This window comes from Aulonocara stuartgranti (assembly GCF_965226115.1).
Source record: "Aulonocara stuartgranti genome assembly, chromosome: 10".
In the NCBI taxonomy this organism is placed as follows: Eukaryota; Metazoa; Chordata; class Actinopteri; order Cichliformes; family Cichlidae; genus Aulonocara; species Aulonocara stuartgranti.
The window spans coordinates 1,411,605-1,482,751 of NC_138946.1; the positions used below are offsets into that span (position 1 = coordinate 1,411,605).

At 45.3% G+C, this 71,147-nt stretch overlaps 4 protein-coding genes across 6 annotated transcripts; 1 reads left to right on the forward strand and 3 right to left on the reverse strand.

Annotated features, from left to right (window-relative positions):
• The first annotated feature begins 6,562 nt into the window (after window positions 1–6,562).
• Window positions 6,563–22,049, forward strand: LOC309715207 (hydroperoxide isomerase ALOXE3). 2 transcript variants are annotated; one of them, XM_082548125.1, is made up of 17 exons: window positions 6,576–6,620; window positions 6,794–6,835; window positions 8,092–8,179; window positions 8,321–8,515; window positions 8,628–8,853; window positions 9,006–9,087; window positions 15,154–15,243; window positions 15,329–15,444; window positions 17,155–17,327; window positions 17,406–17,549; window positions 17,654–17,857; window positions 17,987–18,073; window positions 18,162–18,331; window positions 18,423–18,532; window positions 19,233–19,333; window positions 19,432–19,602; window positions 19,927–22,049. In XM_082548125.1, the coding sequence occupies exons 4-17, from the start codon at window positions 8,360–8,362 to the stop codon at window positions 20,104–20,106; spliced, it is 2,010 nt and encodes a 669-aa protein (XP_082404251.1). In that variant the 5' UTR covers window positions 6,576–6,620; window positions 6,794–6,835; window positions 8,092–8,179; window positions 8,321–8,359; the 3' UTR covers window positions 20,107–22,049. The 2 variants fall into 2 exon arrangements, with proteins under 2 accessions (XP_082404250.1, XP_082404251.1); XM_082548124.1 differs by lacking the exon at window positions 8,092–8,179 and having other exon boundaries at window positions 6,563–6,620.
• A 4,115-nt stretch (window positions 22,050–26,164) lies between these two features.
• Window positions 26,165–35,458, reverse strand: LOC309716356 (trafficking protein particle complex subunit 14-like). 2 transcript variants are annotated; one of them, XM_082550101.1, is made up of 13 exons: window positions 34,422–35,458; window positions 33,007–33,347; window positions 32,791–32,886; window positions 32,568–32,697; window positions 30,913–30,999; window positions 30,358–30,478; window positions 29,885–30,032; window positions 29,569–29,651; window positions 27,845–27,996; window positions 27,418–27,554; window positions 27,262–27,340; window positions 27,065–27,179; window positions 26,165–26,997 (listed from the first exon to the last, which is right to left on the reverse strand). In XM_082550101.1, the coding sequence occupies exons 1-13, from the start codon at window positions 34,612–34,614 to the stop codon at window positions 26,841–26,843; spliced, it is 1,839 nt and encodes a 612-aa protein (XP_082406227.1). In that variant the 5' UTR covers window positions 34,615–35,458; the 3' UTR covers window positions 26,165–26,840. The 2 variants fall into 2 exon arrangements, with proteins under 2 accessions (XP_082406227.1, XP_082406226.1); XM_082550100.1 differs by having other exon boundaries at window positions 33,007–33,350.
• A 1,643-nt stretch (window positions 35,459–37,101) lies between these two features.
• On the reverse strand, window positions 37,102–38,052 carry LOC309715605 (odorant receptor 131-2-like; the record flags this gene model as incomplete). Its single annotated transcript, XM_082548850.1, has 1 exon — window positions 37,102–38,052. One exon carries the CDS (start codon window positions 38,050–38,052, stop codon window positions 37,102–37,104), a length of 951 nt encoding a protein of 316 aa, XP_082404976.1.
• A 16,476-nt stretch (window positions 38,053–54,528) lies between these two features.
• Window positions 54,529–55,512, reverse strand: LOC309715606 (odorant receptor 131-2-like; the record flags this gene model as incomplete). The annotated part of the gene is made up of 1 exon (XM_082548851.1): window positions 54,529–55,512. One exon carries the CDS (start codon window positions 55,510–55,512, stop codon window positions 54,529–54,531), a length of 984 nt encoding a protein of 327 aa, XP_082404977.1.
• Between the last annotated feature and the right edge of the window lie 15,635 nt (window positions 55,513–71,147).

Genomic DNA, 71,147 nt, shown 5'->3' on the forward strand with positions numbered 1-71,147 from the left:
GTAACACTGTGAGGAACCTTGGAGTCATGTTTGACCAGGACATGTCCTTCAACGCACATATTAAACAAATATGTAAGACTGCTTTCTTCCATTTGTGCAACATCTCTAAAGTTAGAAATATCCTGTCTCAGAGTGACGCTGAAAAACTAGTTCATGCATTTATTACTTCCAGGCTGGACGACTGTAATTCATTATTATCAGGAAGTCCAAAAAACTCCCTGAAAGCCTTCAGTTAATCCAAAATGCTGCAGCAAGAGTCCTGACAGGGACTAGAAAGAGAGAGCAGATTTCTCCTGTTTTGGCTTCCTGTTAAATCCAGAATTCAAAATCCTGCTCCTCACATACAAGGTCTTAAATAATCAGGCCCCATCTTATCTTAATGACCTTGTAGTACCATATCACCCTATTAGAGCACTTCGCTCTCGCTCTGCAGGCCTACTTGTTGTTCCTAGAGTATTTAAAAGTAGAATGGGAGGCAGAGCCTTCAGTTTTCAGGCCCCTCTTCTGTGGAACCAGCTTCCAGTTTGGATTCAGGAGACAGACACTATCTCCACTTTCAAGATCAGGCTTCAAACTTTCCTTTTTGCTAAAGCATATACAGTGGGGCAAAAAAGTATTTAGTCAGCCACCGATTGTGCAAGTTCCCCCACTTAAAATGATGACAGAGGTCAGTAATTTGCACCAGAGGTACACTTCAACTGTGAGAGACAGAATGTGAAAAAAAAAAAATCCATGAATCCACATGGTAGGATTTGTAAAGAATTTATTCATAAATCAGGGTGGAAAATAAGTATTTGGTCAATAACAAAAATACAACTCAATACTTTGTAACATAACCTTTGTTGGCAATAACAGAGGTCAAACGTTTACTATAGGTCTTTACCAGGTTTGCACACACAGTAGCTGGTATTTTGGCCCATTCCTCCATGCAGATCTTCTCGAGAGCAGTGATGTTTTGGGGCTGTCGCCGAGCAACACGGACTTTCAACTCCCGCCACAGATTTTCTATGGGGTTGAGGTCTGGAGACTGGCTAGGCCACTCCAGGACTTTCAAATGCTTCTTACGGAGCCACTCCTTTGTTGCCCGGGCGGTGTGTTTTGGATCATTGTCATGTTGGAAGACCCAGCCTCGTTTCATCTTCAAAATTCTCACTGATGGAAGGAGGTTTTGGCTCAAAATCTCACGATACATGGCCCCATTCATTCTGTCCTTAACACGGATCAGTCGTCCTGTCCCCTTGGCAGAAAAACAGCCCCATAGCATGATGTTTCCACCCCCATGCTTCACAGTAGGTATGGTGTTCTTGGGATGCAACTCAGTATTCTTCTTCCTCCAAACACGACGAGTTGAGTTTATACCAAAAAGTTCTACTTTGGTTTCATCTGACCACATGACATTCTCCCAATCCTCTGCTGTATCATCCATGTGCTCTCTGGCAAACTTCAGACGGGCCTGGACATGCACTGGCTTCAGCAGCGGAACACGTCTGGCACTGCGGGATTTGATTCCCTGCCGTTGTAGTGTGTTACTGATGGTGACCTTTGTTACTTTGGTCCCAGCTCTCTGCAGGTCATTCACCAGGTCCCCCCGTGTGGTTCTGGGATCTTTGCTCACCGTTCTCATGATCATTTTGACCCCACGGGATGAGATCTTGCGTGGAGCCCCAGATCGAGGGAGATTATCAGTGGTCTTGTATGTCTTCCATTTTCTGATGATTGCTCCCACAGTTGATTTTTTCACACCAAGCTGCTTGCCTATTGTAGATTCACTCTTCCCAGTCTGGTGCAGGTCTACAATACTTTTCCTGGTGTCCTTCGAAAGCTCTTTGGTCTTGGCCATGGCGGAGTTTGGAGTCTGACTGTTTGAGGCTGTGGACAGGTGTCTTTTATACAGATGATCAGTTCAAACAGGTGCCATTCATACAGGTAACGAGTGGGGGACAGAAAAGCTTCTTACAGAAGACGTTACAGGTCTGTGAGAGCCAGAGATTTTCCATGTTTGAGGTGACCAAATACTTATTTTCCACCCTAATTTACGAATAAATTCTTTACAAATCCTACCATGTGAATTCATGGATTTTTTTTTCACATTCTGTCTCTCACAGTTGAAGTGTACCTCTGGTGCAAATTACTGACCTCTGTCATCATTTTAGGTGGGGGAACTTGCACAATCGGTGGCTGACTAAATACTTTTTTGCCCCACTGTAGTTAGGGCTGGACCAGGTGACCCTGAATCCTCCCTTAGTTATGCTGCAATAGACGTAGGCTGCCGGGGATTCCCATGATGCACTGGGTGCTTCTTCTTCACTCACTATGTGTTAACAGACCTCTCTGCATTGAATCATATCTGTTATTAACCTCTGTCTCTCTTCCACAGCATGTCTTTCATCCTGTCTTCCTTCTCTCACCCCAATTGGTCGCAGCAGATGGCCCCGCCCCTCCCTGAGCCTGGTTCTGCCGGAGGTTTCTTCCTGTTAAAAGGGAGTTTTTCCTTCCCACTGTCGCCAAAGTGCTGCTCATAGGGGGTCATATGATTGTTGGGTTTTTATCTCTATGCATTATTGTGGGGTCGACCTTACAATATAAAGCGCCTTGAGGAGACTGCCGTTATGATTTGCTGCTGTATAAATAAAATTGATTTGATGCAGTGAGAGTCAGTTTCAGATGATTCCAGGAGGATGGAGCTGCTACCGTGAGCTCCGTTTCTAAATGTAGTGCAAACTTCCAGGACAGGCAGAACAAAGACCGTAACTTCCCAGGCCCCGACAGCAAAGCAAGAGCAGACAAGCACACAGCTGAAAATGGTTTGTCATAAATATCAATCAAAGGGCTCTGAGAACAAGTCCTCAAAAATCTGGAGCCCTGACTGAGACACCAGAGAGTCTGTTAGTCACGTCCAGCATAAAGACAAAGGTCAGAGCAGTCCGAGAGTCACAGCCCTCCCGTACAGAGATGGATGGATTTGATGCGGTGGACAGACACGAGCTCAGAGAAGCAAAAAAGGTTTAAGTAAAAACAACTTCCTTTCTTTGCTGTTAGTGTCTAATTAAGTGTGACAGGGCTCATGTGAGCTAACAGCAGCCTCAGGTTTGCAAACACTGTGTGAGGTCCCAGGACTGGAGTGTTTCCCAGCTCAGACACACCATCCACCATCACAGCCACACATTCAGCCAGTTTAGGAGCAGTAATTAACCAGTCAGCTCACAGAAAGGCTCAGCTGACCGCTGCACCGACCTCGTCTCGGCCCTCGTCTGCATTTTCTCCTTACTGAGGAGGCAGCCACACTGACGCTTTTTAGGAAACCCTGCCCCCTGGTGGTGAAAGCGTTTGTTACAGTTACACCTGTCCGTTACTTTCAGTTTAAAATAAAGGATTTTACAGAAAAGCTGCTAATAAACATAAAAAAACACATGTCATATCCTAACAACAATGCTTATGTCTTCATGTCGCAGCAGGGCTGGATGTATTCTCATATTTAGACTCCAGTCTAAGAGTTCAAACCCCGAAGATCCAGCACGGCGTCTTTCATTAGAGCCTCTGCCTCAAGTCTGTGACACAGGCTGCATGAAGGTTAACGCTGGAGGCATGGACAAATCACGTGATGGGGATGCAGCAGCTTCCTGGCAGCCTGGCAGGGTCGAACTCTGAGCATACGTGTGGAGCTGTGAGATACCTGACCTCTGCCAGCAGGCCTCGTGATGCTGAGAGCAGGCTGAACATTATCTCCCAAACCTGACCTCACCTGAACCGAGGCTTCACCTTACAATTTCATGAATTTCATCACAGCTGCCTGCCAAAAGGGAGGAGTTCTGTCCTTACAGCAGGAGTAGACAACATGTTCACAACACCATGAAGGCTCCTTATCCCAGAGGAAACACAGCTTCACCTCGGTTTGGTGGTATTAGGTGAAAATCATCCTGTCTGTGGTCGTCACACTTACATAAACGCACACTCAGCTTCTCTGTTGCTGTCTGGACCTCAGTTACACGTTCATGCTGTTCTTCTCCATCAGACAAGCAGCAGGAAACATAAAGAAGATCAGACTGAAGGAAAGTGACATCTGACCAATACCCAAAGGTCGAAGCTGTGAGCTGTGATGCTCGTCCTCTAAAAGTCCCCATGGAGGTTTAGGTTCTGCTTACAAGAAGTTCTTCTGTTCAATAAGTCGCTTTCCTGGCAAACCATTCATCAGAACACTCAAAGAGTCAACAGCTTAATATTAATCAAACTGAGGAACGTAGCAGATGAGAGCAGACAGGGTTGGGTTATTGCTCCACCTGGCCAAGGCTGCATCCATCCAAATAACTCAAAGAGAGAAATACCCAGTTCTAGTCACAGAGATCTGCAGCTGAAGTGTTCCTCTCCCACAATCTAACAGTTGGTAGATTGAAACCATCCTGTGCTTATAGTTCCAGTACAGAGAGATGGAAAAATACAAGGACGATGGAAGACCTGCCCCAACTGCTCTGACTGCTGGGAGAAGAAAATAAAGAAGAAAAGGTCCTTCAAAGAAAAGCTGTTGGTGTAACAGGTGTGAAATAACTCCAAACTGACGAGCCTTTGCTCTTTGCTGCTTCTGTGCTACACTAGCTCTCTTGCTAGCATGTGCTCTCTGTGGAAGGTGTTGTTGCTGTAGCAGCCGCCTTCAGCTGAAGAATAAGTGGCCCTCATGTGTGGCTACAGCAAATAAGGAGTTTAAAAGAAGAAGCATCATCATCACACAGATGAGTCTGGTGTACTTTGAAATGACTTTGATGACTTTGAAACATTTAATTAATTATTAAATGGTGCATGTAATTAATTCGTTTTGTCACTCCTGGCCCTCCATATGTACATAGGTGTTTATATATAAGGCACTTATGTAGCAGGTTTTGTATAGATGCTCTTCCAGTGACTGACCAAACAGGTTCACAGGTATGTATGTACGAAAACTAGTCGGTTCTGGCTAGAACTTCACTGGAGAAATAGTGAGTTAACCTTAACGTATCAGTTAGAGTTAACTTTAACGCGTGAGGTGAAGTTAACAATGTGCCTCTTAAGGAAAAAAAGAGAGCATACCGCTGCGAGCAGGGTTCGAACCTGCGCGGGGAGACCCCATTGGATTTCAAGTCCAACGCCTTAACCACTCGGCCATCGCAGCTCACGTCACTTGTGTCCTTCCCAATCATACTTATCCGGTATCAGCGAAAACATCACACGTGAACTGCTGGAGAATGGGTCTTCTTAATATCAGCCAGGTGACATGAACCTTTCACGCGCCTTACCGAGGATATCAGGAGGGTTTAAAGTGAATTATTAGGCCTGTTTTTCGTCATCATGTTATCAGGTTTTCCGCAACGTTTCATATTTCACTGTCGTCACATGCGTGTATTTAGAGCTCTTTGAGTGTGTTTTCACCGTTTAAACATTTAGAATAGTCATTGTAAGGAAAGCTTCAGATGTTTAACATAACCGAGGAAAATTTAAGTACACCGACCTCCGTTACCAGTAAATACTCCTGTCTGTCCTATGTAATCACACGTGTGGGGATGTAGCTCAGTGGTAGAGCGCATGCTTCGCATGTATGAGGTCCCGGGTTCAATCCCCGGCATCTCCATGTTCGTTTTAGGTTTTAATCGTTTCTTTCTCATCTCACTGTTGAAACACTTGCCACAGCGTGCGACAGATTACAGGTGAACTGGCTCTTCTGGTTTTCATGTCTTTATTCATGTCAACCTTATATTTGTTTTACGAATATTAAACAATAAATAAACAAACTATAAACAATAAAAAACATTGGTTTCGATTTTTACAAATCTGAATCCTTTCCTTTGTGCTACGTTAGAAAAATACGATTTATAGTCTTCGCTTTTATTTTGAAGGTTATCTGTCCAAACCGGATGTTATGCTTCATATCCTTTCGTTTTGTGTGATGACGTTAACCGGCATGTAGTCCGGCAGGTATTAGAATATGTAGCATTTAATCTTCTTGTCGTACAGTTGTTTTGATCAACAGTCACATTGATAACCTAAAAGCAAAAACAATAATGAAAAGTGAGTGGTTCCACTGGGGCTCGAACCCAGGACCTTCTGCGTGTAAAGCAGACGTGATAACCGCTACACTATAGAACCCCACATGCAGCTGTTGTTCATATTTATGTTAATATTTGAAATGATACATGAACAAACGATAGTAAGACATATATTTAGACACTTCATTTTAAATTTAGTATATAATGTTATTTACACGTTTATGTAAATCTTGTTTATTTAAATGCGTCACTTGATTTAGGGTATTTGTTTCTTTTGTAAAGTATCAATTTTAGATAGAATAGAAGAAATGAATGCAATCGTAAAAAATGTTGTAATTATTGTTAATATGTGGTAACACTTTTGTTTTTCTCAGTATTCATCCATAAGTTGATATGTTATATGCTTGTTAAAATTTTAAATTAATCAGTTTACAAAGGAAACAACGCGGGAAAGCAGTACCTGTTATTCAGGTGTTGTTTTAACCCAATAGGATGTGCCGTTGACTTGATGGGCGGAGCACTAAACAGAGAGCTCGGGTGAGAGAGAGACCCTGGGAGAGAAGCAACTCCTGGGCAGCTCAGCCGGAGCAGAGGAGGCTCACTCTGCAGGTATGTTTACCTGTGTGTTTCTCTCAGCCAGTCAGCTTTTTATTCACATACTTTAGTTTTTCTTAACACACCTGCCTCCGGTGTTTGTCTCCATCCCTTTAACGGCCTTCAGGTGTATACTCTGTTTTGCTTGTTCCCCAATAGTTTCTTTTATGTTCCTGTTTTTCATGCAGAAATCTTCCAGAACATTACCAGAAACCAGAATCTTCTGACAGGTAAACAAACACTTTTGTTTTGTTCATTTTGTGGGAGCAAAATTCCCACTGCAGCAGAGAGACCCCCCCAAACCACCACCACCACCTCTTGGGTGAAGAGGGCAAATTTTTCCTTTAATCTGGCCCACCAGTAGAAGCTGACCTGACCGTCTTTCTGTACCAAAATTTGATTCATTTGCTTCACTCATTCATACAAATCTGACATTAAAAAACAGTCGCTCCAACTTTAATTTGAATCTAAATCTGATATTTTATAAGTTTTATTTTCATTTATTTTATTTAAAAATATACATTTTATTTGATTTTGTCTAATTGTTTTACTCAATGTCAGTTGAGTTTTTGTTATTTATAATTCAGGACAGTAATATATTTCTTCCTCTCATGTAGCAGTTAAATGGCATTCAATATAATATGATCACATTTCCTTTTTAATTAAATTTGTCATTTCACGTTTTTATTTTTTGTTTTATGTTCACTTAAAATCAAACGTCCAACGAATACGAGGATTGAGTGAAGACTAAATAAGTGCAGAGTTTATATTGAGTGGATTTTTGCGCTGACTTCTTCATTACGGATTATTTATAGGAAACGAGGCCTGCTACCCAATAAACAAATGATTTGGTTTTTTAAACGTACCCTTGGGTCAGAGCCGCTGTAGATAATGTAACTCGTAGGTTCATCTCTAACATGATAAAATAGGAGGAAACAGGAAAATCAGCAGCCGGTGTTTTTATGGCTGATTTCTGTTTGTAAGCACGGAGCAGGAAGCTTCCTCGTCAGGCTGACAACGTGACCTTTAACAAGAAAGAGAGCAGTGTTTACTGCTTGTGGATCTGTCAGGAGAAGCCAGTGTGTTAGCTGGAAGCCCACGCTAACTGCCCTTCATTTCCAAGGCAAATGTGAGCAAGGTAAACAAATAAGCTGATGTCAGCATCAGCGGGAGTCCTGCACAGCACAAAGACAGAAATGTGTTTGTAAGAGTCGTTTTTGTTTCTGAGATAAATGAAAGCTGAAAGCAACGCAGTTTCACTATGAGTTTCACAGAGACGTAGCGAATTTTTCTCTGTGTCATGGTGCAAAACAAAGACAGCAAACATGGAGAGAAAATAAGAAACTTTCCAACAAAATAATCAAAGTGTAACGTCTTTAAGGGCCTCGCTGTAGCCTTTCTCAACCTTAACGCAGCTCTGATGGTCCTGAGATGATAGTGACACTGACAGTTATGGTGGCGATTCTCATCTTCACAAATAAAACAGGAAGCGTGAGCTTCAGGTGAAACCTCAGTAAAGACTCTTGAAGCGGCCGTTTCACCACGTGAGGCTCTGATCATCCCTCCAGCCAGAGGTGAAGTGTCTTTGTGTCTGTCAGGTGATTCGGCTTAAACAGCTTAACCTCCTCCATCAGTTTCTCCTGAAACAGGTCACAACATGTCTTAAATATTAATTCGCGGGTGAAAGGCTCACAAACCTGCACTCGGGCCAACAGGTGGCGCCGTCCAACTTTGTGCCCATCGTGCCCAACATAATGGCTTCCTGTCAGGAGTTTGAAGTGACCGTTCACACCTCACCTGGCCCCACCTGTGGAACCTTTAGCCACCTGTGGCTTAGCCTGATTGGCTCTGAGGGTGAGACTCCGCCCATCCGTGTGACCGACGGCAACAGTCATCTCCTGCCAGGATCGGTGAGTTTTGAGATTCATTCATTTGTAGCGTTCGCTGGGAGTACTGAAGGGCATGGTTTATGGTCAGTACTTGGAGTTTTATTTTGACGGTGTCTTCCTGTCATGCTCACAGGTGTGTCCAGTCCGGGTTCAGGCCAGCAGTCCTCTGGGTCGCCTGATTCTGGTTCGGCTCCGGCTCGAGGTTCAGACCAGATTTCCAAACCTGGACTGGCACTGCAGCAGAGTGGAGGTCTGCAGGCTGTCTAAAAGTCAGGGGTCAGACTCAGAAACACAGGTGTTCCTGTGCGACAGATGGCTGCGGCCAGCAGATGGCGACGTGGAGCTCCGGAGTGGAAAGTGTGAGTGACGTTTAATGACCGTTAGGAGGAAACAGAGGCATGTGGACCCAAGCACAAAAACCTCTTTATTTCCTCACATCATCCTGCAGGTGTGCCCATGCAAATCATTTCCTTTGAATCTAAAAGCAGTTCTTCCTGTTGTTGGTCCACAGTGTGTTTGCTGGAGGAGGAGACAGAAGAGAAGCTGAAGCAGCAGAGGCTCAGACAGCTGCAACATCAGCAGCAGCTCATCAGGTACCTGATGTCACAGTGTTAGCATGCTGGTTTACCTTTGGTCCTCTTACAGCGCTCTGACTGGCCACATCCTGGAGTCCTGCAGAGGGGCAGCACGCAGTGTTTGTGAGCTGTACTCTGTGGGCGGCCAGTGTCATCCAAACACGATAACATGTTTACAGCACACTGATATCTGACCTTTGATCTTGAATGCTAAAATGGGGTATTATATTATCTTTACCCATATGGCTGGAGCAGAACTGGCTGAAATATCTAGAAGATCCTGCCGTTAATTAATGCTTCGATCTTAAATATGATCAACTATCTCTAATAATCTATGTACCACAGGCCTTCAAGCTGGCTGTAGTTAAACCTTTACTCAAAAAGCATCTCTAGACCCAGCAGTCTTAGCTAATTATAGGCCAATCTCCAACCTTCCTTTATATCAAACATCCTTGAAAGAGTAGTTGTCAAACAGCTAACAGATCATCTGCAGAGGTTTATTTGAAGAGTTTCAGTCAGGTTTCAGAGCTCATCACAGCACAGAAACAGCTTTAGTGAAGGTTACAAATGATCTTCTTATGGCCTCTGACAGTGGACTCAGATGGCCCCGCCCCTCCCTGAGCCTGGTTCTGCCAGAGGTTTCTTCCTGTTAAAAGGAAGTTTTTCCTTCCCCCTGTCACCAAAGTCCTTGCTCACAGGGGGTCATATGATTGTCAGGGCCTTCTCTTACAATATAAAGCACTTTGAGGTGACTGTTGTTGTGATTTGCTGCTGTATAATTAAAACTAAATTGAATATGCTATTTCTGACACCATAGAGTATCATACTGAAAAAAAGAATGTTGCGCAGCGTCTCCATGCCTGTTCGTGTCATATATACAGTGGGGCAAAAAAGTATTTAGTCAGCCACCGATTGTGCAAGTCCCCCCACTTAAAATGATGACAGAGGTCAGTAATTTGCACCAGAGGTACACTTCAACTGTGAGAGACAGAATGTGAAAAAAAAATCCATGAATTCACATGGTAGGATTTGTAAAGAATTTATTCGTAAATTAGGGTGGAAAATAAGTATTTAGTCACCTCAAACAAGGAAAATCTCTGGCTCTCACAGACCTGTAACGTCTTCTGTAAGAAGCTTTTCTGTCCCCTACTCGTTACCTGTATGAATGGCACCTGTTTGAACTCATCATCTGTATAAAAGACACCTGTCCACAGCCTCAAACAGTCAGACTCCAAACTCCGCCATGGCCAAGACCAAAGAGCTTTCGAAGGACACCAGGAAAAGTATTGTAGACCTGCACCAGACTGGGAAGAGTGAATCTACAATAGGCAAGCAGCTTGGTGTGAAAAAATCAACTGTGGGAGCAATCAACAGAAAATGGAAGACATACAAGACCACTGATAATCTCCCTCGATCTGGGGCTCCACGCAAGATCTCATCCCGTGGGGTCAAAATGATCATGAGAACGGTGAGCAAAGATCCCAGGACCACACGGGGGGACCTGGTGAATGACCTGCAGAGAGCTGGGACCAAAGTAACAAAGGTCACCATCAGTAACACACTACAACGGCAGGGAATCAAATCCCGCAGTGCCAGACGTGTCCCGCTGCTGAAGCCAGTGCATGTCCAGGCCCGTCTGAAGTTTGCCAGAGAGCACATGGATGATACAGCAGAGGATTGGGAGAATGTCATGTGGTCAGATGAAACCAAAGTAGAACTTTTTGGTATAAACTCAACTCGTCGTGTTTGGAGGAAGAAGAATACTGAGTTGCATCCCAAGAACACCATACCTACTGTGAAGCATGGGGGTGGAAACATCATGCTATGGGGCTGTTTTTCTGCCAAGGGGACAGGACGACTGATCTGTGTTAAGGACAGAATGAATGGGGCCATGTATCGTGAGATTTTGAGCCAAAACCTCCTTCCATCAGTGAGAACTTTAAAGATGAAACGAGGCTGGGTCTTCCAACATGACAATGATCCAAAACACACCGCCCGGGCAACAAAGGAGTGGCTCCGTAAGAAGCATTTGAAAGTCCTGGAGTGGCCTAGCCAGTCTCCAGACCTCAACCCCATAGAAAATCTGTGGCGGGAGTTGAAAGTCCGTGTTGCTCGGCGACAGCCCCAAAACATCACTGCTCTCGAGAAGATCTGCATGGAGGAATGGGCCAAAATACCAGCTACTGTGTGTGCAAACCTGGTAAAGACCTATAGTAAACGTTTGACCTCTGTTATTGCCAACAAAGGTTATGTTACAAAGTATTGAGTTGTATTTTTGTTATTGACCAAATACTTATTTTCCACCCTGATTTACGAATAAATTCTTTACAAATCCTACCATGTGGATTCATGGATTTTTTTTTCACATTCTGTCTCTCACAGTTGAAGTGTACCTCTGGTGCAAATTACTGACCTCTGTCATCATTTTAGGTGGGGGAACTTGCACAATCGGTGGCTGACTAAATACTTTTTTGCCCCACTGTATATACATATATACAAGAGGCTAAGCATATGTATATATTAGGGGTGCAACGATACTCGTATCGATATTGAACCATTCGATACAGTGCTTTCGGTTCATACGCATATGTATGAACAATACAAAATTTTTAATTTATTTCATCAACTTTCCTTCTGACGATGCTGTCTGTGTTGAACACTCAGTGGATCTGCGTTTGACTACTCCGCCTAGGCTGCACTGTCGAGCGCAGATCCACTGAGCGCAGCGCAAGCTAGCAAGACAGAAGCTAAGCTCGTTGCAACATGGCAAATTGAACCTCCCCCACCCTCATTCAGATCTGACCTTTGGAACTATTTTGGTTTTCATGTGACGTATGACCCTGAAGGTAAGCGCGTCATGGACTAAAGTAAAACAGTATGTTGGATGTGCCACGCAATGCTCAATTACATTGGTGGGAACTAGTGCGTTAACGCAGTTAGCTAATAGTATAGAAGCGGATAGTATAGCTTTTATTTTGGAAAGAGCCATTTCTCTGTAATACACTCTCTTTTCCAAAGATGAGTGATTTCTCGATCAGATAGATTAATTTTTTTTATTACTTTGTTGTTTCAGCAACATTAAATTTAAAACCTGTACTTTTGAGTTAAATACATATTTATACTTTTAATAAATGACAAATTAAAAAAGCATGAACATTTTTTTGTATCGAAAAAATATCAAACCGAACCGTGATTTTTTGTGTATCGTTGCACCCCTAATATATATATATGTATAAAACACCCAGCACGCCCCTGCGGGCGGTTTATCCTTCAAGCTCGGGTCCTCTACCAGAGGCCTGGGAGCTTGAGGGTCCTGCGCAGTATCTTAGCTGTTCCCAGGACTGCGCTCTTCTGGACAGAGATCTCCGATGTTTTTCCTGGGATCTGCTGGAGCCACTCGCCTAGCTTGGGAGTCACCGCACCTAGTGCTCCGATTACCACGGGGACCACCGTTACCTTCACCCTCCACATCCTCTCGAGCTCTTCTCTGAGCCCTTGGTATTTCTCCAGCTTCTCGTGTTCCTTCTTCCTGATATTGCTGTCATTGGGAACCGCTACATCGATCACTACGGCCGTCTTCTTCTGTTTGTCTACCACCACTATGTCCGGTTGGTTAGCCACCACCATTTTGTCCGTCTGTATCTGGAAGTCCCACAGGATCTTAGCTCGGTCATTCTCCACCACCCTTGGGGGCATCTCCCATTTTGACCTCGGGACTTCCAGGTTATACTCGGCACAGATGTTCCTGTACACTATGCCGGCCACTTGGTTATGGCGTTCCATGTATGCCTTGCCTGCTAGCATCTTGCACCCTGCTGTTATGTGCTGGATAGTCTCTGGGGCATCTTTACACAGCCTGCACCTGGGGTCTTGCCTGGTGTGATAGACCCCAGCCTCTATGGATCTTGTACTCAGAGCTTGTTCTTGTGCTGCCATGATTAGTGCCTCTGTGCTGTCTTTCAGTCCAGCTTTGTCCAGCCACTGGTAGGATTTCTGGATATCAGCCACCTCCTCTATCTGCCGGTGGTACATACCGTGCAGGGGCCTGTCCTTCCATGATGGTTCCTCGTCTCCCTCCTCTTTCTTGGGTTTCTGCTGCCTGAGGTATTCACTGAGCACTCGGTCAGTTGGGGCCATCTTCCCAATGTATTCTTGGATGTTCGTTGTCTCATCCTGGACTGTGGTGCTGACACTCACCAGTCCCCGGCCCCCTTCCTTCCGCTTAGCGTACAGCCTCAGGGTGCTGGACTTGGGGTGAAACCCTCCATGCATGGTCAGGAGCTTTCTTGTCTTTATGTCAGTGGCTTCTATCTCCTCCTTTGGCCAGCTTATTACCCCAGCAGGGTACCTGATCACGGGCAGGGCGTATGTGTTGATGGCCCGGATCTTGTTCTTACCATTCAGCTGACTCCTCAGGACTTGCCTGACCCTCTGCAGGTACTTGGTGGTTGCAGCCTTTCTAGCGGCCTCTTCATGGTTCCCATTTGCCTGCGGGATCCCCAGGTACTTGTAACTGTCCTCTATGTCTGCAATGTTGCCTTCTGGTAGTTCAATCCCCTCAGTTCTGACTACCTTCCCTCTCTTTGTTACCATCCGACTACACTTCTCCAGTCCGAACGACATTCCAATGTCATTGCTGTATAGCCTGGTAGTGTGGATCAGTGAATCGATGTCTCGTTCACTCTTGGCATACAGCTTGATGTCATCCAGGAGGTGGCTGACAACTGCTCCGTTCCGTAGTCGGTATCCGTAGCCAGTCTTGTTAATGATCTCACTGAGGGGGTTCAGGCCTATGCAGAACAGCAGTGGGGACAGAGCATCTCCTTGGTAGATCCCGCACTTGATGGTAACTTGTGCTATGGGCTTGGAGTTGGCCTCTAGTGTTGTACGCCACATCCCCATTGAGTTCCTGATGAAGGCTCTTAGGGTCCCATTGATCTTGTACAATTCTAGGCATTCCAGTATCCAGCTGTGGGGCATTGAGTCATAGGCCTTCTTGTAATCAATCCAGGCAGTGCACAGGTTGGTCAGTCTGGTCTTGCAGTCTCGGCTGACTGTTCTGTCTACCAGTAGCTGGTGTTTTGCACCTCTGGTATTCTTGCCAATTCCTTTCTGTGTCCCGCTCATGTATTGACCCATGTGCCTGTTCATCTTAGCCGATATGATGCCTGACAGGAGCTTCCATGTAGTACTGAGGCAGGTTATTGGTCGGTAGTTGGAGGGGACCGGTCCCTTCTTGGGGTCCTTGGGGATCAGGACCGTCCGGCCTTCAGTTAGCCATTCCGGGTGTCTTTCGTTAACTAGCAGCTGGTTCATTTGTGCTGCCAGACGCTCGTGGAGTGCAGTCAGCTTCTTCAGCCAGTAGGCGTGAACCATGTCGGGCCCTGGTGCTGTCCAACTCTTCATACTGGAGACCCTTTCTTGGATATCTGCCACTGTGATGGTTACTGGACCCTGTTCAGGGAGGTCGCTGTGGTCTGCCCTCAGATCCACTAGCCACTGAGCATTGCCGTTATGGGTTGCATCCTTCTCCCATATGCTCTTCCAGTATTGCTCCGTCTCCAGCCTTGGTGGTGCTGTTCTCTTATTGTTCCCTTGCCACTGAGAGTACACCTTTGCTGGTTCTGTGGAGAACAGCTGGTTTATTCTCCTGCCTTCTATCTCTCTGGTGTACCTCCTCAAGCGGCTGGCCAAGGCTGTGAGTCTTTGCTTGGCAGTTTCCAAGGCCTCAGGTATGGACAACTTGCTGTATTTCTTAGGCACCTTCTTTGTCGCACCTTTCTGCAACTCCGTTAGTTGGCTAACCTCCCTCCGTGCTACTTTGATCTTGCCCTCTAGCCTCCTTCTCCATGGAGGGTACTGCCCCTCACTAACAAGCTGAGCCGTATATATATATATCATTCTAGAAAACACACACACACACATATATATGTATGTGTATATATATATATATATATATATATGTGTGTGTGTTTTCTAGAATGATTCAAAAACACAGAGATGAATGACATGTGCCATTTTTGGTGTCTCCCATCCTACAAAATTTGAAACTGACAGCTTGAAAACTGGTTGTCTCTCGTTCAGGTGGCGAATCTTCGTTGATGGCGCTCCGCAGTGCGTTGACGTGAACAGTCTGTTTGAACTCGGGCCAAACCTTCTTTACACGCAGAAGAGGTGAATGCTAACAGTTGGTGCACATTGTGAATGAAATGTGGTCTGAACCAGCTGGCTTGAGCTGTGTTTGTCCCTCTGTCCTCAGTCCGGCTACTAACCTGTACTATCTGAACGGCTTCACCACCCGAGTCGAGTCCTGGAAGAGTTTTTCAGAGCTGGAGATGATTTTCACCTACAGCGCACAACAGAATGGCATCGCCAGTAAGAAACAATGCAGCACATCTCATTCATCTTTGTGTTTTTGAACCTTTCTAGCTACAGGACATCGCTGCAAAGTTTTTATTTCCCCTTGTGGTTATTCTGGGTCTTTATTCTTGTATTTACTGTATCGTTCTTTCATCATTTGTATTTATGTTTTAGTAGTTTTGTGTCTTTTTGATTATTTTGTGCTTTGTTGTAGGTTTCTGTGTTTTGTGAGCATCTGTAATTGTTTTTTTTTAGCGTTGTATCTCTTGTAGTGTGTTTGTGGGTAGTTCTTTGAGCCCGATCGCCTCTTTGGCTCTTGGCGAAGGCGGTCGTACTTTTCTCCTCTCCTCCTCTCCCTTATCTTCCCTGCTTAGCCTCTATGTCCTTGTCTTGTCTCGTTTGTATTACTTTCCCTGGAACACTCTCTCACAGTCTGTTTCTAAAACCTAAAGAGAATTATGGATTTGATCAACTGGTCTCTGAATGCTATTGACACCCTTTTCTCAACGAGAAGTCTGGGCTCGGGTGAGCCCGAGTGCCCTGGAGGGACTTTCCCTGCCGGATACACGATGGACGGGTGGCAGAGGATCGTGTGCCTGGCGGGACTGTGGATCGAGGACGCTGAAGATATCTACCTATGAACCATGATAACAGGGTTCTGGCTGATCGGAGCTGGCTTGGCCCTGACTTATCGGAGAATTAAGAAAGAGGAACCGGCTGTTCAAACCCCCACAAGGCTGCCCGCTGGGATTGAAATGATGGGACGAGGTGCAGCTTCTCAACATGGGCTCACTGAGTGCAGCATGGTTAAGAGCTTGGAGACGCTTACGGCTGCTGTGAACACTCAGAATAAGACCTCTGAGCGTACATTGGATCACATCTTGGAGCAGCTCACTGTGATCGTGAGTTCTCAGAATCGGCTCTTTGAGCACAAGACTGACAACATCACGGAGCGTAAGTTTGATAACATCATGGCGAAGCTCGCGGCTCTCCAACGGGAGATTGAGAGACCAGTGTTGGACTGTTAGAACTGCTTTGAAATTCTCATGAGTTGTTCGCACTAAAGTAAAAACCACCATGATCATGTTGCTATCCCTTCGGCGCCAGCTGTGGGCTCAAGGCTGGAGCCGAACAACAACACCCTGATAACGACTGTGTTGAGTCTGTTCTTCCCATTCCATGCAAGGCCAGCCAAGGGTTGGCTGGAAGACTGTTTACTTAGCCTGGCAGGGTGAAGGACACTGTCTCAGCTGACACACACACACGCACACACTGATAAGCACTCATCCCTCCTCCCTTTTCAAACGCCTTCGATGCTTGTTCCCTCCTGGAGGACACGGCGGGTCTGGGCAGGATGGCTGTGTGCGCCCCGGCTTACACCCCCTACCCGACCCTGTTGCTGGTCACGTGCTCTATATTGCTGTGCTGTGGACATTTCTGTGCAGAGGAGTTTTTTTGTTTCCTGTTCTCATGCTTTCCTCCCAGGAGCCCAGCATGAGTAGAGGTCTCTTTTTTCCCCTCCTGGACTTTCCCATTGTAGTCTATATTTCAGTGTTTTTCCGTAATACTACCGGTGTCCGACCTGTCTCCCCATGTGATGTCTGTGTTGTGTATATAATGTCGGGGGGGGCAACTTGCATGTGACAAATAAAGTCTTCTTGCTTCCTGACTCGGCGATCGGGCTCCGTGACAAAGAATAATGAGATGGTTGATTCTGTCTCTCAGGGTTCGTTAAGGCTCATTGGATGGAGGATTGGTATTTTGGCTACCAGTGTCTGAACGGCAGCAACCCTCTCATGCTGCGTGAGACCCGCCACCTCCCTCCAAACCTGTCTGTCACCTCTGACATGCTCCGCCCCTTCCTGCCTGAAGGCTCCTCCCTCGAAAAAGAGCTACAGGTGTGTGCTGTTGTGACTTTCAGCTGTGCGTTATTTGCAGCTGCCCTTTTTAATCAGTGTGTTTGTTCGCTGTGACAGAAAGGCAACATTTACCTGTTGGACTACGAGGTTCTAGACGGTGTTCCAGCCAACGTGATCAATGAAAAGCAGACGTATCTGTCCGCCCCGCTGTGCCTTCTCCACCTGAACCAGCAGGGGCAGCTGCTCCCCATCGCCATCCAGGTTTGCTTGTTATGTAGAAACCTGACTGTGACGATTGTCTTCAGTTGGAATCCTGTTGTCTAAGTTCAGCCCATTCACCCTGGGAATGTGGTCCCGTCCTTCAGCTGCAGCAGAAACCTGGCCCTCAGAACCCGGTCTTCCTGCCCTCTGACTCTGGCTACGATTGGCTGTTGGCTAAGATGTGGGTTCACAGTGCAGACTTCCAGTGCCACCAGCTGATCTCACATTACCTGCGGACTCACATGATGGCAGAGCTGTGCTGCGTGGCCACGCTGCGGCAGCTCCCAGATGCACACCCACTGCACCAGGTAAACCCCGCTCCCCTGCAGCTCGCTCGACTTCACCCACAGGAGATCAGAGAACAGAATTGTTGTATCCAATCATTTCTGCTTTTAAATGGCTTGAGCTGTCTTTTCTCTCATTTCTTTTATGGACAGCTGCTACTGCCGCACGTCAAGACATCTTTAAAGATAAACTTCGGGGCCAGAGCGTCGCTGCTGGCCTCCAAAGGACTGTTTGATCAGGTAAAATGCAGGAAGTAACAGGAACCACAAAGAGGAGAACAAACAAGCAAAGTAAGATCTGTTGTGTTCCCTGGTCTCGTCCTTCCAGGCTGTCGGTTCTGGTCTGGCGACATTACCCCTTCTCCTCTCCAGGGGATCGGCCAGGATTTCCTATCGAACCCTGTGCGTCCCCGAAGACTTGAGCGACCGCGGTTTGGACAAACTGCCGCAGAGCTTCTACGCCCAGGACGCTCTGAGGATCTGGGACACAGTGCACAGGTAAACGAGCACACCTGAGAAACACGAACACTCGTGCAAATGTTTTATCCGATGGCAACAGGAGATCCTCTGTGATCTGTGTGTGTTGCAGGTTTGTAACCAGCTGGGTGGAACTGTATTACCATGGAGACGACGCGGTGCAGCGTGACCCCGAGCTCCATGGTTGGCTCACAGACATCAACGCTCACGGCTTCAGTAATGGTGCGTTTTAGCAGTTTCTCCAAATCACTTTGCACCGTTTCAAACGATTCTGTCAGCAAACTGTGTTTACACGTTAAGTTAGTTCACGATAATATAATAATGATAATGACTGCTAGTTGTTCTTAGAGAGAGCTGAGTCTCCTTTCATGCTGCAGTGGAACTGCAAGCGTAAAGTGGAGATGGCTGTAGGTATAGAGGTGTAGGTGGGGGGTGGAGCTCCTGATGGAGAGCTGCACGCACTGGCAGCGCTTCAGTCGGTGGATGTAAGAGTAACAGGTCAGCTCACAGCATCACGGGGCTCTGCAGGGACGAGCAGAGGGACCCGACATCAAACTGTGTCGACCTTTGGATCTGTGCGGAGGAGGATCTGAAAAGTTGCACCAATATAAAATGATATTGAGCAGATGTGTGTTTGACACTGTATGGTATTAAATATTGATAGTTTGATGTAATGATATAATATTAAAAGCAAAACTTTTGGATTTTAGTGGTTAAATAATTAGAGATAAATATGTATGTTATTATATAAAGCTGACCACAGGATAGTTTTCCATGTTCGTGTGTTTTTATGTTCATTAACATTTGTTATTTATGTGCTTGGAACACTGAGCAGCTCTTTTTGACTCCACCCTCGCCCACAGCACACACATGTGCACGCATGCATTCACCTGAACATTGTGACTATGATGCCTCTGCACAGGTTTCCCTCAGCGCTTTCACACCAGAGCAGAAGTGGCCAAGTTTGTCACCGCGCTCATCTACTCCTGCTCTGCTCTGCACGCTGCCGTCAACTTCTCCCAGGTGAGTCGGCCACTGCGAGAGATGGGAAAAGCTCGCGGCTTCCTGCTGAGGATGTCCCGCCGCCTCACGTTTGTCTCCTCTCTCTTGCTGTCCTCCAGCTGGACTTTGCCTTCTGGGTGCCAAACTGTCCGGTCGCCATGTTGCGCCCTCCTCCGCAGGTCAAAGGCGCCGTCACAGAAGATGACATCATGTCCTTCCTGCCAGATGTGAACACGACGTGCCGCGTCCTGATGGCGCTGAATGGGCTGTCGCAGCCAGCCATCGACTTTGTGAGGCTCCGCCCACTCCTCATAAAACATTTACACTCACTTCTTCCTCAACTCCTCCTCTTCAAAATCTTTGTCATCTTCTTCTTTTTCATCATTTACATTTTTTCTTCTTCATAAGCTTTTTCTTTTGTCTTCCTCCTCCTCCTCGGACACCACAGCCAATCACTGCCTCCATCTCCTCCTATCCCACCATCCTCCTGTCACTCCGACCCTCTGCACCTCCTCTGAGGTTCTCTTTCTGATCATTTTCATTTCAAATCATTGTAATGCGTCTCGTTATTTGTCACGTTTTTGAAGATTAAATCTGTGTGTGTCCCCCTGCAGGTTCCTCTCTGTCACTACAAGGAGGCTATTTTCAGGGAGGACGCTCACCGCAGGCTGTTGGAGGAGGTGCAGGCACAGCTCCGGGACATCTCTGACGCCATCGCAGAGCGTAACAGCCAGCTGGAGCTGCCGTATCCGTACCTGAGCCCCGATCGCATCGAGAACAGCGTGGCCATTTAGTAACTGTCATCGTCCTCACCTGCGATCATCATTTCCAACAGGAAAAAAACCTCTCCATGCACCTAATTATCGATAATCGTTCCTGTTTTTTAAATCTGATCATGTGACGGACTAATCGTTTCTGCTGGGATACTTCTCTTCAAACCGCAACATTTTTCACGTACTAACTTTTTTCTTTTCTTCGAGGTGACTGTAACGCGCCTTAAACTCAGATGTTCTCCGACTCTGGTGAAGGACTCACGATGAAATTAATGTCTTGCTTTGTGAGCTCACCAAATTACTTTGTTTGGCGTCAATGAAGTGACTTGGTGTGAGCTCACACTGTGTTACATGAGTACACGAGTTTAAATATTAGAGTAAGTCTCTATTCTAATGTCTAAGGAGCTTGGAAAGAAATCATCTTGACCTTAAGAAGACGTTTCACCTCTCATCCGAGAAGCTTCTTCAGTTCTAAGGTCAAATGGTGGAGAGTCCCAGATATAAACCCAGTAGGAGTTTCCCCCCACAGAGGGACAAAAGGACCCCTGATGATCCTCTAATCGCCTGAGCCAAGGTGTGAAACTGGGTGTGGGTCCCAATCAGCCAGAGTTTCAGGTGAGCTCATTGTGAAACCTGGCCCCACCTTATCATGTGATTTCCTGAGGTCAGATGGCCCAGGATGTGAGTGGGCGTTAAGGCGTCTGGGAAGGATCTCAAAACTGGATTATAGATGGCAGAGAGTTGGTGTTGTAAACCCCGCCTCTGTTCAAAGATGGTCGCTCACAGTGGACATAAATGGCCTCTTTTACTCCTCTTTCAAACCATCTGTCTTCTCTGTCCACAATGTTAACATTGGTGTCCTCAAAGAGTGACCTTTGACCTTTAGATGCAGATGGACAACCAATCACAGCAGATGGCCCCGCCCCTCCCTGAGCCTGGTTCTGCTGGAGGTTTCTTCCTGTTAAAAGGGAGTTTTTCCTTCCCACTGTCGCCAAAGTGCTTGTTCATAGGGGGTCATATGATTGTTGGGTTTTTATCTCTATGCATTACTGTACGATCTACTGTACAATATAAAGCTCCTTGAGGCGACTGTTGTTGTGATTTGGCGCTGTGTAAATAAAATTGAATTGAATGGGCCCCTGAGTCTTGTCTCGTGGAGGTGGCTCTTCCATGTTGTGCCATTTGTTTATGAAGTCTCTCCAATGTAAAGGTCGGAGCATTCCTTGGTGCTCTCTGCTGCATGCACTACGTTGTTAAGTTTGTGTTTAGGACAATCTTGTCGGAGGAAACATCCAGACGCTTTTCTTTCCAAGCTCCTGAGACTACGATGACCTTCACAGGCATCTTTGTCAGCTGGAAATGAAGCTAGTCAGAAACAGAGGAGGCGCTGTCAGCTGTACTCCTTCTCATGCGCGTGGCTGAATATTCGACCAATAACGTCAGGCTTTGTGCATTGACTGCCTCGGTGCCTGTTTTTGTCACAGTTAGATTTGTGGATACTCTGAGTTTATTTCTCCTTCAAGTACCAACAGAAACTCAAAGAAAGCTTTGAGTAAAAGTCCTGCTCTCAGAATTATGTCCAGAACTACGAGCATAAGAAAGAACTGAAGGTAACAATCTTTATGTAAAATGAGCCCTTTAAGGATTTTACATGCAGCCTGTTTTATTCTCAGGGGGTTTATATGATGAAAGCCAATCCAAAATAGAAGCTAATAACACATCATATACATTAGGGCTGCCACAAACGATTATTTTGATAGTCGACTAGTCAGCGATTATTTTTGCGATTAGTCACTAATCAGATCATCATCCATACAGCTTATTGCACCAGCAGCATCTGCTCTTATATAACTATCATTAGCTTACAGCTTTAAGTGTTTCAGGTGCTAACTAAAAATAAAGACAAGATGATAGTTTATTAAATGTTAATGACATTTGCAGATTGTTTCGGTGAAGTTTAATAAACTCCTATCTAAAATATAACAGGACACCGGAGTAAATTCTGGAGCATCTCACACTTCTGATAATCAGCTGTCTGCTTGACGTTTATTCAGCTGTGTAAAAACTTTAATCTCAGCCAAACCGATTTACTCAGGAACAAATAAAATACTAAAAAAAGCCAAACAATAACATTTTTAAGTTATCTAAGTGACTCATATATCATGTTTAACCTGAGTAGCGAAAGACGGCGGTGGGTTTGAAAACGATTTGCGGGGAGTCCGGTGTTCTCACGGCGCTAGTTAGCCTAGCCCCCGGCTCGCTATCGAGCTAGTGGGTAACAGACGTCTCCGAAAACGTCGGAGCGCTTTTGAAAATATGCGGTGTCCTGATAAACTGAGCAGATATTTGAGGTTTACACAGCTACATTCTCGCCTGAAAATATGTTAAACGTTTATTTTGTGACCCAGAAAGAATAATAAGAGTAACATTAAAACTAACTAGCTGCCGCCATTGTTGGAAACTGAGCTGGGCCGCGCTATGAAATCTGGGACACAGCTTCTTCTTCTTCGGGGTTTAACGGTAGCTGACATCCTTGTACATGCAGTGCTGCCATCTTCTGTTTCAGTCCGTTATTACACTCTTAAATCCTGCTACTTATTCCTGCGTCTTTTGGGATCTTACAAAGCTTCAAACGACGCGTCGACTATTAAATCAGTCGTCGACGATTTTGATAGTCGACGTAATCGTGACTAGTCGACTAATCGTGGCAGCCCTAGTATACATGCTGTTACAGGTCATGACGTCGGGCTTCACACTGCTCTAAAACTCAGGTTTCACTTTTTTCATTGTCAGCTCTGTATGATGTCACAAAGAGCGGCGCTCCACTGAGGCTCTGTACAAATAAGGATTACTTTGAACTATGAGTCATGAAACTCTACTCTCGTCCAATCAGAGAATAAAGGCGTGGACTTTAACGATCCACGTCCTGTTTTTGTAATCGATCTTCTGAAAACCAAAACCATCCACAGACCTGATGTTTCACTCATGTATTAAACACACTGTTCAAACTTTGCTGATGCTTTTCCACTTTTGTCTATCTTTACCCTGTGTATCTTTGTGTGTGGTGGCGGTCAGTACTGAGTGTCCCTGCAGGACGTCCACTGGTCTAAAGTCTTACTGCACGTAAAGGGAAGGCTTTTGTTTTAGTTAGTCTGTCGTCCATCACTGGAAGTCACAAGCTTTGCAGATTCTGGTGAATTCGATGGAAACTATCACACAGAACATGAAGCAGCAACAAGTACTAAGAAACAGCTTTTATCTCTTTTTGTTTGCATTATTTTCCTGTTTCAAACAGGCAAACGTGTGGTGTGAAGTGACATTAGTGTAACAGCCAATTATCACAATGATGTCCTAACTGAATACAAATAGATAAAATTGTCAAACTTGGAACCAGAAGGGAAACAGAAGGAACACATGTAAAGAAACATGTGGTTATCCCAACGGGGCTTTCATCAAATCAGCAAAGACGCACAGAAAACAAGATCAAACACCAACGAAGGAGGATCAGAAACAAACTGAACAATACTGTCAACCCCTAAACCAGGGGTGTCAAACTCAAACACACAGTGGGCCAAAATTCAAAACTGGAACAAAGTCGCGGGCTAACATTAATATTTATTGAAACAAAATCTTCCTCCAGATATAAGAATGAATCTTTTCTTATGGACTCAAACACGTTTTGCTGGAAAACTGAATATGGAACAAGCAAAGCTTAATACTAAACAATATATATATTAGCTGTATAATAGCAGTAGGCCAGCTCTGATAGTAATTTGGTGTGGCTTCGCGGGCCAAATGTAATTAGGCTGCGGGCCAAATTTGGCCCGCGGGCCAGAGTTTGACACCTATGCCCTAAACCATCTGCATCTAAAGGTCAAAGGTCACTCTTTGAGGATGCCAATGCCCACATGTTGGACAGAGAAGACAGAGGAGTGAAAGAAGCATCAAAGGCTGTATCCCAATTCAGGGTCTGCAGCCTTAACGTCCACAAGCACCACGTACTCAAAGACCGCTAAGGCCGGAAGTGCGAGGCTTGTGAAATGGGCGGTCTAGCCTCTGTCGCGCTGCCCAGGTTGCCTAGCAACCATGATACTAACAGCTGGAAACGTGTCATACAGCTGTGTTTGACAGAAATGAAGGAGACAATCTTTTGTTCATTTGTTTGTTTCTACATGAGCTTTGATCATTCTGTGATTAAGCTCAGCTATTGAACGGCGAATATTTTAAAGTAAAGGCTTTAAAACCAAGTTAGTACAAACGTCACTAACGTCACATAACTTTGCCGACATGTGGCCAACAGTAATGTTTAATGTTCTTCGTTATTAAACATTTGCACATAAATAAGTGACAAAATATTCAGTACTTACTTAAAGTTTACTCTTCGGGCGCCCCTCATCCGCCGTTTTTTTTCAGCAAAATTATCCACACCCACGCTATGCATTCTGGGATATGTTGGGCCACGAAGTCTACACCGCCATGTCCTTAAAATTCAGGGAAATGAAGGACGCATTTGAGGGACGCATTTCGAGCAGCCTTTGAATTGGGACAGCCTTCGCCTGTCGCAGTTACGTAATTAAAATGCGGCCTTTCAGGCTGCAGACCCTCGGCTGCATCCTTCAGAGGACCCGGCCTTCTTAGTCTACGTGGGCCGGGTCCTGCAAAGACCAAGGAGGCCGGAAGTGCGAGGCTGTGAAATGGGACGGTCTAGCCTTCAGATTTGCGTCACCGCTGTCTCGGTGGAGTTTAATAAACTCTGCCTCTGCTCCTTGCTGTCTAACAGGACACTGGAGTAAACTCTCGACCGTCTCACACTTCTGTTTAATCAGTTTTCTGTTTCACGTTTATTCAGCTGTGAGAAAAGCCCAGAGGAACCAACCCGATGGATTAATAGAGTTGTATTTAATCTAATAACTTTGATCTCAGCAGAACCGATTTACTCCGGAACAAATAAAACAGAAAAAAAGGCTAATAATTACATTTTTAAGTTATCCGAGTGACTTATATCATATATAACCTGAGTAGCAAAAGAGCGGGGGTCTGAAAACGATGAAGCCAGGAGTCCGCTGCTCTCGCCAGCTGGAGTGACCATTGAACCCCCCGGCTCGCTATCGAGCGGGTGGGTAACAGACGTCTCCGAAAACGTCGAAGCACTTTGGCAAATATGTGGTGTCTTGATAAACCGAGCAGATATTTGAAGTTTACACAGATACACTCTCACCTTAATATATGTTAAAAGTTTATTTTGTGACCCAGAAAGATTAATAAGAGTAATTTTAAAACTTAGTAGCGGCCGCCATTGTTGGCAGCTGAAATTTGGCTGGGCCGCGCTATGAATTCTGGGATATGGTGGGCCACGAAGGACACACCCGACCCATCCTTCGAATTCGGGGAAATGAAGGACGCATTTGAAGGAGTCTACGAATTTGGACAGCCTTTGTCGTCTGGCTGTGACGTAATCGGCCTTCAAATGCGGCCTCCGGGGGATGCAGCCGACGTTTTGGGACACAGCTACAGCCTATGTCCACTGTGAACGGCCATCTTTGAACGGAGGCGGGGCTAGTGACGCCAACTGTCTGCAGTCCAGTTTTGAGATCCTTCCTGATCTGCAAAAGCTTCTTGGATGAAATGTCTTCAAGAACGTAGAAGTACACAGAGAACAGAGCAGAGCCAATCAAATGCCTGGGTGCATCATGTGACCTCTGACGTTAAAGAAACGCTCACTTCTTCTCATGTGTTGATTTTTATCAGTGACAGCAGATACACTCTGGCTACATCTGTGTCCTCGCTGGTAGCTTATTGTTTCACTAATGATAAACCAAGAACTGCGATAATTTTAACGCAATGATGGTCCCTGTTATTACCTGGAGTGGGAGGAGCTACCGCTGACACAGTAGCCCCTCCCCTAAAAACATCAAGTATAGCCAAAACCAGAAAAAAACTGTTTTCCCAGGTTGAGTGCTGGAGATTCCTGCCTGCATCCCAGCTGAATTCCCGAGTTTTCATGAGTTTGTCTTGCTAATGTGCGCCAGTTAATAACCAGGATGAACCAGAACACCGTGAGCAAGGCGGCAGACTCGTGCTGCTCTTTAATAAAAGGCTGAGTGTCCTCAGAGGGACGCTGTGAGGGAGCTCCGGGTGTCTGCAGACTCACAACAACAGCCTGGACCATTACATTCATTTTATTAGCAACATTCTGCTGAAGTTACCGTTTGTGACGCGATGGAGGAAATAACACTGAAAGAAAACGTTAACTGTGACTGTCCTCAGGTTAATACGTTTTTAACCTGTAATGTCTTTTACTCTGAAAATAACACAGAAGTAAAAAGCTAACACTTTATTTTGCAGGTTTGGCACTTTCCAGCTCATTTCCTGGAAACTTTACTAAACAATGTAAAATAAATTCTCAGTTCTTCAGCTCTTTGTGGAGCTGAGCTGCGTGTTTGCAGCTTTCATCCTGTAAAACACACCTGGAGCATAAAACGATTCAGTGGCTCCATCTGGACGATGCTTTAAAGATAAATATAAGATAAAACTTTAAAGAACGCTTCCAGGAAACGAGCTGGAAAACCCAACGTGTCTTTAAATACAATAAAACATGAAATATTTCAGCTGAAGGATGAACTTCTTCCTCGTTGTTCTGATTGGTCAGCTGATCAAACACAGGGGTGTTTCCTGCAGTAACATGAAGTCAGCTTCTTTGTCATCTCTTCTCGTGAGCGTTTCTCTATCAAAATAAAAGCCTCTCCTCTCGCTGCCTAGCTGACAGGATCCACCACCAGGACTTTGCACTCCCTCTTGGCGATCTTGTCCAGCGACAGCAGCGACTTGTCCTGCGGCGGCAGGTAGAGCGGCCGACCGACCGGAGAGCCAACGGGAGGCGTGATGGCCCGTCGCTCCATGGCGCTGCCCGTCCTGTCGCACACAGATAAGATTAAACGACATACTCGATGTGATATGAAGCTGAAGTTACTAAAGTTACCTCATGATGTGGGACCGAGACGGCTGCTGGTGGGAGAAGGACTGAGAGCGCCCCAGACTGGCCTGGTGTCGGTCCAGGAGGTCTCGAACCGCCGGGCTGGACGGGCTGTTTTTACCTGGATGGTTTTCGACACGACACAGAAATCAGAACAGACGCAGGTCAAAGCCTTTTGTGTTTGTTTCCTGCTCAGAGCTTACGTGACAGGGGCCGGGCGTCGGGTGGAGGGTTGGACACCGACGCTGTGAACTGGAGCTTTAACTTCATGTGCTGACTCAGCTGCAGAGACAGGAGAAAACATGACGTCCCGTGTGAGCGGGCGAGATAAGGAAGCAGGCGCTCAAAGCTCGGCATACCTCGTACAGTCCTGGTTTGAGGATCTGGAAGGCCACGCTGAACGACAGAGTGCTTCCTTTGCGGCAGTGACCCAGGTTACTGAGAGGGGTGTGACAGACCACGGCAGACAGCGCTGCGTCTTCCCCCTGACCTCGACCTGAGCGAGCAAGCAAACAACACATTACTCGGTCTGAACCACGACTGACAGAGAGCGGCGCGATTCTCCTGAATCTGGTCCAGAGAACCGTCTCCATCCACGAGGAGAACACAACCAGAACCAGCTGGACAAAGCACCATCAGCCTGCACTCCCCCTAACGTCCACTAGAGGCTGAGTCCCCACAGACTGCCATGAGTCCCAGAAATAAACCCGCTCACAGGTTTCCTTTCAAACAGCTGCAGGGTGGATTTTTTCAAAAAATCAAACATGAATCAAAATACTCGCTGACCCTCTGGAGTCCAGACGAGCCGCACAGCCAGGAAGTCCTGCAGGTTGTTGAGAAGAACGTATTTGACCTTGAAGTGCTCCTTCACCCTGACGGTGCTCGGACAGCTGGCCATCATGACGAAGCGCGGCCGGTCCAGACGGATACTGGGCAACCTGAGTGGAGGGGAGGGAGGACGGCGGGTCATTTAGAGAAGCAGCAGGAAAAACACTAAACGCTGTGTCGTCCTGCTGCTGGACAGGAAATACACTGAACAAAAATATAAACGCAACACCTTTGTTACTGCTCCCATTCCCCATGGGATGGACGTAGAGACCTAAAATTCATTCCAGATACACAATATAACCATCCCTCCCAAACAGTGGTCACAAATCAGTCCAAATGTGTGGTAGTGGGCACATCTGCTATATTGAGATAATCCATCCCACCTCACAGGTGTGCCACATCAGGATGCTGATCTGACATCATGAGTAGTGCACAGGTGTACCTCAGACTGCCCACAACAAAAGGCCACCCTGGAATGTGCAGTTTTTTGCGCTATTGGGGGTCTGGGGACCCAGAACCGGTCAGTATCTGGTGTGACCACCATTTGCCTCATGCAGTGCAACACATCGTCGCATGGAGTCTATCAGATTGTCAATTGTGGCCTGTGGAATGTTGGTCCACTCCACTTCAATGGCTGTGCGAGGTTGTTGGATATTCGTGGGAACTGGTACACGCTGTCGTATACGCCGGTCAAGCACATCCCGAACATGCTCAATGGGTGACATGTCCGGTGAGTATGCTGGCCATGCAAGAACTGGGACATTCTCAGCTGCCATCTGCCCTGAACAATGTGAACCATGATTCATCCGTGAAGCGCACACCTCTCCAACGTGCCAGACGCCATCGAATGTGAGCATTTGCCCACACAAGTCTGTTACGGCGACGAGCTGGAGTCAGGTCAAGACCCCGATGAGGACGACGGGCATGCAGTTGAGCGTCCCTGAGACGGTTTCTGACAGTTTGTGCAAAAATTGTTTGGTTGTGCAAACCAATTGTTCCAGCAGCTGTCTGGGTGGCTGGTCTCAGACGATCTTGGAGGTGAACCTGCTGGATGTGGAGGTCCTGGGCTGGTGTGGTTACACGAGGTCTGCGGTTGTGAGGCCGGTTGTATGTGCTGCCATATTCTCTGAAACGCCTGTGGAGACGGCTTATGGTTGAGAAATGAACATTCAATGCACGGGCGACAGATCTGGTTGACATTCCTGCTGTCAGCATGCCAGTTGCACGCTCCCTCATTGCTTGTGGCATCTGTGGCATTTTGCTGTGAGACAAAACTGCACATTCCAGGGTGGCCTTTTGTTGTGGGCAGTCTGAGGTACACCTGTGCACTACTCATGATGTCAGATCAGCATCCTGATGTGGCACACCTGTGAGGTGGGATGGATTATCTCAATATAGCAGATGTGCCCACTACCACACATTTGGACTGATTTGTGACCACTGTTTGGGAGGGATGGTTATATTGTGTATCTGGAATGAATTTTAGGTCTCTACGTCCATCCCATGGGGAATGGGAGCAAAAACAAAAGTGTTGCGTTTATATTTTTGTTCAGTGTATGTCCGGATGCACGGAGATGTTTCCCGTCGCTCCTGGTGGCCACAGCAGAGGTCTGCAGCCCCGAGCCTGGATATCTCTTACCAAGACTAACACAGCACGTGTGGAGCGTTTCATCCAGCCTTACCTGTAGTGGGTGTAGATGCAGTTGGTGAAAGGCATCTTGGAAGTTGACCACTGCAGCACAGCGACCAGAGGAACCTCCAGCCCCTGAACACAAGCACACACATGCTGACAGCAGCGAAATAAGTAAAGGACGCATTAATGCAGGAACGACCGTCGCGTCACAACTGCTCTACAGTGTGTCCGCCCTCAAAGCCGTTCACAGAAACACGTCGTTTACTTTTCCTTCTTCAGGAAATCGCGAGGAGAACACAAACTGTCACGTCACCAGAGCGCACTGTGCACCAAACTATAAAACACACAACGCAACACGAACGCACCTCACTGGAGTCGTCCTGCGGCATGTCGTTGAGGTGCAGCTGGAACAGGAAGTCGTGCTCCTCCAAAGCGCTGAGCATGCTGGGAAGACGGCAGGCCAGGCTGTCCACCCGGCAGAAGGACGCCATGCCGACCTCACCGGACTGATGACTGCAGAGCGAAGAACAACAAATACAGACATTCAGGAGCATCGCACAAACACACAATCTGACTGCACAACAACTCGTTTTACGACTAACAAAGTCGCAGAAACTCAAAGTAATCGAGTATAACACAAAGTAGCATCATTACTAAAAACTATCTGCAATGATACAAATGATAAAAATCCAACACAGTGTAACAAGGTATACACAACACTGTCCTTAAATACAATGTAACAAACACAAAGTCATAACTAACACGCAGAGACAGCAGCAGCCACGGCGGCGCCTTCTGAACTCTGGGCACAAACCATTTGAACGGGTCGTATACGCACCACACGTTGTCCACCAGCAGCACGGAGCCGTCGGGCATCACGGGAAGGTAGGAGGCGTTGAGGTTCGGTAAAATGCGAACATCCCGAACACTCACCTCCTCCTGAGAAGACTCGTTCAGCACTGACAGCGGGACAGGAAACAGAATCACAGTTGGAATCAAACCACTGCAACCAAGCAACTGAATCGATTTTATTTTATTTACAGATTCGTTTCGGCCTTTAATTAACGAGGATTTAAAAAACAGCGCCCTCTGCTGGTGCTTTTAGATTAAATACCAAAATATTCCTACATCGTCCTGCTGATCAGAGTCACAACCACGGAGCAGAGACTCGACCGTTTCACGGGGCTCAGCGACGCCTCGGCGTGCCGGCGGTGCGCTGGCATGCTGGACGTCAGGTTAAAGGAGGTGATGCATCTATTGCTGATCGCCGCCCTGTTCAGCTTCATGTCGCAGCACACAGCTGGGTTTATGTCGCTTAGCTTGGAGGCTTCCCTGACATGCAAGCATCGGTCACCACAGTGACATCACAGTGATGATGAAGAGCGTTCTGTACCTTTTAAGACCGCGAGGTGTTTTCCAGAAACAGTCATCTGCTTGCAGCGGACGGTTGGAGGCGGCAGGACGGTCAGGGTGGTGCTCACTGTGGATCAGAAGCTGTGTTAAACCTCCCAGAGGACAACGTGACATCTTATAAAATCATTAAAATTCTGTTTATCAGGATAAAACAGTCCCGCCCTCAGTGTGGGAACCTCAGCGAGGCTCTCAGAGGCGAGGACGGAGCAGGAAATGGGTCCCACCCCATCTCAGGCGACTCAGGAGCCGAGGAGGCCGGAAGTGAAGGAGCTGATTTAACTCCTGACTGATCAATGAAACTGATCATATGTCCATAACTGACCTCCGTCATTGATTGTTTTTTACTGTTACAGCATTTATCTTGATTTACTGAAATCTAGACGGATGCTCTGCTAACGACTCAGGTGGTGTCACCTCGAGCAGCTGTCAGGCAGAGCCTACAATAACACCCCCCCACACTCACATGACCCCCTGCTGTGGAAGAGAGCCAGACATCAAAAATAAATAATGATTAAATGTCTCGTCATCCCGTTACTTTGATTCATAATTGTTCAGTACTTCCTGTTTTATTTTGAAGGTTACTTTCCTGTTGCATCTTGTTTGTTCTCATCGTCACCTGTGTGAGTCACTGTCAGGTGCGCCCTGTTCCCACCTGCTTCCTCTCAGCCCCGGCTGTGGCTCATGTTTAACCCTTTAAGACCGACCATAGAACCAAGTCCACCAAAGCTTATATTATATTTTTACATGCTGTGGAGCCATTTTTGGGAGCATTTCAAGTTGCTATACATCAATACAACCATTATAGCCCAGATTTTAATAATATGTCTGCATTAAGTGCATAGTAATTACATAAATTGCAAAAAAGTGCAATAACATATATTTTAACATATATTTCTAGTTAGAGAAATTTAAGAGGTTTATCCCTCAAAACTGTAAATACAAAAAAGTTGCACAAATAGTTTCCCACCACAGGAAATTTATTTTGAGTGTCTTCATAGTTTTCTTTTTGAAATACACCAATTTTTATACACTGCAGGAAAAAAAAATATTATAAAGAAAATTTGCAAAAAAGCAGCATGTGCATCAAAATAAACTATTTCCAGCAGTGCAATATGAGTCCTCAGCATCCCAGAAACCACACAGAAAGTTATAAAGTCAAAGATAACTTTTAAAAAGAGCAGTATAGGCTCATGAGGCCCTGATGGTAAAAAAAAACAACTACATTTCCGCAAAAATGACGTCACTTCCGGTTTCGGGCAGGTAATGGCGGACATGCAAAAGTTCGAGCTGACGTCTATTTCAACATAGGAAGTGTTACAAACAGCTGATCGGATCGGCAAAGCGTGTTTCTGGAATATTATGTTTTTGTTGCTGCAAGTGCTTTTTATGCAGTTTTTGCAAAGCTATATGTGGAAGGAAACTGTGACCGAGGACAAGCTGATGGCATCAGATGTAAGTACAACTCCTCCGGTTTCATATGCAAAAAAAATTATTGCGCTAGCTTACGTGGTTGCAGTGCTACCGGGATTTAAAAATAGTTACGTAAAACAGAGCGTGCCCGCTCCGACCGGCTCTAAAGGGTTAATGGAGCGGTCTGTCTACCCGCGGCGTTCCCATGAAGCATTCAGTGCCTACCCTGAGCCTTGAAGGTGTTCAGGTCGTGTCTGAAGGTGTGCGTCGGCTCTCTCTGCTGCAGCACGCTCAGGTAGCCGAGTTCCTGCACCTCCACTTTCTCCGCCTCCTTCTTCCACACCGTGACCATCACCTGAATGCACATGGAGCAAAATTACTGCGCGAAGCAGCTACGACTCAAAGTCTTCACACAACACCAGATATCTGCGTCCAGAAGAAGGCGGACCTTGACTTTAAGGGTGCTGACGGGCAGTTTGTCCAGAGAGACGGTGAGCGGGAAGATGACCTCATCCGTCAGGACCACCGGCTCATCTAGAGGAGACTGACAGGGAGGAGCAAACACATCATGGCGCCTGAGAGGAAAGCATCGCCTCTGAGGATCTTAATCTAACAGCTGGAGAGAGGAGCGCCGTATCAAAGACAGGTAAAGGTGCGCGTCTACCTGGACGGGCGCCCTGCGGAACTCCCTCGACGCCGTCCCAGAGGAGTTGTGGATGAGCAGAGGTTTGCAGTCCCTGAAGCTCCGGCACCGGGAGTCCACCCTGCTGCCCAGCGCAGCGATGGCGGCCTCGGCCGCCGCGATGTAGTCCTCTTCGCCGTCCTCGTTGGCCTCGTCCCCGCTGCTCTGGTAGTCGTGGTGATGCTGATGGTGGTTGCCTCGGTGACGACTGCTCTCACCCGGACTCACGCTCGCCACGGCGCACAGAGATCCGGCCAGCTCCCTCCACGCCCGGCTGCTGGCCGATTCCGTCCCAAAACCTGCCGCGGTGCCATCAGCGCCCCCTGCTGGAAGAGACAGCTCTGCTCCAGACTTAAGGAAGCTTTTTTACACCCAAAGAAACATTTTTAAGTACAAAAGTCTGAAGAGTTTGACTCTGTAACTCAGACTTCTGAGAAAATGACTAACAAAGTTAAGCGAAAACAAATTCCCCAAACGGTTCTTTGTTTCAGTGGCAGCGCTCACTCTTTGAACCTTCACATCTTTTCCTGTTTCAGTGCTGCAGCCGTGTTGGAGCTGTGGGATTTCATCCCTGCAGGTGGAGCTGCGGTCCTACAGTAGCTCGTGTTTGCGGCCCCATCTGTGCAGGTGTTTAAGGCAGGTATGGTCCTGTTTCATACGATATTTTATTCTATTTAAATGTGTTTTACTGCATCTTTTTGCTGCTTCGTTTCCCAGTAACTGAACTTGCTTTTTGCACAGTAGCATTTCAGCCCTGCGTTGATCCATCATGGCTGCTGGGATTTTACCGTCTCAGCTCCAGTTTGCTGGGTACTGAGCGATGTTCTGGTCCTGGATCAGTACGGGTCCCCCGGCCGGATCATCTCAGGAGTTTAACTCTGGTTCATTGTATGTGAGTCCCGCTCTGCACCTACATGGTTTCGTTTGAAGCTCGTATCTACTGCTGGCCAAGCGCAGGTTTAATGAATGCATTTGTCTGGATGTGTTAGTTTCTCGTGCTCTGTTACCGCAGACGTTGAGCCTGCTTTGACCTAAACTGCGCGGCCATAACAGTCAGGTGGAGGTTTCTGGGTGGTGCAGGTATGACCTCCATAAATGCAGACAAAGGGTTAACCGTGAGTGTGCGGCCGTTACTGCTGAGGCTTTGTTGTTTGTTCCTGACTAACGTGACTCATGCATATAAATACACGTGACGTATGTAAGACGGCATAACGAGGATATCCTGTGCACACCTGCGGGACACGAAAATGTAACATCCTAACGTTACAGGAGGAGCCTCAGCAGGTTTCTGTGACAGCTGCTCCCACACCAGACTCTGTCTCCGTGTTTTCATGTTCACGTCTGTCTGACTATCACAGGCTCGTACACTCATCTCTCCTCGGCCCTCCCTCACGTACCCGGGCCGTGCTCGGTCGGCGTCGCTCCGGCTTCCCTGCAGCGCAGCACCAGCAGGAAGCGGACGGTCTCGCCCAGGTACAGGTGGCTCCTGCGGGGCAGCGTGCGGTACCGGGCCGGGTCGGACAGGTCCGTGATCGGCACCGCCGGGAAATACATGAAATACTCGCACTGCGACTCCATCATCTGCACCATGGCGACGACGGGAGGAGGCTGAGCGGCAGCAGGACCACAGTCAACACGCTCTAACAATGAAACGCGCACTTCCTGTTGCGACTTTCAAAGTAAAAGCACGGACACCTGCCGAATGGGGGAAAATGAGACCGTTAGCGCCCCATAGTGGACGTCCATGGTACTACGACACCAAGTTTCTCGTCGTTGCCAAACTCACATGAAATTGAAAATAATAAGCACCGAGAGGAGCGTCTGGGTTTTATTTAGCTGTTATTTAAGTGCAGCTATCTGGACCTTTTACATGATTTATTGCACTTAAGTGTGGCTCTGATTAGAAACGAGATAAATTCACATCCATGTACCGATGCAGACATGTTTGCTTTGCTTTTTGACGTTTTGAGTTCACACACACGTGTTTACTTATGTGTGTGCATGTGTGTGGGTGTGTGTGTGTGTCTCTGTGTGCATGTGTGTGTCTCTCTGTGTGTGTGTGAGGGTGTGTGTGCATTGAATAGTCCATTTTCTCGGTCCTCCATGTGAGTGAAGCTGCAGTCGCACCTTCCTTAAATCAAACAAAATTGATGTCAAACATTTTTGTTTGTGCTGATTTTGTTTTAGAGATTTCAATAAAAGTTTTCTATAGCAGTGATAACAAGTAGTCCCCTGCAACAATTTTGATGTATTAATATCTGATTCAAACTTTGTGCACATACCACTGATCGACATCTCCGACCGTTATTGTTCATAAAGCCTGGAGAGAAGAAGAGGGACTCGCCTTGGAGACAAAGGAATGATTAGTATTTAAGTACAGTGGTGTGAACTGGTGATTGTAGAATTGTCAGTCACTTAACGCTTACTGCAGATTTTTCTCTTTTCCCCAGCTGTGGCAGTTGTTTAGGGAAGTGAGCGCTAGCTCAGTAGGTAAAGTGGTCGCCCCATGATCGGAAGGTCGGCGGTTCGAATCCACTTAACGGCTACCCTGAGGTACCCCTGAGCAAGGTACCGTCCCTACACACTGCTCCCCGGGCGCCTGCTTAGTGGGCTGCCCACTGCTTCACTGAGTGAATGGGTCAAATGCAGAGAAAAACAAGTAATTTCCCCATGGGGATCAATAAAGTATCCATTATTATTATTATTATTATTATTCCCCCTGGAGGCTCGTCCACGCGGCTCTCGACTCACCCGTGCTTGATTGCTCTGCCAGCTGCTTCTAATCAGCCTTCATCCTACGCCAAACTGGTAGCGTTAGCAAACTGAGAGTGTGGGAGATTGTTGGTTAAGAAGTCAGCTAACCGTGTATTTGGTCTCAGGTTCCCCTAGGTTATTTGGACGGAAAGGAGAATCGGGACACACTAGTCGCTCACGGGATTGCACGGATGAAGCAGCACTTGGGAGTTTGAAAGGGAGCACCTTTGGACACTGTAAATAAACACACTGTTCACCAGAGCTCTGCATTTAGCTTCTTTTTTCCCTGCATCCCAGACACTTGGATTATGCATCTTTTTAGAAATGATGAAAAATTCCTGACTTCTATTTAAAATCACTTTCTCAGATGTGTGCTGAGTTTCACTGTTACTGTTATGGAAATAAAAAACAAAAGCAAGCTGCAAACCCTTGGTGAGAGTCTTTGAAGTGGTTTAATCAAACGTTGCAACATTGAGAAATTGGTCCCTGACCATGTCTGCCGCCCTCTCATCTTAGACAAAGATATTCCACAACTCTTACATGTTGGCCCATGTCACAGGGTGTAAAGCATAAATATACATTTGTGATGCTATTCTACATGCATATAACTATTACTGAAGTGATATTGTTAAAATATGCCATCAATATGTAATAGAGTAATATCCCATCACAGAACTCACTGGCCTGATGAAAGCAGCTAACGTAAGGGGGGGAGACAGTATTGGTCAGTAACATTTTTGACCATTATTGTGTCATTTGGAATCTTTGTTTCAGAAACCCCACAACAAATATAGTTTCAAATGTTTTAAAGTAAAAAAATGCTCTGAGGACACACCAAAGAAAAAAAGAGATGCCAGACTTAAATAACCTTGAGCTGTAAGCATGCTAACTTTAAATATCTCTGAAATATTTGTTTCAGTTTTTAAGATATCACCTTAGCCATTAAATCTCCACGTTCTGTTAATAAACATAGCCAGCTGCATAAAGTATCGTGTTTTATTAATCTATGATTTTGCATGTTTTGGACAAAGCAGTCAGAGACACATCAGAGTGGTTCCTGCTACAATTCTTTGAAGTTTGCTTAACGTCCGGCTGGAGGCTACATCGTTCCCACCGTCTGACAAATTTTATGTCATGTAAACCCAAGCATGCCCCACTAAATTCATAGACACAAACCAACACGCCTAGTATGAACTCATACATCACATTTAATGTTTGTTTTTTTCTAAATTACCCCTCCCCTTGATTCTCAAGTTGAATAAATGGGTGTTTGTCAAGAAATCACACTGATTAAGTGATGAGAATGACTTCAATTGAGACTCTTCAGAGGAAAGGTTGACATTTCCACTGACATCTGAGATTGAGCATGAGGACAGGTCTGATGGTGTGGTCTCTGAGACCATAGATGAAAGAACTCAGGCATCTGGGAAGGATGATAATACAAAGATAAATAACAACCCGGATGCGCACAACTATGACACTGTCCACAGTTTTGTAAATAAAGACAAATATTGGGTTATGTATAGTTGAGGAGACACTAAGACCAAGCTGCACCAAATGCAACACCAGTGTCTTACGAGCCTTTTCAGCTGAAGCTTTGTCTGTAGAGGCCGACTGGGCTACTACAGTCACACCAATATAAGAAAAAATGAATGCCCCTGCAGCTAAAACAAACAGAAAATAACTGAAGGCTTTGGCATAGAGATCAGATATCGGATCAAGAGTCAGTTTCTCCTTGTTACAGGAATATTCCATCTGAAGGTGCAGCAGATCCTGGAATCGGACACGTAACATCAGAACAACTTCTATTAAAACATTTAGCAAACTTAGTGTCCAAACCACACAAACAGCCAGCGCTGTGTTTCTGACGGTGATGATCGTAGCATGTCTCAGTGGGTAGCACACAGCTACATATCTCTCCAGAGACATCGCCACCAGTGTGAGAGGAGAGATTAAAGTCAATAGAGTGGCAAGTGACACTAGCACACCACATATCGGATACAGCAACGTTATTCTACAAGCAGACAGTAAAAACATGAGCTGACTCTGTGCCATCTGTAGAGTATCTGCAAACAGAAGGTTGTAGAGAAGAATGTAACGAGAGGTTTGACCAAACACGGGTTTACTTCTTAGAGTAAACAACATGGTTGCATTAATAAAAAGAAATACACAGCATGTTAGTGTTGTGACAATGCAAGAAAACACTATCTCGAGAAATAGCTGATTCTGCTGCCCGACAGTGATATTTGTCAGAGTTTCGTTTGTGAAGAACATGTTAAACAAACATTAAAAACATGTTAAATTAGCACACAGCAAAATTAATGTTTTAGCTTTGAGGGATTTTGATCTTTGGAGCAGAGAAAGAAGCCAAAATACTTCCTTGCAGAACTTTAACAGATAATCTTTCCACATGACCACAGTTGATCTGCAGTTTTTGCCATCTGGTCACGTACTGTTTATGACACCTCATTGACGTCATCTCATGTGATGTCACATCATGTGATACTCATACTGACAGATTTCTACCCCTTTCTTTTTTTGTTCTCTTTTCTTCCACAAGTCACCTGTGGGATTGTTACACTACACATATATAAAAATATTGGCTAACAAGAGCAGCCGATGTTCAGTTTCTAGGGCCCCTTTTGGCAAAGCAAATGTGTTTTTTGCAACACCAGAGCTGCCAGATGGGACCGATTTGAAGCAATCAAACAAGTGAACAATCTTACTGTTAGAACACCCAGAGATTGTGCTGTGAGACTGTTGTAGAAGTTTTGGTTAGTCTGAATCCTTTCGTACTATATCCACTCTGTTCTACTTGGTCTACTACAAGTCATTGTTTTGGTAATAGAGCCCAGATGACTCCTGTATATGAGATTCTGGACTGTCTCTTCTCTGGACTTTGTCTTCATTTGAAGGACTCACCAGACACTAGTGCAAGGCTCTGGTAGGAGGATACCTGTGTCATGGTCCGGGTGAGTGCTGGGTTTTCCTGCATGCCAGTAAATCCATCACTGGGCAGAGTCACCACACCCCTCGTTTGTGGCACCTGTGTGTAATTTGCTGGGAGGCTCTTAAGACCAGCGTTCTCAAACATTGCTCGCTGTGATACAAATTGTAAACTCAATGTCTGTCCCATACTCTGGAACAGTAGGAGGCAGTAATGCTCCTTTACGTTGGTTGCTAACCGCCGTTAAACGAAGAAGAAGACATTCCTCGCTGGAATGTCAGCTAACCCACGTTAGTGAGAGTCCTAGCTCAGTAAACCCTGTCTACTTGCCTCTGCAGCTTCACAGTGGATTGGATCTTGCTGCCTGTAACCACTCAACTCCCCGTCGCTGGCCTGCTACTATTCTCGACCCTATTCACCTGCCTGCCTCCCTGCCCTGCACTTCACAGTGAGTGTACACGAACTGGTTTAGCCTCACTCGGACCACTAATCCCCTCCTAGTCTCGCCGTCAACCCAGACAAGTAAGACTATGTATTTTGTTGCCACCACTTCTTGGAGTGCTGTGTGGGGCATGCATTGACTCTACACTCCTTTCATTACAGTGACTCAGAGAAACCCTGTGACCCTGCACCTTGTATGCCTGCTCCGGAAAATCCCAAATAACGTGCCCAGCCCGATAAAGAGACTATTTCCTTCTGGCTTCGCTGCTGCACACGCGGTGCGAATCTTGTTTATTGGTTTAAAAATTATTTTGGAGATGGTCTAGCCAAGACTTGTTTACTTTCTCAGCATTCCTGGTAACAGCTTATCTGCTAGCCCTTGCTAATCAGTGTGTTTGTAGCTACAGATTCTTAGTACCATAATCAGAAACTTTATGTTAGTAGGTAGCCAATGTTCAGAGGTCTATGTTTTCCCTCTCGTCATTAGTTCCCGTATAGCATTTTTGTTTCTTTTACCTCTGTTACGAGAGTCCGAGGGACCGCTCCGGCCTTCGTCTGCTGGAGGGTCAGTGGGACCGCTCCAGCCTTCGTCAGCCTTCGTTTGTCTTCGCTGGAGGGTCCGAGGGACCGCTCCAGCCTTCATCCGCCTTCGCTGGAGGGTCCGAGGGACCGCTCCAGCCTTCGTCGTCTGCTGGAGGGTCAGTGGGACCGCTCCAGCCTTCATCAGCCTTCGTCCGTCTTCGCTGGAGGGTCCGTTGGAGGGACCGCTTCAGCCTTCGTCCGCCTTCGCTGGAGGGTCCGAGGCACCGCTCCAGCCTTCGTCTGCCTTCGCTGGAGGGTCCGAGGCACCGCTTCAGTCTTCGTTTGTCTTCGCTGGAGGGTCCGAGGCACCGCTCCAGCCTTCGTCTGCCTTCGCTGGAGGGTCCGTGGGACCGCTCCAGACTTCATCCGTCTTCGCTGGAGGGTCCGTGGGACCGCTCCAGACTTCATCCGTCTTCGCTGGAGGGTCCGGGGGACCGCTCCAGCCTTCGTCGTCTGCTGGAGGGTCCGTGGGACCGCTCCAGCCTCCACCAGCCTTCATCCGCTTTTGATCAAACATTTCACTTGGGGTTACATGTTTGATTTTTGGGTGGGGGGAAATGTTACGTTTCGGTGTTGTCAGTGTTTTGTTTTTGCGTGACTGTCATGTGTTTCCTGTTTTACTTTGAAGGTCTGTTGTTATCTTAGTGTGTTCAGTTTACGTTTCCTTGTCTCGTCAGGTCTAATTTGCCCCAGCTGTGTTTCCCTCCTGTGGTCCATTCCCTGATTGCTCCTTCTATGTATTTAAGCCCTGTGTGTCAGTTGGTCATGGTTGCGATCTCCCCCGTGTTGTAAATAGATTTGTCGATACTTTAGTTTTGGGATTTTGGTGGAGAGCTGTAGTTTTTTTCTCGTGTGTTTTTTCCTTTATTTTAATTTTTTTCGTGTTGCACTCCGGTTGCCTAGGCCGGGGTGTAACAACCTCCATGGTGTGCCATTTTTTGAGTGCCAAATAAATTGTTCGTTTGCACTACACCTCCGAGCCTCCATGTGGTGTCTGCATTTGAGTCCACTTACCTGTGTCTGGCCACCTGGTCGTGACAGCCTGTTGTTGCGGCTCCCTATGTTTGTCAGGTTCTTTAGATATTTTAGTGTCTCTGTCTTTCTTTTTAAACTCCATCCATCCATTCGCTTCCGCTTCTCCTTTTCAGGGTCGCGGGGGGCGCTGGAGCCTATCCCAGCTGTCATAGGGCGAGAGGCGGGGTACACCCTGGACAGGTCGCCAGTCTGTCGCAGGGCTAACACACAGGGACAGACAACCATTCGCACTCACATTCACACCTAGTGACAATTTGGATTGTCCAATTAACCTATCCCCACAAGCTGCATGTCTTTGGACGGTGGGAGGAAGCCGGAGTACCCGGAGAGAACCCACGCAAACACGGGGAGAACATGCAAACTCCACACACAGAGACCTGATGGTGGAATTGAACTCAGGACCTTCTTGCTGTGCAGCAACAGTGCTAACCACCGTGCTGCCCCCCTTTTTAAACTCTTAATATTTTAATCTTATTGTTTAGTTTTAATTATCAAACACGACTGACTGAGCTGGCTGGGCTGGACACATGCACGGTGTAGACAACATCAATGACACGACGGTGAACGAGTGGAAACTGAAGACTTAAATACACAGACTGATGAGGATGATAATGAGAGACCGGTGAGTACACAGCTGAGCATAATCTGGCTAATGACACATGAAACTAGCAGGCACAGGAAAAACAGGAAATGAGAGCAAGTGATAAATACACTGAACATGAATGAACTGAAAATACTGGGTAAACAACCCAGGAACCCTGTCAGAAGAGGTTTAAACAAATCCTGACCCCCCCCTGTCTGCATTGGTGGGACTGATGTTGAAATAGTCACATCCTATAAGAATGTGGGAGTCGAACTGGATCACAAGCTGGAGTGGTCTGCCAACATGAACGCTAATTGCGCTACTGACCTCCTTCTAGAAGTACCTCCTCCAAGTTCCTGTTTGTGACTAAGTGTCAGTGTGGAATGCAAGTTGGGATGTGTGAGTGACTGGCTTTGTAAAGAGAGGAGCGTGGATGTGTTTTTCTTCCCCAGATTCCCTGGAGCCCCTTTCCCTTCAACGTTGTAGATAGCACCTGGTGCCTCACTGTAAATAATTGCACTATTCTGAGTCTTGCGTTTGAGTCCTGCTGTTCACCTTGACACAAGGGTCTCTTCCAGGTCTCCTGCTTCAATATCAATAACACTACTCCCTCAGTTACCACACGAAAGCCTGCGGCTCAATATATTGGCAGGAACACCAGAGGGGGAAATTTCTATATACAAATATGTCTATTTAAAAAACAACCCACAATTCTTCTCATTTTGTCCTAGACCCCATTTGCCTGTGTTAATGTAAAACCTGTGGTAAACATGCAGTTGTAAAAAGTAAACATGACACTGTGTTATTGTAAACATTGTGCATTAAGGTTATATTGGATCTGATCGTCTGTTAAGTTGCAGCATGGTGTAAAGGTGTTCTTTAATCTGTTAGGTTTTGTTTTCATGGCTCTGAAACATCTGCCTGAAGGTGGACATTCAAACACTACATGACCAGGCTAAGATGGCTCTTGAAGGATTTTATTCACGTTCTCAGCCGACTATCCCATGGGCAACCTATATAACCCTGTGGTGCTCGTTATTCTGTGCTGCTGTACAGCAGGAGAGCCATGCACAGAGACAATAGGCCAGGATACACTGTATTGTGCAGCGATAGGACACCAACAATTTCTCAGGGGTGTTTTTCTTTCTGAGAACCCTCAGAAAGTAATTGGTAAATGGCCTGTATTTATATAGCGCTTTACTAGTCCCTAAGGACCCCAAAGCGCTTTACATATCCAGTCATCCACCCATTCACACACTGGTGATGGCAGCTACATTGTAGCCACAGCCGCCCTGGGGCGCACTGACAGAGGCGAGGCTGCCGGACACTGGCCCCACCGGGCCCTCTGACCACCACCAGTAGGCAACGGGTGAAGTGTCTTGCCCAAGGACACAACGACCGAGACTGTCGGAGCCGGGGCTCGAACCGGCAACCGTCCGATTACAAGGCGAACTCCCAACTCTTGAGCCACGATCGCCCCCAAGGTGATGCAGGGCCAGCAAGTGCGGAGACCTCTGGCTGAGGTGAAGTTAGCTGGAGCTGCATAGGACACACAGCTAGCACTGGATGCCTCTTGGGCTGCAGCAAAACAAAATCCTTTACAGGATGAGCTCACCTGATCTCTCAGTGGAAGCTGCCAGATGGCAGCGTGGAAACCGCGGATGGCTGATCAGATGTCTGAGCTAGTGACTGTGCTAGTGACAGTAGAGGTTTAATTGGTGGTTGAGCAGGTGGCTGGTACTACAAGGTCATTAAGATAAGATGGGGCCTGATTATTTAAGACCTTGTATGTGAGGAGCAGAATTTTGAATTCTGGATTTAACAGGAAGCCAAAACAGGAGAAATCTGCTCTCTCTTTCTAGTCCCTGTCAGGACTCTTGCTGCAGCATTTTGGATCAGCTGAAGGTTTTTCAGGGAGTTTTTAGGACTTCCTGATAGTAATAACAATACATTTAGTGTCCTTATTTTCCCCTGACTTATGGGTCCTTTCACTAGTGAGCCAATGTTCTGTGCTGGCAGAAGGTGGGACTAAACATGTTCTAAATAATACTTCTAAATATTAAATCCAGCTTCACAGAGAGTGTTTCAACTGAGACAGTTTTTGAGAGTTACAAAATTGACCAATTTATAATTCTTTCCTTTAGTCCAAAATATTATCCTTTTAAGAATAAATTAAAATGCATGATGGTCATGCTTTAATTTATCTATGTAGTACATACAATGACACAAGCTGTCATTATTATCATAAATTTTGGATACCACAGGTTCCAAAAGGTATTTTATGCAGTGTTGTTAAATTATGTCAGGTTAGTGGTTTAGGTTTCATTCTAAAGTTTTGTAAACAGCAGCATTAACAAAGGAAACGAACAATTATTTGAAGTAAGAGCTGTGAGTAAACTTTCCAAATAATTATGTTTTTTCTCTTGTAAACTTTGTTTTTAGTTTGATGAAATACTCAGAGGTTTAACAGTCCCTTGATTATTTATTTCAGCACATTAATTATTCAAATGATAAATACTGAATTATCCTGTTGGCATCATTAATCTTAATGGAGTGTTATGTGTATCCCTGTAGGGACAAAATTTAACAAGCACAAACAAGTTCAATATGATTGGAGAAAACTTTAATCTCCACTGCCTTTCCTAAAAACTTCCTTAACTTGCATCTTAAAGGTTGAAACTTGTTAACAATAATAAATAAATTAGCAATGAAGCAGTGTAAATATATGCTATGCCTTCTAATAATACTGCCTAAGGGAGTAATAATAATAAAAATAATAATAATAATAAACTTTATTTACAAAGCACACTTAAAAACCAAGGTGCTTAAGAGGTAACATAGAGAATAAAAGGAAGATAACAGAAATAGGACCAAAGCAAGTACTAGGTATGCAAGCAGGTAGCTGTCACTGACACATAGGAAAGCAACAGATGCAGAACAAACAAGGAATTAAATGAGCATAAAAGTGCATCATATAAAATCATAAAAGAAATATTAACTAGAGGGAAACGCAAGATTGAATAAGTGGGTTTTTAGTCGTGATTTAAACAGTGCTACAGAATGAGATGCGCGGAGGTCGAGAGGAAGGGTGTTCCACAGTCCCGGGCAGCCGGAGCAAATGCATGGTGACCTCAGGACTTCAGCCAAAATCTGGGCTGGGTCAGAAGTAGTTGAGTGGCAGATCTGAGTGTTCTAGCAGGAGTATGTGGCTTGAGAAGTTCACTAAGATAACTTGGCGCTAATTTATTAATAGTTTTGAATGTAAGGAGTAATATTTTAAATTGAATACGGTACCTTATGGGCAGCCAGTGCAAGCCAGCTAGAACAGGAGTAATAGGGCAAAATTTCCTGGTACCAGTCAAGAGGCGGGCTGCTGCATTTTGGACTGTTTGCAGTGTAAGAAGAAGAGAAGAGGGAAGACCGTCGTGCAAGGAGTTACAATAATCCAGCCTGGAGGTCATAAAAGCGTGAATAAGCTTCTCCAGGTCCTCATGTGGACCATAATGCCTAAGGCGCAGTTGGTGGAAGCTAGATCTCACTACAGCAGACACTTGCTTATCGAGTTTGAGCGAGCTATCCAGCAGTGCACCCAAGTTACTGACATAGTCACAGGAAGAGCTAGCAAAGGAACCCAGGGCAGCACAGAGTTGTGCACGAGGGATTTTACTGTTAAACACCACAGTCTCAGTCTTATCAGGAAAAAACATCTGGCAGAGCCTGACTCAGGGAGGGGCAGTCATCTGCCGAGACTGGTTCATAGTCAGATAAAGTTGGGTGTTATTCGCATAGCAGTGAAACTGTATAAGACATAAAAGATACCTCTTTACTGTCATTGCTCAGTCATACCTAGTACAATAGTACAATGAAATTGGAAACTGTCCCACATCGGCACTATGCACTACACAATGGTTGTAGCACAGGTGAGCCTGTCCAGCATCCTTCCACATCTGCTGAAGTCTCAGGAGAGCCCATCCAGTATCCTACTTTGGCAGCTGGGTGTTCAGCCTGCCCATTCTCCTTCAGCCTCCCCACCACCTGCCATTGCCTCCATGCTGCCACCTGCTATAGTTACCAAGCCAGTGGGTCCAACTCCACCTGAGCCCAAGTGGCACCAAGGACTGGAGCCAGTTGTGAACCAGTAATGTTGTGAGGATGGAGCTGGTCTCTCTTAAGGCGATGTCGGAGAGGCGGATGTTGTCCAAGATAAAGACAATGTTGGATAATTCCTCCTGGCTAGTCACAGGAGCTCGTTCAGTGAGAGATTGAGATTACCAAGAAGCACCACCGAATGACACAGGAAATCTTTCCTGCCTGTGGCCATCCCTCTGTACAACTCCTCCATCTAACACACTGTATACATTGCAATAATTACACCCTTTTGCACGCACTCTTTTCTACTTTGTAATATTCCTGTCAACATTCTTGATATTTATTTATAATCACCTATATTAATCCTTGATATTTATTATTGAGCGATTTGTATATATTAGTGCTATTTCTTAAATCTGGAACATATTATGATTTAGAAAGTATGCTGATTCTGATTGACTGCACTGTAAATACAACACATTCTCACTCCTGAGACGTAATATTTTGCGCTAGGTGACAAATCGTCAACATGTTATGCTTCCAGGCACCCAACATGTTCCTAAATGATGAGATCGGAAAAATGAGGAAACATGAGAACCGTTTGGAATCAACCCACACATGTTGTTCATTTTCCTTAAATTGCTTTGGAAAACACTATGTAATGTAATATAATAAGGTCAGGGATATGGTTAGGGCTGGAATACATGGCTTGAACGTGTTTACTGTGGCACCGTCATTTTACTGTATTTCACACATAACCCAGCGCCTACCATAAGAATGCCGAAGGTCACCTTTTGCGTTCCTCGTTAATGCCGCAGGACATGACAAATCGTAAGGATGTTATACCTCAGGAGTGAGAACGGACTGTCTCCAGGTGGAAAACAGGAGAAGTGATACACCTCCTGTTGTGTAGACCTGCAGGGTTCAGGCCTGTGATGTCTTCCTCTGTCTTATAGGGAACAGAAACTCTTTTTTTTTTTTTTGGAGTGGCACAAATAATTTGTGTGCCTTCTTATCTGATGCAGAACACGCAATTGTTCTGTAAATAATAAAGATGGCGCCGGTGAGGTCAGCTGCCGTCACGACTGCTCCGACCACTTTTTCTTTGTCTTTGCTTTTTAAGTTAGTTTTCAGCGTTTCTAAATCGGCAAAATCATCACCATTGGGTACATTAGGTATGACAGTGACACTCTTGTTTCTATTGGTATACAATGTACTCACAATTCGAAGTTTTTAACTCTGGATCCGAGCTGGCCGAGTGAGATCTCGAGGGAGAACAAAGGGAAGCGGCGGCGGCCTAGAGGGAAGCGTGCCGGCGTCAGGAACAGGCTGAGAGCTCGTGCACACCGCACACCTCTGCCTAGCATCCTGCTCGCCAACGTCCAGTCACTGGAGAACAAGCTTGACGACCTCAGGGCCAGGATAAAGTTCCAGAGAGACATTCGGGACTGCAATCTCCTCTGCTTCACCGAGACATGGCTGAACCCAGCGGTGCCGGACCACGCCATCCAGCCGGCCGAGTTCTTCTCGGTTCACCGCATGGACAGGACACGGGACTCGGGGAAGTCAAGGGGAGGCGGCGTGTGTTTAATGGTGAACAACAACTGGTGCAACAGTGCGAACGTTGTTCCTCTCACACGCTCTTGCACACCAAATCTGGAACTACTGTCCATCATGTGTCGTCCTTTTTATCTACCTCGGGAATTTACATCGGTCATTATAAGTGCCGTTTATATTCCACCACAAGCGGACACGGTCACCGCCTTATGCGAGCTGCATGAGGCACTCACACAGCACCAGACACAACACCGGGACGCTGCGCTTATTGTGACGGGGGACTTTAATAGCGCCAACCTCAAACGCGCAGCGCCGAACTTTTATCAACACATCACCTGCCCCACCAGAGGTGAAAGGACACTGGACCACTGCTACACTACGGTCAAGGACGGCTACAAGGCACAATCCCACCCCCCGTTTGGCAAATCTGATCACGCCGCCATCTTCCTCATGCCAAAATACAAACAAAGGCTGAAACAGGAAGTTCCGGTTCAGAGGAAGGTCGCGCGCTGGACGGATCAATCGGTGGCCGCGTTACAGGACGCACTCGATGACGCAGACTGGGGCATGTTCAGAAACAGCTCCGACGATGACGTCAACGTGTTTACGGAAGCGGTTGTGGGATTCATCGGGAAACTAGCGGATGATACCGTGGAGACAATTTTTTTTTTTCCAAGCATTTCACTACATATCGTACTGTGTATGACTGTGTACGTGACAAATAAAATTTGAATTTGAAATAGTTTGAAATGGTTGTATAAAAAACCTCCTTGGCTGCATTTTTAGGTAAACAGTTTATAACTTTGTTGTTTGCAAAACTGGTGCATTTTTTTAACTTACAAATTCCATTTACGTTTCAAGTTATGTTCGTGGTTTTTACAGTAAAAAATTTAACTTTTTTCTACTCTGATTTTATGTTTTTTGTCTGAATTTAGATCAATTGTGCTAATATGGTGAGGTTGTGAAGAAGAGAATGATACCAAACAAGGCAAGGTAAATAGTTTTTAAATGTGAGCTACATAGGTAAAATTAAAAGTAGTCAAAAATGGCCAATTATACCTTGAACCCCAGAGGGGAACATAAAAGTTGTATATTAATTTTCACACATCTGAAAATTAAATGCTGTACAAACATCAAACAGAAAACTCACTGGATGCTTGCTGATTAACCTGGTTGTGTTAGATGGTAGTAAACAAAGTTTAGGGAGCAAGATGAATGAATACCGTTTCACTGGTGCAAAAACCTCAGCCACTGTTGCTTATAGCAGAGGTGTGGACTCGAGTCACATGACTTGGACTCGAGTCAGACTCGAGTCATTAATTTTATGACTTTAGACTTGACTTGAAAAAATGTTCTAAGACTTGTGACTTGACTTGGACTTTTACACCAATGACTTGGGACTTGAATTGGACTTGAACCGGTTTACTTGAAAAGACTTGATATTTTACCCCAAATATAAAATTTAACATGCATATTATATAGAGATTGAAAATGTGACGTCATTCACGGGTAGAACCGCAAAGGATTCTGGGAACTCGTGGCAAGCGGTACTAGCGCACGCAGGCTTTCAATTAAAATCAGTCACACAGCGATAAAAAGAAACACAAAAATGTCAAGAAGCTGTTGTATTATTAACTGCAATAGCCGGTCGCATGACAGCCACGGGAAGCTGACGGGTAAAGAGATCGGTTGTTATCGGATTACGTCGTTGAAGAGAAATTGTTCGAGCCATGTTTCCGAAGTAACAAAGACGTGACGGATGGTCTGGATTGCAGCCATTCAAAGACCAAATATAACATCCCAGAACTCTCACAGGTTAGTCTGCTCCAAGCATTTACACAAAGGTCAGTCTGCTGTTGTAGTTAATGCGTCATTTTCATAACATAATTGGTGATATAGGTTACAAGCAAGTCTGGCGCTGAACAGAAATTGTCGCGCTATGCTCCTTTATTTATTGTGCATAAATAGTGAATTGTCCTGACACAATATTGCGTTTCGCTTCTGTTATTATGGTACATTGACAAAAACATATACTTTTATTCACAGGATAAAACAGGTTTTTTTGTATCACTAATTGTCCAGTACGATTACAGCATACAATATTATTGTCACTGCTACATTTCTGTGATGCTACCAGAAATTATTTCCACTACTAATTAATTACCGTTGAGCTCAAAGGTCCTATTAATAAACGGTTAACGAATGTGTATTTATGACGACAATTTGTGAGACTGGTAAACTTATGATACGTACGATGGTCTTTACTTTCTACACGGTGCATTTCAAGGTCCTGCACTCATCCGTCGGTAAACTGTACCTGGGCTTGTTGCAGTGACCTGAAGTTACTAAACTTCATGAGTGTATGCGCTCACTCCAAGAACCGTGTAATTATAAATATGCATATAAATATGCTACAATGAGATAGCTGACTTCATCTAACTAGCAAATGTTGTCCAGGCTACGTTGGTGATACAGTTTTTTTAATGTGTATGATATTTTTGTCATGCGATTTTAAAGCTGGTCCTACAACCGCATCCAAGAATAAGATGCAGCTTATCTCAGAACTGTCGGTGAAAACTATTCTTGGAGCTAGGTTTAATTGAGCTGCATTTTAAAGAGGTGCAATTTCACAATTTGTGTATATTTTCTAAGTTCACTATTTTGTCATGTGTTGAGAAAAACACAGATTTTAAAATTACATGGTCTAATATTTACATTTAGCATAACTGCAACATTATTTTTTCGTTTGTTTTTTTTAAAGACTCGAAAGGACTTGAAATTCAAAGTTTCAGACTTGTGACTTGACTCGGACTTTTACACCAGTGACTTGAGACTCGACTCTGACTTGCCTGACATTACTTGAGACTTGACTTGAGACTTGAGGATAAAGACTTGAGACTTACTTGAGACTTGCAAAACAATGACTTGGTCCCACCTCTGCTTTTGGAAATATTGGGTATTAAAGCTGTTTTAGGTTATTGGCTCCCTAGAGAACCACAATGAGACCTTAGTTTGCATTGCTGGCAATAAGTCAGATTCATTCCTGGTGGGTATCTGCCAGTGCTGTCCCATTGTGATTGTCATTCTGTTAATTATTTCCTTGTCTAGAATCCGGCCCAGGGGTAAATGGTGTTTAGCTTTGCGACCTCAGGATTTTGTCTCTGCTTTTTGCAGGGGTTGTTGACTTTCTTAAGCATGACCTCCAGTTTTATCTAGGGCAATTTTAAGCCAATGTAAAGCAGCTGGAATAGGAATTGGCACCTCTGGGTCTGAGGCCATGGTTCTCATTTGAAAAAGAGTAGAGTGTGTACTTTGTGATGGGAATGAGTTTCTATAGGACAGGGTTGTCCAATCCCAGTCCTCAAGAGCTACCTTCCTGCAGCTTTTAGATGTATCCTTGTTCCAACTCACCTGAATCAAATGAATGGCTTGTTATCAGGCCTTTGCCAAACTTGATGGCATGCTGAAGAGATAATTTGATTCAGCTGTGTTGGAGTAGGGATGCATCTTAAAGCTGCAGAATTGTAGCTCTCGAGGCCTGGGATTGGACACCCCCACTCAGTTTTATTTAGGCAGTACCAAATGACAACAACAGTTGGCTCAAGGCAATTCATATTGTAAGGTAAAGGCCTGACAATGATACAGTGAAAACGTAAAAAGACGGGACTCTCCTCAGCTCTTTCCGGGACAGTGGCGCAGCTGCCCCTCTGTTGGTCTTCCTTGGTCTCTTGTGTTCTGGGGGCCTCTGGATGTCTGGAGTCTTGATCTCCTCCATACCTGCTTCATGCCCTGGAGGACGGGGCTGTGGCCCCCCCACACCCTCTAGCAGATCATTACATGAAGGAACCTTTTAAAAAAACAAGCGCGTCCATGCTCACAGGTGTACACACGGGTGATCACACCCACAAACTACACCCTTTTTGGCTCCTACCTCAAAGCACACTGTGTTCTGTCGATCTTATGTGCTGCACAATAATGTTTAATATTTAGTATTTACTGTTATATTGTGATGTTGTTTATTCTATTACTCTCGTTCTCTTCTGCTTGTTTTCTTTTTTCTTTCTCAACAGGTGATCCAGGTGATTGATATATGCATTTTTTTCTCTGCTTATTCTGTTGGTTTTTGTCTTTTGCCCTTCTCCCCCGTCCCTCTCCTCAGCTGTTTTTCTTTCCCTCTTTCTTTCTCCCCTTCTTTCCCCCAGTCAAGTCTGTCCCGTGTTCAGCAAATAAAAATAAAATAAACAATAAAAGGTGAATCAAATAGACCATTACGGCAAGGCTGGGATGGTCAGTTTGGTAAAGTGGGCATCTTTCTTTGCCTTTAGACAACAATTCTGATGGCAAAAGAGCCAAACGGGACAGGCAAAAAAAAAAGAAAAGAAAAAAAAAGAAAACGTAAAGAGACCAACAGCTGTATGACCCCCTTTGAGCAAGTTCTTTGGTAACAGGGAGAACTTAAAAAGAAATAAGAATGACAAATGATTGTTTTAAAACTCATGTAATGAGTATCATAATTTCTATTTTCTGTCCTATTCATCACATATTTCATAATATAAGCTTATATAAGCAGAGAGAGAAGATATGGAAACTGTAGAAAACTTTAGAAAAGGACTGTGCTGTAACTCAGATGGTGGATACATTATTGAAATCTAATAGGTAACATTATTGTAATGTTGTAAATGTAATAAAGTTAGGGCTGGGCGATATATCAAAAATTTATCGTTACCGAAATTTATGACTCTCATCGACGTCATTTTGCCCATGTCGGTAAATTCGATATTTTAAAAAAAGAAAAGGCATGTGCAGGTTGGCGATGTTCATGTCCCTTTAAGACGCTGTGCTACGTTACAGACTTGACGGGGTGGAGTCACATGACTCTACTACCTGTTAAGCTGGGCAGACACTGTGCGATTTTTTCAGTCGCGCGATTCAGCTCCTGCTCAAACTGCATGGTTGACTCGCAGGGGTTAGAAGTTCATAGGTCACGATGCAGGGTCTCACACTATACGGCCCGATGCTCTGATGCAACCTGAGTCACACTGTGCGTCCATAAAATGAAGGTTATAACAGAAATTCTGTCGCTCGCTCTCTCTCTGTCTTTCACTCACACAGACACACCACCACCATCAACTTTGCTAAATTGCTAATGAAAAACATGATCAGCTGTGAATGAGCAGCAGTGTAGATCCAACTATTTTCACGGTTGTTGTGGTCGTGATCATTTTGTGAGGCCACATCGAAAAGGCTCGGATGAGCTTTCCAAAGTTCTACAAGTTGTGCCTCCGTCGCTTGTGTCCAGATCACACGCTGCACAGCCGTGCTGCTCCGTCTTTTTCACCGACATTTGTGTTTGCGCGTGCGCAGTGTGACAAACTGCGGTGACACCCTCACGACGGTCGTGAATCCTCGCGACCAAGCGATTGATGATCGGGAGCTCGTCGTGAGGTGTCAATCGCTTCTCGTTACCCCACGTATACTATACGATGCATGACGCAGATGAAGGCCAAAATCGGGCCGATCGCCAAAACGGTCGCACGACTCAAAAATCGGCTCAAAATGGGCCAAAAATCGCACAGTGTGAGCCCAGCATAACAAGACGAGACACGGGTGAACAAATGGAGGACGATTTAAATGTTGAAGCAGCAGCGACGGAGGTAGAGCTGGTGGAGGAGGAAGAGGAGACGCTTGTTAACAAAAAAAATGCATCATCAATCGTTTGGCAACATTTTGGATTCAACAAGGATGATATTGATCAAAAAATTGTTAAATGTAAACTCTGCAAAAAGACTGTTGCGTCAAGTCAAGGTAACACAACCAACCTCTTCCACCACCTGCAGCACAAGTTTTTGTTTAGGAGTTTATAGTTTTCACGAGTCACATGGCAGTGCTTAGTATTTATTATAGTTTTTTCTGTGTTCAATTGACATTTGTGTTTGTGACATTATTTGTTTACAAGTTCTAGTACCTCAAGGCCTTAGCAGAGATAGGCCTTTGTCCATGATGGCATTACATTTGCACAATCATTGTTTACTTTCTGAATAGCCAATGTGAAACATATTTATTATTAAACTATTTTGTTTACAAGGGATATACATTTTTTAGAGAGCATGGTTACATATTGTATCCTACACTTTTTATTTTGTTCAGTGGTAATAATATAATTGCAATGAATAGGTCTAGGGGGAATAATATTATCAAAATAACTGGAGGAATTATGCTGCCTGCCACAGCCCCATCAAATGAAAAAAAAAAAAAAAGTTTGTTTTTTTTGGCACTTGGGGTGGTTATCGTCCATTTATCGTTATCGAGGTTAACTGCTCTATTTATCGTGATATTGATTTTAGGCCATATCGCCCAGCCCTAAATAAAGTTTTTTTTATATAGCACCAAACCACAGCAACAGTCATCTCATGCATTGACGAAGCATCATTATTTAATGTGAACATATGTTAAGCAAAGTTAGCACATTATAACTTAATTTCCCACCTCATCCAATGGCAGCAACCTTTCTCTCATTGTTTTTTTGTTTTTGTTTTGTTTTTCAATTTTGAATCCATAGTTTTCAGTCACATGACTGACTCACACATGGACTGTCCAGTAGAATAAAAATCTCACCTGTCCCAAATCAAGACCACTCAGATCATCTGTTCATGGAAAAAAAGCTACGATACAAGGAGAAACTACACATTTTGGGGACTCGTGATCCATATTCTCCCCCAGCAACTGTCCCACAGCCCCTGTTTGGTGACATCTACATGTATCTTGCAGAGAATCCTTCACCTCACACTGCTGCCTGAATAAAAGCTTTCAACTGCAGACCTGTAAGGCTGGGTTATTTAAGGTATGCTCACATGTTGACGCTATAATCTATGCCATTTTGGCAGCTGTAAATAAGCAAAGTACAGCTATATATATATCACAAAGTCACAAAAGTCACCTCAAGGCGATTTATGTAATGGGGTGAATACCATACTATATACAAAAAGTCTGTGATCAAACTATTTAAGACGTTTTGTTGATTGAAAATTCACCAAATTATTTAAGACTGATAGCAGAGAACAACTTTACCAACACAAAGCACCTTTAGTTTTCCAAAGTGCTGAATTTATTTGCAGAACTTGCAACTGAAAGAAAACCCTCTAGGACACCTGCAGTAATTCCAAGGCTAAACTGCAGGTTTAGAAGTAGGACAGATGTAGGCCAATTACATCTAATTAAAAATTGCTGCAATTTCTTTGCCTGAGCAGTGCTTGAGATAGAGTGGCTGCACACAGATTACGGGGTTACACAAATGTGACGCTCTTTCCTGTTTTACCAAAGCATGTAATCATTTGAGAGAATTATAAAGAATTATGTTCCTTTAGTAAACTGCAGCAAACAATTCCTCACGTGTGTCATTTGACAACTGTATGGTTTTAAATAAAAATTCAAAAGTCAAGTCAGAAACAGGAGTTATCCAGAATTGCAGTACGGTACTTTGAGGTTTGTATGCTTGTAAGCGTGGTGTATACTCTGACTAACACTCTACTTCGATCACAGCCTTCAGTCTTGGCTGTATGACTGAGTATTTCAGTCGACAGCAAAGATAATATATGAACACAGGTCTGATGCTTTGATCTCTGATACCATAAATCAGTGAACTCAGACATCTGGGGAAAAGGAAAATACAAACATAAAAAACAATCTGGATGCGCACAAACACTATCCTTGTTAAAACTCTTGCAAGTGCTGTGAGTAGTGGGTTACAAATGGTTGAAGAAAGACTGAGACCCAGCTGCACCAGATGTAGCAGCAGTGTGTTACAAGCCTTACGGGCTGAAGCTTTATCTGTGGAGGCCGACCTGGCTGCTACTATAACACCGATATAAGAGCATGTGATTGCCACACTTGCTGAAATAAACAGAGCACATGTGAAGGCTTTGTCGTAATCATCAGACATAGACCCACCAGACATTGCTATTTCAGAGCAAAAGTCTTTCATCTGCAGACTATCAAGGGCTCCAAAAGGAAACTCTAACAGCAGAAGAACTCGAGTCAAGATATTTAGTGAACCGATGGCCCAGATTACAATGATGGCCACACCTGTGTTGGTGATAGTGATGATGCTAGCATGCCTCAGTGGGTAGCACACAGCAACATATCTCTCCAGAGACATCACCACCAGCGTGACAGGAGAGACCACAGTTGTAAGATTGGCAAGCATGGTGAGAAAACCACATACAGGATATGTTAGTGTTATCCTACAAGCGGCAATAATATACAATAACTGACTCAGTGCCATCTGTACTGTGTCTGCAAACAGAAGGTTATACAGGAGAATGTATCGCGACGTCTCACAGAACAAAGCTTTGCTCCTTAAAGTAAAAAGCATGATTCCATTAATGCAGAGAAATAAACAACATGGCAGTGTAGTCAGAGTGGAAAATAAAACTCTTTCCAAAACCCCTTGATACTGCTGGTTAGCAGTAACATTGGTCAGAGACAGATTTGCAAGTAACATTTCAATAAAGAAATTCAGTTTTTAACATCTTCAGTGGAAATAAAACACAAAAAAGTATTCCAACATTTAAAACAGAAAGATCCACAGAGCTCTTTTCAGGTCATCCTCCTCCTGCAGGAAATTAATAGGTTAGAGGGCTGTGGCTGCTTTCAGCTAAACGGCACTGGACAGCAAGATTTTCTTACCCACACATTGTGTATATACGCTCTGTAGTCACACCTTTTCATGTGACTATCACATGTCTGCATTATTTTTTTCCAGTTTCCTTACAACCCCCCTCCTCGCGCCAGGGACATGATGACGTGAAGATTATAGTATAGTAGTAATATATTAATAGCCTGTTAAGTTGATTCCATATTGTTTAAAGCATTTTCTTCACCCCCACCCGAGATTGGGTACATAGCCAAGTGCGATAGGAGAAGGATCGTTGAGTGCGAGAGGAACTGACCTGAAAAATAGGATCATGGCCAAGCTTGAAACCTGGATCCCCCGTAGCCGGTTACCAAGATTACGTGAAGTACCCTCAGAAGGTCTGCTAGATGATGTTAATGCAGCACTACGGACGATACCTACAACCACGATTACCGACACTAACAAGCTGATATACAATACGGCAGCAGTGATCAGTGAGATGCTTGGCTACAAGTTGAACAGCCACAAGGGGCAGTACCCTCCATGGAGAAGGAGGCTAGAGGGCAAGATCAAAGTAGCACGGAGGGAGGTTAGCCAACTAACGGAGTTGCAGAAAGGTGCGACAAAGAAGGTGCATAAGAAATACAGCAAGCTGTCCATACCTGAGGCCTTGGAAACTGCCAAGCAAAGGCTCACAGCCTTGGCCAGCCGCTTGAGGAGGTACACCAGAGAGATAGAAGGCAGGAGAATAAACCAGCTGTTCTCCACAGAACCAGCAAAGGTGTACTCTCAGTGGCAAGGGAACAATAAGAGAACAGCACCACCCAGGCTGGAGACGGAGCAATACTGGAAGAGCATATGGGAGAAGGACGTAACCCTGAACAGGGTCCCGTAACCATCACAGTGGCAGATATCCAAGAAAGGGTCTCCAGTATGAAGAGTTGGACAGCACCAGGGCCCGACATGGTTCACGCCTACTGGCTAAAGAAGCTGACTGCACTCCACGAGCGTCTGGCAGCACAAATGAACCAGCTGCTAGTTAACGAGAGACACCCGGAATGGCTAACCGAAGGTCGGACGGTCCTGATCCCCAAGGACCCCAAGAAGGGACCGGTCCCCTCCAACTACCGACCAATAACCTGCCTCAGTACTACATGGAAGCTCCTGTCAGGCATCATATCGGTTAAGATGAACAGGCACATGGGTCAATACATGAGTGGGGCACAGAAAGGGATTGGCAAGAATACCAGAGGCGCAAAACACCAGCTACTGGTAGACAGAACAGTCAGCCGAGACTGCAAGACCAGACTGACCAACCTGTGCACTGCCTGGATTGATTACAAGAAGGCCTATGACTCAATGCCCCACAGCTGGATACTGGAATGCCTAGAATTGTACAAGATCAATGGGACCCTAAGAGCCTTCATCAGGAACTCAATGGGGATGTGGCGCACAACACTAGAGGCCAACTCCAAGCCCATAGCACAAGTCACCATCAAGTGCGTGATCTACCAAGGAGATGCTCTGTCCCCACTGCTGTTCTGCATAGGCCTGAACCCCCTCAGTGAGATCATTAACAAGACTGGCTACGGATACCGACTACGGAACGGAGCAGTTGTCAGCCACCTCCTGTACATGGATGACATCAAGCTGTATGCCAAGAGTGAACGAGACATCGATTCACTGATCCACACTACCAGGCTATACAGCAATGACATTGGAATGTCGTTCGGACTGGAGAAGTGTAGTCGGATGGTAACAAAGAGAGGGAAGGTAGTCAGAACTGAGGGGATTGAACTACCAGAAGGCAACATTGCAGACATAGAGGACAGTTACAAGTACCTGGGGATCCCGCAGGCAAATGGGAACCATGAAGAGGCCGCTAGAAAGGCTGCAACCACCAAGTACCTGCAGAGGGTCAGGCAAGTCCAGAGGAGTCAGCTGAATGGTAAGAACAAGATCCGGGCCATCAACACGTACGCCCTGCCCGTGATCAGGTACCCTGCTGGGGTAATAGGCTGGCCAAAGGAGGAGATAGAAGCCACTGACATAAAGACAAGAAAGCTCCTTACCATGCATGGAGGGTTTCACCCCAAGTCCAGCACCCTGAGGCTGTACGCTAAGCGGAAGGAAGGGGGCCGGGGACTGGTGAGTGTCAGCACCACAGTCCAGGATGAGACAACAAACATCCAAGAATACATTGGGAAGATGGCCCCAACTGACCGAGTGCTCAGTGAATACCTCAGGCAGCAGAAACCCAAGAAAGAGGAGGGAGACGAGGAACCATCATGGAAGGACAGGCCCCTGCACGGTATGTACCACCGGCAGATAGAGGAGGTGGCTGATATCCAGAAATCCTACCAGTGGCTGGACAAAGCTGGACTGAAAGACAGCACAGAGGCACTAATCATGGCAGCACAAGAACAAGCTCTGAGCACAAGATCCATAGAGGCTGGGGTCTATCACACCAGGCAAGACCCCAGGTGCAGGCTGTGTAAAGATGCCCCAGAGACAATCCAGCACATAACAGCAGGGTGCAAGATACATACATGGCATGGCAAGGCATACATGGAACGCCATAACCAAGTGGCCGGCATAGTGTACAGGAACATCTGTGCCGAGTATAACCTGGAAGTCCCGAGGTCAAAATGGGAGATGCCCCCAAGGGTGGTGGAGAATGACCGAGCTAAGATCCTGTGGGACTTCCAGATACAGACGGACAAAATGGTGGTGGCTAACCAACCGGACATAGTGGTGGTAGACAAACAGAAGAAGACGGCCGTAGTGATCGACGTAGCGGTTCCGAATGACAGCAATATCAGGAAGAAGGAACACGAGAAGCTGGAGAAATACCAAGGGCTCAGAGAAGAGCTCGAGAGGATGTGGAGGGTGAAGGTAACGGTGGTCCCCGTGGTAATCGGAGCACTAGGTGCGGTGACTCCCAAGCTAGGCGAGTGGCTCCAGCAGATCCCGGGAATAACATCAGAGATCTCTGTCCAGAAGAGCGCAGTCCTGGGAACAGCTAAGATACTGCGCAGGACCCTCAAGCTCCCAGCCCTCTGGTAGAGGACCCGAGCTTGAAGGATAAACCGCCCGCAGGGGCGTGCTGGGTGTTTGTTTATATATACACACACACACACATATGCTCTCATATATGCCATATTTACCCTATTCTTTTTCCCCGTTCCTTTCTGGAACTCTCCCCATATATGTGGCCTTCTTTTTTTCCCTCTTGTGTGTCTCTGTTGGTTTGTTTGTTTCTTTATGCTGCACCAGTGTTACTGAAAATTTATATTAAAAAAAACAAAAAAAAAACACCCAGCACGCCCCTGCGGGCGGTTTATCCTTCAAGCTCGGGTCCTCTACCAGAGGCCTGGGAGCTTGAGGGTCCTGCGCAGTATCTTAGCTGTTCCCAGGACTGCGCTTTTCTGGACAGAGATCTCTGATGTTATTCCCGGGATCTGCTGGAGCCACTCGCCTAGCTTGGGAGTCACCGCACCTAGGGCTCCGATTACCACGGGGACCACCGTTACCTTCACCCTCCACATCCTCTCGAGCTCTTCTCTGAGCCCTTGGTATTTCTCTTCTCGTGTTCCTTCTTCCTGATGTTGCTGTCATTCGGAACCGCTACATCGATCACTACGGCCGTCTTCTTCTGTTTGTCTACCACCACTATGTCCGGTTGGTTAGCCACCACCATTTTGTCCGTCTGTATCTGGAAGTCCCACAGGATCTTAGCTCGGTCATTCTCCACCACCCTTGGGGGCATCTCCCATTTTGACCTCGGGACTTCCAGGTTATACTCGGCACAGATGTTCCCACAGGAACACAGAAGAGCCACCTCCACAGGACAAGACTCAGCAGTCCATCTGCAACTTAAGGATAAAGGACACTCTTTCGAGGATGCCAATGTTCACATTTTGGACAGAGAGGACAGATGGTTTGAAAGAGGAGTGAAAGAAGCCATCTATGTCCACTGTGAGCGACCATCTTTGAACAGAGGCGGGGCTTATGACACCAACTCTCTGCCATCTATAATTCAGTTTTGAGATCCCTCCCCAGACGCGTTAATGCCCACTCACATCCTGGACCATCTGACCTCAGGAATTCGCATGATAAGGTGGGGCCAGGTTTCACAATGAGCTCACCTGAAACTCTGGCTGATTGGGACCCACACCCAGTTTCACACCTTGTCTTAGGCGATTAGAGGATCATCAGGGGTCCTTTTGTCCCTCTGTGGGGGGTCACTCCCACTAGGTTTATATCTGGGACTCTCCACCATTTGACCTTAGAACTGAAGAAGCTTCTCGGATGAGAGGTGAAACGTCTTCAAGCAACTTAAAGAAGTCCAGACGCTTTTCTTTGCAAGCTCCTTAAACTTTATAAGTCTTATCCTCTCCTGTGCTAAAGTTTAGAATGGCTAGCATTAGCTACATGTGGTAGTGCAAAATGAGCATCACATCATCCAGTACAAGTGACTAGCACAAATGCTTTGCTTTGTTAGAATTGTTATTGTAAATGAAATGTTATTTACCTCGAAATGTCTTTTACAAAAGCTTGCAAGTCCACCATGCAACGCACCATATGTGAATTTGCCTGGGTTAGTGAAGTGGGAACTTGAAATCAGAAGTTACAGTGGAAATAAAATACGTTATCTATTCAATTTCTTTAAGTAATTACAACTTGAATTTTATTTTGAGCCCACTGACATTGGGATTTAATTTGAAATTACATATAAAATGAATTTAATGTAATTACCAACATTATTAATTCAACACAACCCCAAAAAAGAAAGTTTGCAACTTAGAATTTTTATGTTGTAGCCATGGATTTAATCAAGTGAAGGTAAAAGGCCTGGTGAATTACTTTTTAGAGTGTATTGAAGCATTTTTGGTTGGCACTGTTCAACAAATAATCAACACATATGCACCAAATCTCTCAGATGTTAGCTGTTACATGTTAATATACTTCAGCATGGAGCTATTTTTATATATCTAATATGAGATATAAGTAGTTGTGCAGTTTACCTGTCAAATAAATCTGAGAATAAGGGTTTTCCTCTTGTTTTTATACGGTTTCAAATTTCAATGTAACTGTTTATGAGTTTTTTCTATTGAGCATACTTAAAAGGCCCAGTAGTAGTCAACTAGTTGGATCACTCAGATTTGACGCACTAGTAAATCAACGCCCATGGGATCCATTAAGGACACTGAAGTGAACTTTTCTCGATTTGCCTTTGACTTCTTGTTAACTTTCCCATAATTTGTCTCTGCTGGGATGCACATCATCTGCTCCCCACGAAGACTGCTAATCAATACCCATGGGATTCATTAATCATGTCAATATTTACTAAAAGCATTAATTAGTTAGGTTCTGAATATTTAATGTAATTAAATGAGTTATCAGGAGACTTTGTTAGATGGGAGCTTTCTCTCTGTGGTACCTCTGAGTGGTTTCAGCCACTGAAAAACAGCAATGCCACAACAACAACATTTAGACTTAGCACATTAGGAAAATGGCAGTGGTTAATTAAGAAAACAGGAGCAAAGACACAGTAAAAAAAAGAAAATGCTGATGTTGATGATGAAATCCAAGAGAGGAAAAACTAATGGATACAGACAAAAACTGATTTATATTTTTCTTCTAATATATTTTCTACAGTTAAAAAAATGTAAAGGTACAACCAACTCTTGCGTCTTTGCCATTGTCTATTTATCATTAATACCAAAAAAGTAAAGCCACCCACAGCCAAAAAAGACTAAAAACACAACACTGTCAAGCACTGTGACACACATTGTAACATATGACGTGCAGTTTTCGGTTTGGATCCATGCACATATTAAAACTTACACTTTCCTTTTCGTCACTTTTGTTTTGAATTTTTTCAAGTGACAGGATCATCTGTGGACATGATGATTGGGAGACTTCTGTGTTTTTGGTGGGGGTGTCTTTGTGTTGTAAGTTAACTCAAGGGTACTATCATTAATTAACAACTTCATTCACACACTTGAGCTGATATGCAACCAGATATCATGACAAAGCATGTAATTGACACGCCTGTCCACCATGTCCATTTCATGCTTTACCTCTACAAAACATGAAAAGTAAACACATGTGGAAGCTACAGTAAGCTGCAATACCAACAGAGGGAGAAACTAATTTTCAAGCCAACATAGAAATAATCACAGGAAAGTGTTTAAACAGACATTATTAACACACACACACACACACACACACACACATACACACACACACACACATATATACGCACACACATATACATATATATATAAAAACACCCAGCACGCCCCTGCGGGCGGTTTATCCTTCAAGCTCGGGTCCTCTACCAGAGGCCTGGGAGCTTGAGGGTCCTGCAGTATCTTAGCTGTTCCCAGGACTGCGCTCTTCTGGACAGAGATCTCCGATGTTATTCCCGGGATCTGCTGGAGCCACTCGCCTAGCTTGGGAGTCACCGCACCTAGTGCTCCGATTACCACGGGGACCACCGTTACCTTCACCCTCCACATCCTCTCGAGCTCTTCTCTGAGCCCTTGGTATTTCTCTTCTCGTGTTCCTTCTTCCTGATGTTGCTGTCATTCGGAACCGCTACATCGATCACTACGGCCGTCTTCTTCTGTTTGTCTACCACCACTATGTCCGGTTGGTTAGCCACCACCATTTTGTCCGTCTGTATCTGGAAGTCCCACAGGATCTTAGCTCGGTCATTCTCCACCACCCTTGGGGGCATCTCCCATTTTGACCTCGGGACTTCCAGGTTATACTTGGCACAGATGTTCCTGTACACTATGCCGGCCACTTGGTTATGGCGTTCCATGTATGCCTTGCCTGCTAGCATCTTGCACCCTGCTGTTATGTGCTGGATTGTCAATGTCATTGCTGTATAGCCTGGTAGTGTGGATCAGTGAATCGATGTCTCGTTCACTCTTGGCATACAGCTTGATGTCATCCATGTACAGGAGGTGGCTGACAACTGCTCCGTTCCATAGTCGGTATCCGTAGCCAGTCTTGTTAATGATCTCACTGAGGGTGTTCAGGCCTATGCAGAACAGCAGTGGGGACAGAGCATCTCCTTGGTAGATCCCGCACTTGATGGTGACTTGTGCTATGGGCCTTTAGTGTTGTGCGCCACATCCCCATTGAGTTCCTGATGAAGGCTCTTAGGGTCCCATTGATCTTGTACAATTCTAGGCATTCCAGTATCCAGCTGTGGGGCATTGAGTCATAGGCCTTCTTATAATCAATCTAGGCAGTGCAAAGGTTGGTCAGTCTGGTCTTGCAGTCTCGGCTGACTGTTCTGTCTACCAGTAGCTGGTGTTTTGCGCCTCTGGTATTCTTACCAATTCCTTTCTGTGTCCTGCTCATGTACTGACCCATGTGCCTGTTCATCTTAGCCGATATGATGCCTGACAGGAGCTTCCATGTGGTACTAAAGCAGGTTATTGGTCGGTAGTTGGAGGAGACCGGTCCCTTCTTGGGGTCCTTGGAGATCAGGACCGTCCGACCTTCGGTTAGCCATTCCGGGTGTCTCTCGTTAACTAGCAGCTGGTTCATTTGTGCTGCCAGACGCTCGTGGAGTGCAGTCAGCTTCTTCAGCCAGTAGGCGTGAACCATGTCGGGCCCTGGTGCTGTCCAACTCTTCATACTGGAGACCCTTTCTTGGATATCTGCCACTGTGATGGTTACTGGACCCTGTTCAGGGAGGTCGCTGTGGTCTGCCCTCAGATCCACTAGCCACTGAGCATTGCCGTTATGGGTTGCGTCCTTCTCCCATATGCTCTTCCAGTATTGCTCCATCTCCAGCCTTGGTGGTGCTGTTCTCTTATTGTTCCCTTGCCACTGAGAGTACACCTTTGCTGGTTCTGTGGAGAACAGCTGGTTTATTCTCCTGCCTTCTATCTCTCTGGTGTACCTCCTCAAGCGGCTGGCCAAGGATGTGAGTCTTTGCTTGGCAGTTTCCAAGGCCTCAGGTATGGACAGTTTGCTGTATTTCTTATGCACCTTCTTTGTCGCACCTTTCTGCAACTCCGTTAGTTGGCTAACCTCCTTCCGTGCTACTTTGATCTTGCCCTCTAGCCTCCTTCTCCATGGAGGGTACTGCCCCTTGTGGCTGTTCAACTTGTAGCCAAGCATCTCACTGATCACTGCTGCCGTATTGTATATCAGCTTGTTATATATATATATGTACATACGTACATACACGTACATACGTACACGTACGTACGTACGTGTATATATGTACGTATGTACGTACATACGTATGTACATACGTACGTACGTGTATACACGTGTATACATATATACACGTACGTACGTGTATATGTACGTACACATACACACACACACTAGAGCGTCACATATGAGTCTTATGGTATCATAGTCACAATGTGTATTCATATTAATTTTAGGCACTTTAACTGCTGTGTCGCTTGAACTTGTGCAGTATTTAACTTTAAGGTGTTTTAAAGAAAACTACACTATACATCAGCGGTCTCCAACCTTTTTTGCGCCACGCACCGGTTTATGCCCGACAATATTTTCACAGACCGGCCTTTAAGGTGTCGCGGATAAATACAACAAAATAAAACTAGTACCGGTACCGAAAAAAAGAAAATTTATTCATAACACACGTGAAAAGACCCAGGAAAACCGAGTAAACGATAAAAACGATAACAAAATAACGCTGAAAACCGATAAAAACCCTGAAAACTATACATTTCACACCTGAGCCTCAACTCTCGCTCCCCGGTACCAAACGACTCGCGGACCGGTACTGGTCTGAGGCCCGAGGGTTGGGGACCGCTGCTATACATTACTTAATAATAAAATATACTGTAAGTATCCAAGCTTTTCATTTTTTTGCAAACTGTATTATAAATTAAGATCTTTAACATTTATTTATTTACTTCAAATTATTTATTATTGTTAACAAGTTCAGATCTTTAAGATGTAGGGAAAGTCTTCAGGAAAAGCAGTGAAGACTAAAGTTTTCTCCATTCGTACTTGTTTGTGCTTGTTAAGTGTGCCTATGCCAAGAGGCACACTTATTACTATTCCTCGGATTTATTATTCTTATTATTATTCTTCATCTTCCGCCTAAATTTCGGCGCTTAACTTGTATGTAACTTGCGTGTAACTTGCCCCAAAGCCGCGCTACCCAGCTAGCGCCGCATGGCAGCTAGCTGGGTAGCCTGTGTATGATCACATACACACTTGTCTGACGCCCAGGCCGGGCTGGCTGACACCCAGGCCGGCTCACGCTCTCGTTTCACCCCCTAGTCTTTCGTGATGACTCTTGGTTGGGTGCTGGATTTATTTTTCATTTATATGGGCTGGTGATTCATTTATTCATTTTAGTAACGGTAAAAACAGTGAAAGGTGGTGGATTGTCCAGATGCTGTTCGATGTGGAAAAAGTAACTCAGTTGTTAGGTGGTGGCTACGGCGGAGCTACAACAGAGGGCAGCTAGCCACCGGTGTATGACAGAAAGGAGATGGGGAAAAAGAGAGATGTGAGGCAGCCGCCAAGCGACTGGGCCTGGCTTACACCGAGAGCGGTTCTCTGTCTCGTTTCACCCCCCCTCCCTCTCTCTCACGCCGTTCTTTTTAAGTATGGTTGTGTTCTCATTGTTGTTGATTTTAACATACTCACTTGCTGTAAGGATGACCCATTTGCTAAAGACTTCCTTGCCTTAACGGACTCTTTTAACCTGGCTCAGTGGGTTAATGACCCAACCCATGTTAAAGGACATACTTTGGACTTGGTTTTCTCATGTGGTCTGGACATTTGTATCAAGGATATAAGTGCTGCTGGGATCTCGGATCATTGCCCAGTTATTTTTGATACTGGCTTATGCACTAATGAACTACATCCTGTGGCTCCCTTTCGCCCGCTACGTGTAATTAATGTTGAAGCGATGTCAAACTTCTCTATGTCTTTCTTGGATTCTGCATCTGTCACTCCCGACTGTTGTTCTTTGCGTTCGGTTGATGACTGTGCTAATACCTTGTTATCGTTATTTTCTTCTATCCTTGATACTGTTGCCCCCATTAAGATGAAGCGCCCCAGAACCTACTCTTGGTGTTGGCTTAACGACACTACGCGCGCTCTACGTCGCGTGTGTTGGCGTGCTGAGAGAAGGTGGGAAAAAGATAAGCTTCAGGTTTCTCACGACATGCTTCAGCCTCTTTTTTTTTTCTTTTTTTTTTTTCCTTTTCTTTTTTCTTTCTTCTTTTCTTTTTAATAAGCCTAGGCTGCATGAGGCTTCCCATGATCGTTTCTTCTTCACTCATGTATTTACACACCCCTCTGCATTTAATCATTAGTTATTATTCATCTCTGGCTCTCTTCCACTCTGTGTTTTTTGTCCGCCCTTCTTTAAACCCTTCTTTTTTTTTCTTTTTTTTTTATAATTATGAATTTATTTTATTTTCAGTTGCAAACGGGACAGACATAACTGTGGGATAGGACAGGGGGAAAGAATGAAAGAAAACCAAAGGGGAGAAGAGACGGTGAGAAGGGGGGGAAGAGAGAAAAAACAAAAAACAAAAAAAAACTCCTGGGTCACCTGTATGGAGAAAAAAAAAACAGAGGAGACAGCAAACAACAAAGAGCAACATAATAATAGAAAAAAAAAAGCACCATCACAATAAACTAGCTAGCCATAGATATCAATAGTTACTAAATAATAAACGATATTGTGCAGCACGCAAGATAGACAGTGCACAGTGTGCTTTGAGGCAGCAGCCAAGAAAGCTGTAGTCCGCGTCTGTGAATATGTGTACACCTGTGTGCATACCTGTGTGGATCAGCATGCTTGCATTCCAAAGGTTTCTCCATGTAAAGATCTGCTAGGGAGTGTGGGGAGCCACAGCCCCGTCCTTTATGGTATCAAGCAGGTATGGAGGAGATCAAAACTCCAGACATCCAGAGGCCCCCAGAACACAAGAGACCAAGGAAGACCAACAGAGGGGCAGCCGCGCCACTGTCCCAGAAAGAGCTGAGGAGAGTCCCAGATGAGGGCTCATTCAGCAGCCGCGGAGCAGAAGCCAGGGGGAGTTGCAGTGACGCGCCCGCGAGCTCCGCCGGCAGCCAGCTGTGCCTGAGTGACCGAGCCCCAGGCCGAGAGGCCGGGGGCACCCCACCTCCGAAATGGCCCGAGCGAGCCCCAATAAGCGGCTGCGAAGGAGTGAGCCGGTGTGTACCTGGACGCCCATCCCCGGACACAAAGAACCACCAACGCACCGATGTCTGAGGGGGTCCGCCACTGGCAGGGGAAGTGGTGGTAGGGGGAGATAGGCCTCCAAACCTTGGAGGGCCTGAGATGTCCCCAGAGAGGTGGCGCCTGTCACCCAACCTGACATATAGACACAGACATACAGGCACACACAGATACAAACATCCATTCCCACCCTCATGCTCTCATATGCACTTACTCCACACTCAACCAACGTGGAGACAGACATAAAGAGACGTTGTACACACGATCACACTCCCCAAGCGTACTCTACAAACCGGGTCTAGGTGCCCCCGCCCCTGGAGGGGGGAACTGCACCCAGACCCAGGTGGTGTTTCCCTTTTCCCTGCGGTGGGGGGAGGCAGACCGCCCCGACTCCGCAGCAGCAGGAAGGCTCCACACTCCAGACCGCAGTCGGACGGCCAACTCCTCCTCCTAGTCCTAGCCCCCCTGCTCCAGCAGGTCGCAGAGAACGGGGGTGAGAGAAGACTCCGAACCTCCCTCCACCCGCTCATTGTAATGTTGATGCATGTGTGTTCTAAGGTGCATTTAAAACCCAGGAGGGCATGGAGCTACCTGCCAGAGAGCAGCAGGTAAGCGCATGGTCCCTCCTGCTAGCCCTCAATGTCTACGTGTATTTAAAATTGAGAGGTGGGCAACGATGCCAGGGGTGGGGTGTACACCCTGATGGTACTTTGGACTCCGTGTATCGTGCCCACCCCCAAGATCCTATATGTATGTGTAATGAGAGTGTGAGTAATGTGAATGTCTAAGTTGTGGGATAAAATTGAGGCAGAGGCAGCCAGAAGGGGACAGAGGGGGGGGTAGCCTCTTCTGCACCCTGGTGACATACCCCTACTCCAAGGCCCTGCATGTGTGGGTGGTTGTGGTGGAGCGGGAAGAGGGAGGCAGCTGGAGATGGGGAGGGAAGGAAGGGATTTAAGGGGGATTTAAGAGTAAGAAAATGTGCCGCACTTGGTGGTGTTTGTAATTCAACTTGACTGAGGTTAAATTTCTTTTTTATTATGGATTTAATTTGTTGATATTCTAAAAACCTTTTCTTGTTGATCCCATATTGTGCAACTAGTATGTCAAATGGGATAAATTCTGTTCCCTCCAATATATGTTCTAAGTGTTTAATTCAGCCTCTTAAAATTCCAAAGTTTTTTTGTTTTTTTTTCTGCTCTTGCTCTTGACGAAGGCGGTCGCACTTTTCTCCTCTCCTCCTCTCCCTTAGCGCTTAGCCTCTTATGTCCTTGTCTAGTCTCGTGTTTTTTGTATTGCTTTTCCCTGGAACACTCTCTCACAGTCTGTTTCTCTCTCTCTCCTTCTCTTTATTCACAAACAAGTGATGTATTCTCTCCACCTGTATAAGCGACACCACAGCGTACACCCCTAGTTATACACACACATCTATGGGCGCACTAAGGTTTGTTACATGGAATATAAATGGAGCTGGCTCCAGAGAAAAGAGGTTAAAAATATTTAACCAACTCAAATAACTACAGGCAGATGTTGTCCTTTTACAAGAGACCCACAGACCTCTTAGAGGTTCGAATGAACTTAAAACACCTGAGTTTCCTAATGTGTTCTCAGCTTGTTATAATTCTAGACAAAGGGGAGTAGCAATTTTAATACATAAAAATATTAATTTCACAGTACTCGATAAAGTTATAGATCCAGAGGGCAGATTCTTAATCATTAAACTATCTATACTTGATAAAAAGTTATGTATTGCAAGTGTATATGGTCCAGATGTTGATGATCCCTCATTCTTTCACGGTTTTTTCAGTGCACTGTCTGAACACTTAGATGGCACACTCATTCTTGGCGGCGACCTCAACCTTGGACTAAATGAAGACATGGATAGGCTCAATACAGCGGGAACTCAGCGCAATTGGCAGTCCACAAATATAATCAAACAGTATATGAGCGACTTTGGTCTTTGCGATGCATGGCGCTCCCTTCACCCCACCAGTAAGGAATATACTTTTTTCTCACATGTCCATCACTTCTACTCTCGTCTGAATTATTTTCTGGTCAGCAGCTCACTGCTGAGCGACATTTCAGACACTGAGATTCACCCTATAGCTGTCAGCGATCATGCTCCTGTATCTTTAACACTAATGCACAAGAATAATACTACGCCAAGAAAAAACTGGAGATTTCATATATCACTACTTAAAGATGAAGACTTTATTAAATATTTTAAAAAAGAGTGGACTTCATATTTGGACTATAATGACACTCCCGAAACATCAGCTTCTGTTCTATGGGAAGCAGGGAAAGCTGTGATGAGAGGTAAAATAATTTCTTTCTCATCACATAAAAAGAAAGAAGAAAACAAAAATATTCAGGAATTAGAAAAAACATCGAATCACTAGAAGAAGCCTACGCGTCCCACCAAGATCAGGAAACATTCCCAAAACATTCCCCAAACTGTACCGATACTTTGTCGACACCGTTTTGCTGTTTTGCTCCATACTGACACCTGCTGGACCTTAAATATCATTGCAGGCAACTTACTTGAGACTCACAACAGACACGGATTCAATGACCTGGTCATACTTGTACACTGTAAGGTATTGTACTTTCTATGGAATCATTTTATATCTTTTATATCTGCAAATATTGTGAATGACATTAAGTGAAATGTATTGTGAATATAATATTACCCATTTAAATGTAATTGATTTAGAGTTTATAAATTTCTATTCAGAAAAATAAGTTTATTCAATGTTTTTGCATTAGGTCTACTGCGGTTTTTTTTTGACACCATTTCCCCAGCTTTGGAGAACTCAGAGGCACAGATGAAGCTGGGGAACACAAAAGCTGTAAAGTCAGGTGGAAAAGGTTTGGATAAGATGTCTTCCTATTCCCCCAGTACGTGAAAGGATCCTCTGGTCTTGGAATGTTTCTCTCCACAATACTAAGGGGTTGACAGTCCTTTATTATAAAATTCAGGACTGCCAGAAGCTTGATACATGCGTTGGTGTGTCAGTGTTGGACCCATCACTAGTATACACCTAGCGTTTTGCTTGAGCCAGTTAACACTGAGCCAGTTAGTATTTCCCTGCTGGCAGATACTGTGCTTTCCTTCTAAGGACAGTTTTGTTTCCATGTCAAACGGGAATATTCAGAAACATTGCATTTCCGAGCTAGACAGCGTGAGTCAGGATATTGTCGCTGAACCCAGTGTTTTCTGTGACCTAAATGTTTCTGAGCACTATACAGATGTCTATGATTTTGGTGTGTGTGAAGCTGACCAACAAGCTAGCGAAATTATCACTTCTGATTTTCGAAGTGACTTTCATGTTTTTACATCTGTGGACTATGTAGCTCCTGGGTCCAAGCCTGCTAGCATCCTGTTCCCATGAACTGTTTAATTTCCCAGTCAGATCCTATTAACGTTGTTCAGCTCACACCACTGGAGAGTATTGTTGATGTTGCTGTACCTGTGGATGGTGCAGCCCCCCAGCCAGTATATGCTGAGGCTGCCTGTGTTAAGACTCCAGCTTCCATAACCATGCATGGGTTGAAGAGTACAAGCCCAGAGTCTGTCTGTTCAGAAACTGTTTCTGTTTTTCCTCGTGGACTCTTTCAAACTGTGCATTTGATGCCTGCTAAAGTTAGGAGCAACAAGGTTTTGTCTGCTATACATAAACTGGCAAAAGAATTTGGTTTGAGCACTGCAGAGCTGGTTGCACAGGTTAACTTTTCTGTCCCCCAGTCATGTCAGTTTAACTCTGTGTTCCATGCTTTTCAGCCAGTTGTCCTAGACCCTGTGTGTACTACGTCTCTGGCTGCTTCACACCCTGTATATGGGGGTTCAGGAGAACCACTCCAGCTGTTCCTCGTCTCTGCTGGAGGGTCCGAGGCGCCTCCGTCTGGTCCTGCCTCATCTGGTCCTGCCTCGTCTGTGAGTCGCCGCCGTCTTCTGCGCAGCCACTTTTTCATGTAGCTTAAGCATATTCAATAATCAAGCCTGCTCATGCTCTCCAAAGTTTACACAACACAGCTCATCAATACTAGCTCCAATAAACTTACAAACAGAATTTTATAGAAAAACATGACTGTTAAATATGACTGCCTCCACTTAATCTTCCTAAACAATGTGGCCTCCCAAACACAATACACAGCAAACATCAAATCACCACAAACAACCAAACTTATCAGCAATTAACTCCAAATTTTTAGGAACTGGGGTTTTGAAAAGTGGTAGTCAGGTAATTCAGAACCACCCTAACAA

Bases quoted from the DNA above. Each gene is read 5' to 3' on its own strand.
- LOC309715207 (XM_082548124.1), top strand. From the start codon at position 8,360: ATGGCTTCCTGTCAGGAGTTTGAAGTGACCGTTCACACCTCACCTGGC. The intron at 17,550-17,653 runs GTTTGCTTGTTA...CCCGTCCTTCAG, and splicing joins TGCTCCCCATCGCCATCCAG to CTGCAGCAGAAACCTGGCCC. The intron at 18,533-19,232 runs GTGCGTTTTAGC...GCCTCTGCACAG, and splicing joins CGCTCACGGCTTCAGTAATG to GTTTCCCTCAGCGCTTTCAC.
- LOC309716356 (XM_082550100.1), bottom strand. From the start codon at position 34,614: ATGGTGCAGATGATGGAGTCGCAGTGCGAGTATTTCATGTATTTCCCG. The intron at 27,997-29,568 runs GTAAGGCTGGAT...CCCTCCACTCAG, and splicing joins TGCATCTACACCCACTACAG to GTTGCCCAGTATCCGTCTGG. The intron at 26,998-27,064 runs GTAACTTTAGTA...TGTGTGCGACAG, and splicing joins TCTCGGTCCCACATCATGAG to GACGGGCAGCGCCATGGAGC.